Source organism: Carassius auratus, chromosome 46 (genome assembly GCF_003368295.1).
Source record: "Carassius auratus strain Wakin chromosome 46, ASM336829v1, whole genome shotgun sequence".
Taxonomy (NCBI): Eukaryota; Metazoa; Chordata; class Actinopteri; order Cypriniformes; family Cyprinidae; genus Carassius; species Carassius auratus.
Genome location: NC_039288.1, coordinates 13,054,700 through 13,126,788, shown reverse-complemented (window position 1 = coordinate 13,126,788; position 72,089 = coordinate 13,054,700). Strand labels below are relative to the sequence as shown.

At 39.6% G+C, this 72,089-nt stretch overlaps 7 protein-coding genes across 7 annotated transcripts; all 7 read right to left on the bottom strand.

The window, feature by feature from the left end:
* Positions 1 to 11,708: 11,708 nt before the first annotated feature.
* LOC113063749 (olfactory receptor 14J1-like) lies at positions 11,709 to 12,638 on the bottom strand. The gene has a single exon (XM_026234073.1). It carries the CDS (start codon positions 12,636 to 12,638, stop codon positions 11,709 to 11,711), a length of 930 nt encoding a protein of 309 aa, XP_026089858.1.
* Positions 12,639 to 13,507: 869 nt separating this feature from the next.
* Positions 13,508 to 19,630, bottom strand: or61a1 (odorant receptor, family 61, subfamily A, member 1). Its single transcript, XM_026234009.1, has 4 exons — positions 18,718 to 19,630; positions 14,339 to 14,592; positions 13,846 to 14,098; positions 13,508 to 13,635 (listed from the first exon to the last, which is right to left on the bottom strand). Exons 1-4 carry the CDS (start codon positions 19,628 to 19,630, stop codon positions 13,508 to 13,510), a joined length of 1,548 nt encoding a protein of 515 aa, XP_026089794.1.
* Positions 19,631 to 22,274: 2,644 nt separating this feature from the next.
* LOC113063673 (olfactory receptor 10R2-like) lies at positions 22,275 to 26,711 on the bottom strand. Its single transcript, XM_026234008.1, has 2 exons — positions 25,794 to 26,711; positions 22,275 to 22,286 (listed from the first exon to the last, which is right to left on the bottom strand). Exons 1-2 carry the CDS (start codon positions 26,709 to 26,711, stop codon positions 22,275 to 22,277), a joined length of 930 nt encoding a protein of 309 aa, XP_026089793.1.
* A 506-nt stretch (positions 26,712 to 27,217) lies between these two features.
* LOC113063672 (olfactory receptor 5M3-like) lies at positions 27,218 to 31,370 on the bottom strand. The gene is made up of 3 exons (XM_026234007.1): positions 30,453 to 31,370; positions 28,518 to 28,619; positions 27,218 to 27,235 (listed from the first exon to the last, which is right to left on the bottom strand). Exons 1-3 carry the CDS (start codon positions 31,368 to 31,370, stop codon positions 27,218 to 27,220), a joined length of 1,038 nt encoding a protein of 345 aa, XP_026089792.1.
* A 2,490-nt stretch (positions 31,371 to 33,860) lies between these two features.
* Positions 33,861 to 43,875, bottom strand: LOC113063671 (olfactory receptor 5M3-like). Its single transcript, XM_026234006.1, has 2 exons — positions 42,958 to 43,875; positions 33,861 to 33,869 (listed from the first exon to the last, which is right to left on the bottom strand). Exons 1-2 carry the CDS (start codon positions 43,873 to 43,875, stop codon positions 33,861 to 33,863), a joined length of 927 nt encoding a protein of 308 aa, XP_026089791.1.
* A 6,980-nt stretch (positions 43,876 to 50,855) lies between these two features.
* On the bottom strand, positions 50,856 to 51,821 carry LOC113063670 (olfactory receptor 52Z1-like). Its single transcript, XM_026234005.1, has one exon. It carries the CDS (start codon positions 51,819 to 51,821, stop codon positions 50,856 to 50,858), a length of 966 nt encoding a protein of 321 aa, XP_026089790.1.
* An 8,945-nt stretch (positions 51,822 to 60,766) lies between these two features.
* On the bottom strand, positions 60,767 to 61,720 carry LOC113063669 (olfactory receptor 4E2-like). The gene has a single exon (XM_026234004.1). It carries the CDS (start codon positions 61,718 to 61,720, stop codon positions 60,767 to 60,769), a length of 954 nt encoding a protein of 317 aa, XP_026089789.1.
* Between the last annotated feature and the right edge of the window lie 10,369 nt (positions 61,721 to 72,089).

The following is a 72,089-nucleotide window of genomic DNA, read 5'->3' as shown; positions in this document are numbered from 1 at the left end:
GAAAGGGTCTCTGAGGCAGGTCCTACCTTGGAGTAGGGATGGAACGGCTGCCAGAAGAGACTGACAGAGCGATCTGTCAAGGGAAGACACGGGTTTGCCAAGAGGGAAACCTTACCGTGGAAGAATACACATATGGGATTACCCGTAGGGAACCCAGCCATATGGACACCTAGCCCAGTACAGGGGCTGACCGGCTCCGGGCATGCTAACGCCAGTACTGGGCCTGGCGACAGACTGCTCCGCCAAGTCTGACGCCGAGGGTGCTGGAGGATGCTCGACAAGGGTACGCCAACCGGGGAACTCTACTGGGAGAAGAAGGCGCTCACATCCCCGTGTTAGGGGGAATGGCGCAGCAAGCGAGACACCCAGCCAGCCCTTCCCGCCAATTACCTGTTACCCAACACACGGGAGGAAACTGGCTCTACACGGAGGCTGTAAAACCTCGCAAAGGTGTTAGGTGTCGCCCAGCCCGCAGCTCGACAAATGTCTGCCAGAGAGGCGCCGTGCACCAACGCATAAGAGGAGGCCACACTCCGTGTGGAGTGAGCCCTCACCCCCAGGGGACACGGCTCGCCTTGGGAATGGTAAGCCAAGGTGATGGCGTCCACTATCCAGTGGGCCAACCTCTGCTTAGAGACAGCCTTCCCCTTCTGCTGACCTCCAAAGCAGACCAGGAGCTGCTCAGAGCTTCTGAAACTCTGGGTGCGGTCCACGTATATGCGAAGCGCTCTTACGGGACACAGCAACGACAAGGCTGGATCTGCCTCCTCCAGGGGCAGCGCTTGCAGGTTCACCACCTGGTCTCGGAAGGGAGTGGTGGGAACCTTGGGCACGTATCCAGGCCGGGGTCTCAGGACAATGTGAGAGTAGGCCGGCCCGAACACAAGGCACTCTTCACTTACCGAAAATGCTTGGAGGTCCCCGACCCTCTTGATGGAAGTGAGCGCGATCAGGAGCGCTGTCTTGAGAGACAGGAACTTCAGCTCAACCGAATCCAGCGGCTCAAAGGGACCCCTCTGAAGTCCTGCCAGGACAATAGAGAGGTCCCGGGAGGGGATCAAGGGTGTCCTAGGAGGATGTAACCTTCTGGCACCCCTCAGGAACCTAACGATCATGTCATGCCTCCCCAGGGACCGGCCGTCCACTGCATCGTGATGTGCTGCAATGGCAGCCACATACACCTTCAGGGTGGAGGGTGACAGCCCACGCTCCAGCCTACCTTGCAGGAAAGAAAGCACGACTTTGACCGGGCATCTCCGGGGGTCTTCTCGGTGAGAACAACACCAATTCGTGAACAGACTCCACTTCAGAGCATAGGCCTGCCCCGTAGAAGGGGCTCTAGCCTGAGTGATAGTGTCTACCACCGCTGGGGGCAGATCACTTAGGTCTGCCGTGTCCCGTCTAGAAGCCACACATGGAGGTTCCAGAGATCTGGACGCGGGTGCCAAATGGTGCCAAGCCCCTGAGAGAGAAGGTCTCTCCTCAGGGGGATGCGCCAGGGAGGGGCTGTCACGAGGAGTATGAGTTCCGAAAACCAGGTCCGGGTGGGCCAGTAAGGCGCAACCAACAGGACCTGTTCCTCGTCCTCCCTAACCTTGCACAGTGTCTGTGCGAGCAGACTCACTGGGGGAAACGCAAACTTGCGTAAAGCCCGAGGCCAGCTGTGTGCCAGTGCATCTGTGCCCAGGGGGGCCTGGGACAGGGAATAGTACAGCTGGCAGTGGGAGGACTCGTAGGAAGCAAACAGGTCTACCTGGGCTTCCCCGAATAGACTCCAGATCAGCTGGACCGTCTGGGGATGGAGTCGCCATTCCCCGGGGAAAGTGAGCTGTCGTGAGAGCGCGTCGGCTGCACGATTGAGCTCCCCCGGGATGTGGACAGCGCGCAGCGACTTGAGCCACGTCTGACTCCAGAGGAGGAGATGACGGGCGAGTTGAGACATGCGACGTGATCGTAAACCGCCTTGTCGGTTGATGTACGAAACAGCCGCAGTGTTGTCCGTGCGGACCAACACGTGCTTGTCCAGCACTAGCGGACGAAACCGTCGCAAAGCTAGATGCACTGCCAGCAACTCCAGGCAGTTGATGTGCCAAAGCAGTCGAGGTCCTGTCCAGGACCCTGAAGCTGCCTGCCCGTTGCATGTCGCGCCCCAGCCCGAGTTGGAGGCATCTGTTGTGACAACAACGTGCCGGGACACTTGTTCTAAGGGCACGCCGGCCCGTAGAAAAGCAAGGTCCGACCAAGGACTGAATAGGCGGCGACACATCAGTGTGATGGTCACACGATGTGTACCGCGGCGCCATGCCCATCTCGGGACTCGGGAGTGTAACCAGTGCTGAAGTGGTCTCATATGAAGCAACCCGAGTGGCGTGACTGCGGCTGCGGATGCCATATGCCCCAGGAGCCTCTGAAAGTGTTTCAGCGGTACCACTGTCCTGCCTCTGAAGGAACTCAGGCAGTTCAGCACTGAGTGGGCACGCTCGCTGGTGAGACGTGCCGTCATACTCACCGAGTCTAACTCCATACCAAGATAAGAGATTCTCTGCACAGGGGAGAGCTTGCTCTTCTCCCGGTTGACCTGAAGCCCCATCTGACTGAGGTGCCGAAGCACGAAGTCCCTGTGATCGGACAACTCTTCTCGGGACCGTGCCATAATGAGCCAGTCGTCGAGATAGTTGAGGATCCTGATGCCCACTTCCCAAAGTGGGGCAAGGGTGCCCTCCGCGACCTTCGTGAAGACACGGGGGGACAGGGAGAGCCCGAAGGGGAGGACCTTGTACTGCCATGCCTGACCCTCGAAAGCAAAGCGCAGGAACGGTCTGTGACGAGGGAGGATAGAGACATGAAAGTATGCGTCTTTCAGGTCGATCGCTGCAAACCAGTCCTGGGGCTGGACGCATTTGATAATGCGTTTCTGCGTCAACATCCTGAACGGGAGCTTGTGTAGGGCCCGATTCAAGACTCGCAGATCCAGGATAGGTCGAAGGCCACCGCTTTTCTTGGGCACGATGAAGTAAGGGCTGTAAAACCCCGTCCTCATCTCGGCTGGAGGGACCGGCTCGATTGCATCCTTCGCCAGGAGGACAGCAATCTCCTCGCGCAAGACAGGGGCGTCCTGGACTGCCACCGAAGTCTCGAGCACGCCATTGAACTTGGGGGGTCGCCGGGCGAACTGAATCGCATAGCCGAGTCGAACCGTCCGGATGAGCCAGCGTGACGGGTTGGGCAGCGCAAGCCACGCTCCCAGATACCGTACAAGTGGCACCAAAGGGACAGTCGACATACCCGCAGTGGTGCAGCGATGGGGAGTCGTGCCGGAAGGCCCAGAAGGCACTGCGTCCTGGGTCATCGCAACCACACTCCCCGTGTTCCCGGAGGAACTGGCCAGAGACGCGTGGAGAGGCGTTGCGTCTCCGAACCGCGACCTCTTGGCCGCTGGCGAAAGGGGGCGTCGTGGGTGAGAGTGAGGAAGCTGTGCGTCGCTCATTGTCAACCCACGAGCCTTGCAACTCGGAGGAAGGAGAATTTGCTCTTTTATTGAAAATGTGGGTACCACTGGCCGTTCGACCAGTGGCGGAACAGAACAAAACAGAAACTGAAGATTCTCCACCCGGCCCTCCTCCGGGGGAAGGAGTGGCGCTGTCTTCGCCATCTCCTGAAGAGCAGTTCTCCGCATCTCCGAGTTGCCCGTGTCAGGGCCGCTTGGTCGACTTCTTCGAGGACTTCGCAGCCGGGAGTGACACGGGGGGCGCCGCTCTCCTGCGCGGGGCTCGACGCGCCGGCCTCGAAGAACTCTCAGCACGGGGCGGAGCTGGCGTAGAGGACGCAGGGGGACGCAGGGGGGCGCCCACGGCGACGAGCAGGCTGAGGTGCTACCCGCGACGGAACGGTGGCAGCCGGAGAGACACGTCGGGGCAGGATGTGCTGGATGGCCTCAGTCTGCTTCTGTACCCCCGAGAACTGCTGGGCAAAGTCCTCGACAGTGTCGCCGAACAGGCCTGCCTGGGAGAGGGGGGCGTCGAGAAAGCGCGCTTTGTCCATGTCCCTCATCTAAGCCAGGTTCAGCCAGAGATGCCGCTCCTGGACCACCAGCGTGGACATCGCCTTCCCGAGGGACCGCGCCGTGACCTTCGTTGCCCGTAAGGCGAAGTCAGTCGCCGTGCGCAGCTCCTGCATCAACCCCGGGTCGGTACCACCCTCGTGCATAGCTTTGAGTGCCTTGGCTTGGTGTACCTGCAGGATAGCCATGGCATGCAGGGCAGAGGCAGCTTGGCCCGCAGCACCGTAAGCCTTAGCAGCGAGTGCGGCCGTCAGCTTACAGGCCTTGGACGGGAGACGCGGACGATTCCTCCAAGTGGCGCGTTTTGTGGGCACAAGTGCACCGCAACCGCCCTCTCCACCTGGGGAACCTCCACGTACCCCCTGGCTGCCCCGCCATCGAGGGTGGTGAGGATGGAAGAGGGAGAAGAGCGGCTTCTGGCCGTGAAAGGGGCCGTCCACGACTTCGTCACCTCTTCATGCACCTCCGGGAAGAAAGGCACCGGAGCAGAACGAGGTTGTGAGCCGCGTCCCGCGCCGAGAAACCAATCATCCAGCCGTGAGGGCTCGGGACTGGGCGGTGTAGTCACCTCCAGTCCGATACTCACGGCTGCCCGGGCAAGCATGGCCGACAACTCCAAGTCCGATTCGGCAGCAGCGACAACACCCGAGGGGGGCAGCCCCGCCGAACCTTCATCCTCAGAGGTCGATAACCCATCCCCCGATGCAGCAATCGACATCTGGTCTTCGGGCGGCGCACCGAAAGACACGCTGGGACCGCTGTGAGACGGCCCAGCAGAATCAATCGGCAGCTGCACGGGACAGTCGCTGCGTGAGGAGTGAGAGGTCCGTGGGGCGTGGCCCGGCGGAGAAGCTCTCACTGTGATCCTCAGATCTCCCAGAGCGCCAGCCGGCGGCCCTCTGCTCGAGCCAGAGAGACCGGGACGGGTGGCGACAGAGGGGTCTGCTGCACTCCCCTTGAGGAGTGAGAGACGCGATCGCAGCGCTGCCATGTTCATACGCCCACAGTAGACGCATGAATCATCCACGAGCGCAGCTTCAGCGTGTTGGACGCCCAGACACTGCAGACAACGCTCGTGACCGTCAACCGAAGAAAGGAAACGACCGCATCCAGAAGGACACGGACGAAACGGCATCTTGAAAAAGACGCGAATCGTCCGTGATTTGCTCTTTTAGAACTGTCTCTTTTAGCCGAAGCGCCCAGGGGAATCGCCGACTCGCAGCGACACCGCTGTAATGCGCCGTCACACCGACCAGGAACAGTTTTAAAACAAAACAAAGATGATGGCTTTTGTAGCGATTTCTTCATCCACTACTCGGCTCCGAAGCAAAAATCTAATGAGTGGATGCACCTGTCGCCCTATTTATACCCGTTGGCACGGGGAGTGGCTCAGGTGTGTTAATCCACTTGCCAATTTCATTGGCGTTTTCTCTTAAAATCAGAGATGATTGGCCTCCCAAGTGAGACCCCATTTGTCGGTCGACATAACTCGTAGTGACCGACAGATAGGGAACCATGGTTCCCTGAGTAGGGAACAAGACACTGCATCCTCTAGGGGGCACTATGGGGAACAGCTCGTCGTAACCCGTGTCTGAAGTATACATTAAAAAAACACCAACGAATTGGCCGGTGACAGCCTCTGAGGTCTGTTTATCTTTTGGTTATTCGATAGTCTACTTATAAAGAAAAATAAGAGAAATGAGAAACGGTTTGATTTTCGTTTTTTCGTTTTGTTTAAGAAACAGAGAATGAAAATTTAGCTGGATTTTTCATATTCTTGTTCATGGGTAAAATTTTTTATTATGCTTTAATATTGGTTTGAATGTGTGCCCCTTTCATCCCCTCTACCTTTCAACAGGAGAGAAGCGGCAGACGAGCCCAGTTTATTAATCGTAAAAATGTTTTGCTAGTGGTGCTTGCCAGATTAAAATAATTATAATAATAATTATATATATACAGTGGCAAAGGGGTGGCATGAGGTTTCAGGAGGGGCGCAGTGGACATTATTCATAATCTAAAATGCTACGGTTTTCATTGAATGTGTTTCACTTGACTAGTAGCCTACTCTGAGTAGGGTTTGAAAGTAGTGGGCTACTTTTACTTGTTGTGATAGAGTAAAATTTCAGTCATATAGGGCTAACTGCAAAATGCATGGTCAACCAGAGAGAAATGGTCACGTTGTTGATAACAGGTGTCCATCAAACGTGCAGTGCTTGTGCATCACCAGCTTATGACATTGCTTAGATATCTCAGTTTAATTTGGCATGTCGACCAATTTTAACATTGGATAGTCATAGATGCTGGGAAAGTGGATGCATGCCAATTTTGTGAAAGCAGTAGTTTAAACACACAAAGAGCTAGACTAACGTTAGACCTTAATTATTTTTTTTCTATTTAAATTGCTTATTTTAAATGTAGACATGTCCAGCTTTCTATAGGTTCATCTGATACATGAGCCTGGTTCATTTCTGCCATTTCAGAAAGAAGTTCAGGTAGACCGAGATGGCAGAAAGCACACCCTGTTAGGTGTCTTTATTTAACAACAGAGTTGTTTTACTTTTGTCTTGTCATTGAGGGTGTCTTAAGACCAAAACTGTCGGAGCTGAAGCCCTTTCCTCTGTTATCGGGATGGAGAGTTCGGATCAGGATCCGCCGACCAGAGAAGTGCAGCAGACTATCCTTGCTACAAGATATAGCTTTAGTTGCTGTTGCTGTAATAGCAAATGAAAACATGTTACCTGTGCGATTTTTCTTAAATAGGAATAGAATAAATAAATTGAGTAGGCTAAAAATCAGTAGGCTAGGTAATAAAAACCATATTTCATGTCATTGTAGATCACATACAGTCAAATTCAAATCTCATTGTATAAATTAATTTCTGTTTTGTCAATAACATGCAACGATGCAGCATATATGCATGTTATTTGTCAATAACATGCATATATGCTGCATCGTTGCAGTAAAGAAAGGATGAAAGGGGCGTTTCAACACCGCCCACACATTCAAACAAATATTAAAGCATAATAAAAAAATTTACCCATAAACAAGAATAAGAAAAATCCAGGAAAATTTTCGTTTAGCGAAAATTTCGTTTATTTTCTCATTTCTTTTTTTATTTTTAAGTCGAAAATGTAATGACCAAAAGATACACATACCCTCTGACGTCACTACTGGCGCGACTATAAACAGGCACCAGGAAAACACGTCATTCACTTCTTCGTCTGAAGCTTGCATCCGAAGCATGGCAGGGAGCTAGAGGACCCAGTGTTACATTTGTAACCCGAGACGTTCAATTTCAAGGGAATTTCAGGATACGGCTAAGAACCTAGCATTTTATACCAAGTCTTGCCTGTCATACAGGGGCTACAGCTTGCTCTCGCATAAGCTTGCTGAAGGAGCTCTCTCAACAGATCTCTAGTTGCAACAGCCTGTTTAAATAAGTATCCGAGGATACATAGGTGGAGTGACACCCAAGATGAACAGGGTTTTTACCAACTCAAGAAAGAGCACGAAGCAACCGCGTGAAGCCCTCACCATATAGAATTTTAGAAAGAACATAGAATACTAGCGTGCAAACTTCCCACAGTGTGCATTTCAGAAAGTGCGCAAAGATGTCACGTGTACACTTACCATAGCAAGGATTTTCAAATACTGTTCTAAGGAGGGGCTCTCGTAGCACTCTGATAGAGAAGCTCATAGATGGAATGGTGCATCTCAAAACAATATGTTTGAGAGTCATCAACTCGATGTGTGGAAATAATGCTGGAGCACTCAGGGGAAAAACAGAGGACTCAGTCTCACATGAGAGGAGAACTTAGAATTCAGAGTAGCACACTCTTAGGTGACCCTTCTTGGAAAATTTAAACAAGATGTATTTCTTGAAGGGGCTTAAATGGCAAGGAGGGAGATTAAGAGAGGATGTCTCCCCCACAGAAAGAAAGCTCTGTTGGGACTGTTGGGTATGGAAACAACATTGTGCCCAGCTTTACCTTCCATGTTGCCCATCGGGGGGCCAACATGGTGGGTCTGGATTTATTCTCGGCTCTGGGATTTTCTCTTGCTGACATGAAGGGAGCTGCGATTCTGAAAGTCTCCACACCCTGGCAGAAAAAGTGTCCATCCCTGTTTGAAGACTTGGGCTGCCTTACTGCTTTTGCCCATCAACCTCTCCTGAACCTTTCCATTAAACCAGTCATCCAACCACGCCGACACATTCCCTTGGCTCTCTGTGATAGTGTCTTGGCTGAGCTTAAGCAGCTGCTGGACGTTGGCATTATTGAACCAGTGGATCCATAACCCTGGATCTCAAACCTGGTGGTAGCTCAGGAGAATTCAGGGGCCCTACGGGTGTGTGTCGACCTGCGAGTGGTGAATAAGGCAGTGATTCCAGACTGTGGTTATCTATGGGTCCACCCCAAGAGTCACAATGAATGCCTCAGCAGAGTCTTTGAAGCCCTAACTAAACACAAACTAACCATCAATGCAGAAAAATTAGTTTTCTCTGGACCGACTTTTGAATATGTGGGATTCTGGCTGTCGGCAGATGGCGTCACACCACTTCAATCAAATGTAGATGCCATACTGGCATTTCCCAGACCCCGCTCAGCTGCGCAGGTCGCCTCCTTTTTTGGGTATCAGATTCTATATTCTGACTGGCTGGCCTCAGGGGGTACCAGAAGGGCTGGCAGCATTTTCCATAATAAAGCAGGAGTTGTCTTGCTGGAATGACACCTATGTGGCACGCGGCCTCTGCACAGTCATCCCCAGCTCCCTATGTGCACATGTCTTGGCAATGGCTCACGAGGGCCACCTGGGTATTGTGAAGTTGAATTTTGTAGTTGGTATTGAAGTTGTTAAAGCTGCAGGGACCGGGTTTGGTGGCCAGGGATATATAAAGACATTGAGGCCCTGGTGAAAGACTGTGCTGTACTGGGCCTTCCAAACACTATCACTACTGACAATGGCCCACAGCTGATCTCAGCCGAGTTCACAACATACCTCAAAAACAAAGGTATTCATCACATTCACATGGCATACTATCACCCCCAAGCTAATGGTGGTGTCGAACCCTTCCATCAGCCACTGAAAAACAGTTTCAGAGCACACTTGTTCTAGGGAGGGGGGGGCATCCATCACACACTGCTGCACTACAGGGTCACCCAACAATCTACAGTGGGGGTCTCTCCAGCTTTTCTCATGCTTGGCCATGAGCTCCACCTTCCCCTCGACAAGCTCAGTCCCCCACTGCCTCAGGGACCACTACCGAGAGTCAGGGTCTCTGTCACTCGCCAGCAGAGGAAGATGAAGCAGAAATTTTATTTCTCAGCTCGCTTCATATTGGTCTGCTCCTCTTCAAGTTACTCATATCAGTTAGGCCCAGCCAACTTCTTGCTCAGCCATGGCACACGGTGGCACGCAAGCCGCTACCGCAAAGTTCCGCCTCCGGCACATACATCAGGTGTCCCACCTCAAGCCATACCCCCTGCTTGGCACGACACCCCAGCACTTCAGCTGGCACCTCAGACAGCCCCTGCACAGGCTCCAGACATGCCTATCAACCTGCCAGGTGATATGTGTGCCTGCCCATCACTGGCTGACCAGCCTCATCCCTGTGTTTCTCAATGGCCTGTCTGCATTCGTTCTCGCCCAGGGCACTTACAGGAATTTGTGTCAACATTTCATGTTTGGAACCCAGTAGGGGGGGGGGGGGGGGGTGTTCTCACACAAGTGTTGTTTGATAATGCAATGAGTTAGTCTTCAGTGATGCATCGGGTTTGAGCTGAAAGCATTCTGTCATGCCTGACCAATGTATGTGTTCGTCTACTGGGGTCTGAAGACAGAAAAGTTAAGTAAAAGATACAATAAGTTGGTGTTACTCCCTGTGTCGGTGTGATCCTTATCAAACATAACAGTCTGGTGTTGGGCAGTCTACGACTCTCCGTGCCCTCCTGGGACCAAGAGATAGAGAGAACCGCTCTCATGTGTAGATTTTCCAGATTCTCCACCCAGCCCTCCTCAGAAGGAGGGAGAGGTGCCTTTACTATCCCCCAAAGATTAGCTTCTTCCCTATCTGGCTTGCCCATCCCGGTACCTCTTGCTCTTCTGCTCAAAGCAAGGATTGACTGGGGCCAGGACGGGTGGGGTGGTCTGTCTACGCCCAGCTCCATGGCATCACTTGCTAGAGCCTACTGCGGATATGGTGCAGAAGCGGAAGCTGGGGGCCGCCCTTGGCGATGAACAGACTGGGGTGCTGTGGCCAGTGGATATGCATTGGCTTGTTTAGTTTACACTTTAAGTAGATTGGTCTATTGAAGCCAATTCCAATCTGCCGGTCATGTGACATGACTGTAAGGAAACGTGTTCTTGGGTAGACAGTTTTACTATTAGATGACTTTATTCTTCTGTAATTCTGGAAAGTCTAGCAGAAACTCTTTAACTTAATACATGATTTATTCTGGATGAACTGAAACTGGACTTAATGTTAATTAAATAGGACCCAATAAATGTTTCCCAGGGGCTCTTCTAAATACAAAAATCCACCTCCCCTTTCCAGAAGAAAAACTTTACCAAAAACTTTATTATTATTCACCCAAAATTGAAAATCTATTCACCCTCACATAGTTTTAACCTAAAATACTTTCTTTTATTAAAAAAAGTGTTTATGGTTTAATGTAGTATACATTATATGTACCAAATACTATTCATACTGTATTTCTAATTTCACAGATTAAAAAGAAAGAAATGAAAATGTAGATCATGAAATTAGATTTTTTTTTGGCCCCTCTTTCAGTTAATGTGGAACTTTATGTAGAAATCCCATCGGCCAAGTGTTTGTTGATGCTTGTTTTTGAGAATTTGCAATTCAGCTTTACTGAAATGCTTCAAAAATATAATTTAATTGTCCTGTATTCATTGCTTGTGAGTTACACACATTCATCTTGAGGTATATTTTTATATTTTCTTGCAATACAACATTTTCAGATTTGGTTTCATAACTGATCAATGAGACGTAAGCAAATAAGAATAATGGATCAACTAGAACAATATTTTAAACTATGTATATGTCACATTTATAGTCTAATCATTTGTGTTTACTGGTGATGGTTGCATTGCCATCTTAAAACCAATAATGCATTTGGCTGGTTTTCTTTATTTTGGAAGCAGTGAATTTTAACTATTTAAAAATATGAACACACAAGGACCAGAATATGGCTTGGCAATATGGCTTGACAATCTATCAAAAGTTGAAGGTGGCATATCTGTTTTCTCAGTTGTGTCTCACTGTATCATTGTTCATAGCATCTTATACAGCTCCACTGTATTGATGAAAACTTGCCATGGTTTTAATGCATGTCACACAGGCCTGCTTTGTTTTTAATTGACTTTAATAATATTAAATTATTAATAATATTAATATTGTCAAATGCTAATATATAAGCACTTGTATAAATATCCAGATATTTCTTGGCTATTAAATCATTTGTTATTAATAGTACAGCACAAAAAAAATACATTGTCCTGTTTAAACAACATTATATGAGCACACACTTGTTTGTCCAGCTAAAAATAAAATATTAGTTTTTCCCGTTCTTACAGAATTGTGATGCATCATGACACAAAAAGCAGTCAGCATTTATAACAGTGCATACTACAAGTTATTAATCCTTGGACTTTGGAAATACAATATTTTTGCCCTGATTGGACCTAATTTTATACCATATATTACAGGATTGACAAAAGGGGGAACAGTCAGGAATATAACAGACAAAAATGTATATGCTATATTTGACAATTTTTCTACTTTAAATCTTGTGAGAAGAGAATCTGAAAGACCACAGGTTGTGTTTAGAAATGAAATCAAGTGTGGTACACATGTGCTGTAGAACTTCTCTCGATTTACTTTAGATTTTGTACAAGCTAGAATTATTTTTAAATAGGAAATCAGAACAAAAACAAAAAAGACAGCCATGCTGATATAGAGAAATCCATTAATGATCCCTTGAAAAATATCTTGTTTGCATGCAAGATTCATCAATGTAAGGTGTTCACAGAAAAGTTTATGTATATCATATCTGCAAAGAGGGTGTTTCAGAGCCAATGAAACTGTCATTAGACCTATGAAAAAGGGGAATATCCAAATAAAAGTCACCAGGCTCACCACAGTGAAAGGTGACATAATGGTATGATACCGTAAAGGTTGACAGATCGCTATGTACCTATCAACAGCCATGACACTTAAATTTGTGAATTCACCAACTGCATAGACCACAATGACAAGACTTTGTACAATACATTCCTCAAGTGAAATCGTTTTTGTTTCTGTGAGTAAATATACCAAAGCCCTGGGATAAAACCCTGTAGTTCCACACAGATCATTAACACAGAGATTACACAAGAAAATGTACATGGGCTCATGCAGGGCTTTCTCGAAAGTAATAATCATTATCAATGTGGCATTAAGAACAATAGTCAGAAGGTAAACTGGAAGAGCAAATGAAACAAATATGATCCTGCTGGTCCAGTCCCACTCATTCAGAGCCGTGACAGTGAGAAAGTGGGGAGAGGAGATGTTATCCATTGCTTCTCAAGATCTGACTTCAGTTCAAACAAGACTAACACAAACAGTCATGTATTTCTCTTGTGTTCAGTTTTGTGTAGGTTTGTCTAGTGCTGTTAGACGATTTCAAATAATAAAAATTGACTTACAAGCAGAATGCAGTATATGGTTTGGAGAAGCCCTGAACCTCTTTTAGAAATCCATGCTTCATCCTGCTCACAGCTGCATGAGAGAACTTAATATGCAGTCAGATATGCAACGTCATAATGATCTAACAGTCCTTTGATAATTCAGAAAGAATTATAGAATGCAAATGTGACCTTCAAGTGTTTTACTTGGCTCTTCTAAATAAGGTAATAACAGATAATAATCTCTAACAATAGAGATAAAAAAAGAAAGAAACCTTTTCAAACCTGTAACACTTGTCATTGGTAACACAAAACACAAAAAATGTCATTGGTATAATGTACCACTACTGCTATTAATTTAAATTCCAAGCTCTGTAATTAAACTTTAGATGGAGCAGGCTGATGGGTTTATTTGTGGTTGTCTTGTATTATTTATATTGTAGTGTACATCACATTCCAGGGAACGTTCCCTGTTACTTAACTCTAACCTTGTTCCCTGAGGAAGCGGAACGAGATGCTGCGCTGCTCAGCGCATTGGGAAACATGTTATTCATGACCAGCTGTGAATAATGTGTGTAGCACATCAATAGAATTGACCCGGTGGTAATATAGCCTTAGTTGATGACGTCATCGGGGCCCGCGCCCGCAACACAAGGCTATAAATAGATATACCACAGGTGCATCCACAGGACATTTTGTCTGAAGAGCAGTCCTGGGACATATTCAGTACGGCAATGCAGCGCAGCATCTCGTTCCGCTTTCTCAGGGAACAAGGTACCTGGAACATTCCTTTTCAAAAGCTTCAGTTGATGCTGCGCTGCTCAGCACATTGGGAACGAGAATACCCACGCCGCCTTGCTTGAAAATGTTCCTAAGGTTGTGCAGGTGTGCTATCAAACCACAAGAAGGCCTAAGACATTAGCTTGTGATGTTGACTCAAGGACATGAGAGCCCGGAATAGCATGGACATCCAAACTCTAAAATCTTATGAATGTGTGCGGAGAGGACCAACTTGTTGTACGGGGACACCCCTTGCTAAAGTACTAGAGCGACCCCCTTTATGGAGTGAGCTCTAAGACCTATAGGCGAAGCTTGATCACGCGCCTCATAAGCCAAATCAATAGCCTCCCTGACCCAGTGAGACATGGTCTGCCTGGTGGCAACTGCTCCTCTGTTACCACCACCATAACAGACGAACAGCTGCTCCGACTTACGCCACTGGCTAGTGCAGTGGACGTAAGCCTGAAGAGCACGGACTGGACACAGTCTATAAGATTTCTCCTGCTCTGACGTTGTGAAGGGTGGAGGGCGGAAGGCCTCTAGAATGACCAGGTGTACAGCCCAAGACAGAACCTTAGGCAGGATGAGGATGCAAAATCACTTTTACCCTGCATGGGGCAAAGTCTAAGCATGATGGTGAGATGGATGGAGCCTGCACATCCCCAATTCTCTTCAAAGAAGTTATTGCCATGATAATTTTTTTTTTAAAAAGTCAGAAGTCTATCAGACGCTGACTCTAAAGGTTCAAAGGGGGGTTTTAACCAGACCCTCGAGAACTATAGCTAAGTCCCAAAAAGGCATCTCGGTTTTCACTGCAGGCCTCCGTCGTCTGGCCCCACGAAGGAAGCGAGAGGGCAGAGGGTGTCTCCCAAGTGGCATCCTGTCAATCAAGGTGTGGCAAGCCGAAATAGCGGCCACATAAACCTTAAGAGTAGCAGGGCATGTGCCTGTTGACAATTTCTCTTGCATGAAGTCCAGAGCTGAAGCAATGCGGCAGTTGACTGGATCAGCATTGTGTACCACACAAATAACCTCCGGCGAAAGCCTTGTGTTCCTCAGTTGGTACCCTTCAGGGGCCAAACATGAAAATTCCACAGGTCGGGCCTGAGATGGAATATCGTGCCCCCTGCCTGATGCCTGCGATGTGCGATGTAGGTTGTCATAGTTGATCCGTTATTCATTAACTGTACGGGCCAGCTGCTCCCCGGCCCTCAACGAATGTGATTCGCTGATTAATTGCACAGCTTAACCATCATATAGTGAAAGTTTTGACAGGGCAGAGAGAGAGCGCGCGTGAGAGAGAGTGAGAGAGAGAGCGCAAGAGAGAGCACGAGAGAGAGCGCAAGAGAGAGCGCGAGAGAGAGAGCATGCACGAGAGAGAGAAGGAGAGAGAGAGAGAGAGACCATCTTCAAACAACACGAGCACTGTCTTTCTCTCTCTCCCTCGCGCATATTAATCAATTGACACGAAGTGTGCTCACCCCATTTTTGTTTGTAAGAAAAAAAAATGATTAGATTTCATATCGCAATATATATCGCAGAAAAATAAAATATTGCATTGTCATTTTTTCCAATATCGTGCAGCCCTACCTGTATCCTATCCGTACTGTGCTCAATATCCATGCAGAAAAACCTGGCAGAAGTTCCACGCTGCCAGACTCTCTGAGAGTGGTACCAATTTTAACACTTCCTTTTAAGAGGATGTTAGATGTTCCATGTCCTGAACAATGGCAGGAAACACGGGAACATCCAACATCTTACTGGAAACCCCGCCCTCCAAAGCACAAAAAGTGGCGGGGATGGAGGGGTTTTGTGAGGGTAATGGGAAGGGGCGATCGCTCCCTTGTGCACCTAAAGCTACTAGCTCGGTGCCCTGAATTGGCAGACCAGCATGGGACGACTGTACTAGCTGCTCTAGAGACCTCCGTAGAGGTAGCGAGCCTCTTAGCACCGCTAGTTTCCAGGCGGTAACTGAGAGAATCACTCACCGGAGATTGCTGCGCTCTGAATGACTAAAGCGGTTACATAGAACGGCCGAAGGCATGAGCCGTTTGCTTAGTCACACAGGGAGACAAATCTGTGGCTCAACGAAGCTTAGTGCGCCTAGAGCCACTAGTTCGGTGCCCTGAAGTGGGCATGTATCATTGCCACTTTTAAAGAATCATCACTGTGATGCATCATACAAAAAGCAGTCAGCACTATTTATAACATTGAATAAGTTATTAATCCTTGGAAGTTGGAAACAATGTTTTTGCTCTAACTTGACATAATTTAATACAATATGACAGTCAGGATTTCAAAACTGTTGTTAATGCTGCTTGATTTTGTTTCTCCTTGTCTTTTTTATCTTAATAGATAGTAGGATGTAATTTGGAGTAGTATTTTTGTATTGTTCAAAATGGTATGTCTGATTTATAATGGCTGATTTTGATTTGGTATTGGTAATTTCTGAGGGGAGTATTTGATAAGCTTAGGGCTTCTACCTACCCTTTTTTCTGAACTGGTTGAATATATGTTAAACTTTTTGTATTATTATTATTTTTTTTGTTATTCATATGTATATTTATTATGTGTTTTTCCTTTTGTATTTTAATATAAAAAAAATAAAAAAGGGAGAGATGTTAACCATTCTTTCTCAAAATCAAACATGGCCGACACAAAAAAATATTGTATTTCATCTTGTATTATACTGTTGGAAGATTAAAGCAGTATGTTGTATTAAGCACCCCCCCTCCCCCAACTGAGCCTGGTTTCTCCCAAGGTCTTTTTCTCCATTCTGTCACCAATGTAGTTTTGGTTCCTTGCCGCCTCTGGTTTGCTTAGTTGTGGTCACTTCATTTACAGCGATATCATTGACTTGATTGCAAATGAATGCACAGACACTATTTAAACTGAACTGAGATGACATCACTGAATTCAATGATGAACTGCCTTTAACTGTCATTTTGCATTATTGACACACTGTTTTCCTAATAAATATTGTTCAATTCCTTTGACGCAATGTATTTTGTTTAAAGCGCTATATAAATAAAGGTGACTTGACTTGACTTAAGCCATTTAAAAAAAAAAAAGCCTTTGTCTTGAGGGGCTGTGAGGTTTGGAGAAGGCCTTTTAATGCTGATCATAATGATCTAACACTTCTTTGGTAATTAAGAAATGATAAAATGCAAACATGATCTTGGGTGACCTCTTCTACTATTTGATGGCTTTATCCTTCAGTAATTCAGAAGCAACTGAAAAAATGTACGTTCAGCAGAAACGTTTCAGCTGAAATAAAATCTCATCAAGAACAACAACAGCTTCATAGTAAAGTAAACAGTTATTCTGGATTAATATTAACTGGGCCGACTGTTCCTAATAAGGGCCCAATAGTTCTAGGTTCCTCAAGTTGTTCTAGGACAAGTTTCTTTATCTTTATCATTATCTGTATAGTTAATTAATCTATACTGAACAAAGTTATACATGCAACACTTTTGTTTCTGCCCTCATTTTTCATGGGCCAAACTCAAAGATCTAAGGCTTTTTCTATGAACACAAAAGGGCTATTTCTCTCAAATATTGTTCACAAATCCATCTAAATCTGTGTTAGCACTTCTCCTTTGCCAAGATAATCTAACCACCTCACAGGTGTGGCAGATCAAGATGCTGAATAGACAGCATGATTATTGCACAGATGTAACTCAGGCTGGCCAAAATAAAAGTCCACTTTAAAATGTGTAGTTTAATCACACAGCACATTGTCACAGATGTTGCAAGTTTTGAGGGAGAATGCAATTGGCATGCTTACTGCAGGACTGTCCACCAGAGCTATTGCCCGTAAATTGAATGTTCATTTCTCTACCATAAGCTGTCTCCAATTTGGCAGTACATCCAGCCGGCTTCACAACCGCAGACCATGTGTAATCACACTAGCCCAGGATCTCTACATCCGCACAGCGTGTTCCAGTTCCTGCCAATATCCAGCAACTTCGCACACCCATTGAAGAAGAGTAGACCAACATTCCACAGGCCACAATCAACAACCTGATCTACTCTATTCAAATGGCAAATAGTTGTCACACCAGATACAGACTGGATTTTGGACCACTCCCCCCAGACCACCCAGTCAAACTTTTTAGAGTGGCCTTTTAGTGGCCAGCCTAAGGCACACCTGTGCAATGCTGTCTAATCAGCGTCTTGAAATGCCACACCTGTGAGGTGGTTGGATTATCTCAGCAAAGGAGAAATGCTCCCTAACACAAATTTAGACCGATTTGTGAACAATATTTGAGAGAAATAGGCCTTTTGTGTACATAGAAACGTTTTTTACTTTGTTCAGTATAGATTAATTAACTATACAGATAATGATAAAGACAAGAAACTTGTCCTGGGAAAACTTGAGGTACCTAGAACTATTGGGCCCTTGTTATGCCTTGTTGCGTTTATAATTGTGTGCAGTTTATATAGATTAAAATAGCAATTTTTTTATATTTAATACATTTAATAGCTATTTTAACTATAGTAAACAAAATAAATAAAAAACGATATATAAATGACAATTAAAGATAAATAAGATAAAAACCTTTTTTAATGTAAAATAAAGTAGCTTTTTTTCTCTCATGCAGTTCAGAAGTCAGCAGCTATGCCAATGCACTTTCATATCACCTCTTACATAATTACTATGTTTGTTTCCTAAAATATTAATATAGAAAAAATAAATAAAAATAAAAAAAGATTGATAGTTACAACCCTTGTTGTTAACTTATTTTATGCCCATAATAAGTTTTTATGTTATATTAGTCCTTATAGTCATTTAAAAAAGTAATAGCAGGAATTTTCTTTGTACACTGCCAGACATGGACATTTACTTTCTTTCACAGAAATCTCATTTGTTTTGTCGTTATATAGAATGATGTTCCATAAACAAATGCAGATAATTAATTAGAATAAATATTTTATAGGGAAGGTTCAGTGGTGTTTTAATGGTTAGACATGGTACATTGCAATATTTTTATTGATATTTATCGTATTCATAATTAATATCAATACAGATTTGACCACAAACTCATGGTTTTTATTTTATTTCATTTAACAGTTAATCATGAATCATCAGGGAGCATTCAGCTCACACTTGCTATTTCACGGGAGCCATGCTATTTTTCCACATCTGTTGTGAATATGCAGTGCTCAGTCTGTATGATTTGATCTTAAACTTTGGAATATTTTTTTTGCTTTAGTCCTAATAGGTGTTAGTATAATTCCATATATTATAGGATTAACCAGAGGTGGAATGATCAAAAATGAAACCGACAAGAAGTTTTTAAAACTCTGAGGTAGACTGCCAGTTCCAAACAGCTCATATAGTGTATTAAAAAGAGACCAGACCACATAATTCAAAAAGGCTATCAAATGTGGCAGACATGTGGTTACAAACTTCTTGTGGCTTTGAGCAGAGTGCTTACAAGCAATCAGTATTTTTACATAAGACAAAAACACAAACCATACCAAAGCATTAATAGCACATGTGAATATTCCATTAACCACAAACTGAATGGTGTCCACCCTGCAGGCAAGTCTCTCCAAGACCCAGTTTTCACAGTACAGTTTGTTTATCTGATTCATGCAAATGGGAAACCTGAGCGTCATCAGTATTATCAGTATTGCAGTGCAGCAGGGAAACATCCAAATGAAAGTCAGCAGCCTCCAAATAGTGATTGTGGTCATGACAGTATGGTAGTACAGAGGTCTGCAGATTGCTAAGTATCTATCAAATGCCATTATGCACAAATTAGTAAACTCACCTATTGCATAGGTGAAAATGGCAAAGCTTTGGATGGCACATTCTTTCAAAGAGATTACGTTGGATTCATTTAGTAAATAATACAGCAGAGGTGGATAAAATCCTGTAGCTCCGTATAATCCATTTATACTTAAATTGCACAAAAAAATATACATAGGCTTGTGGAGAACTTTCTCCAGAACAATTATGCAAATCAAAGCTGAGTTCACAAAAATGGTCACTAAATAGCCTGGCAAGGCAAAAGAGAATGCAGTCATCCTGTTGGACCTGCTGGTTCCATTCAGAGCTACGAGAGAGAAAGAGGAGAAGGAGGAGATGTTGTCCATTCCACTTGACAAACTAATGCAGAACAGACACAAATGCAAAAACAAAAGCATCTTAGGAAAAGTACACTCATAATCAATTCTTATATCACACTTTCTCAAATCAATTTTCTTTTCGTATACACACATTGTGGTCAGAGTATTTACAGTCAAACACTTTGTGCAGCATAGAAAATCATTTGATGGAAAAAAATAATTGCGTTTGTAACTGAAAAACTAAAAGAGTGTTAAAAATGTTGATGTGTTCCGGAAAGTCCTTTCGTTCTGTGTTCTGAGGGAGATTTTTTACTGCTCATGGCTGAATCATCAGTTTATATAACAAAGGGTCCAAGGATTGGGGTAGGTGTTTTAACCCCTTTGACAATAAATTGATAACTAAGGTGATGTCACTTCATTATTATTGTTTTGTAGCTTTTTGTTCAATTGCTGATGTACTTTAGAGAAAAGCACCTGGTAAGGAAATTAATGCAGAATGAAATTTTTAGATATCAATTAAATATCTTTAATGCAGTTTGATGATTTTTAAAACACTTCATTATTTTATTTTATTAGTGTATTTTTTATTTTATTTACAGTGCCCTCCATAACTATTGGAACAGTAAAGACAAAATTGCTTTCTCTGCTGTGGACATTTGATAATATGATCATAAGATGAATATGAGATAAAACTACCGAATGTCACATTTTATTATTAGGTCTTTCGACACATATATGTTTTACCAAATAAAAAGGACAGCACTTTTAGAGTTCATCCCACTATTTGATGTGAGCATAAGTATTGGAACAGTTTAATTTAAGGCAGATGTAAAAGATTGATAGCTAATATTTGGTTGCAGATCCCTTGCATGTAATAAGATCAGTGAGTCTGCAACCCAAACATCACCAAACCACCAAGCCAATTCCAGCTGTTTTTTGTTTTGGGGAGTTTCTGTCTTTAGTCTCTACTTCAGCTGGTGAAATTAATTTTCAATTGGATTTAAATCTGGAAATTGATTTTTTAAATCTGGAAATTGATTTGGGCAATCTAAGACTTTACATTTCCTTGACTGAACTGGCAGAGTGTTTTGGGTCATTGTACTGATCCAATATGAAGTGCTTTCTAATGATTGTGATGGCATTTTCTTGAATATTGGTGGCCAAGATGATTTTGTACCCTTCCAAATTAATTCTGCTACTGCCATCATAAATTAAGTCTTCATTAAAATGAAGAGGCTGTATTCTAGAGACAGTCATATATGCCCATGCCATGACACCACCTCCACCAAGCTTTAAAGATGAGGTTGTATGCTTAGAATCAATTGCAGTTCCTCTTCTTAACACTTTTGCTTTCCAAGCACTTAGATGACGGTTAATCTTTTTCTCATCAGTCCATCAACTCAGTTCCTAAACTCTACTTGCTCACATTTGTGAAGAATCTTTCCTTTCTATTTTTGGTGCTGATCAGAGGTTTGCATCTTGCTGTGTAGCTTTTGTAATTCTGTGTCATTCTCCTGTGGACTGTAGATTGACAGAGCATCAACCTATCTTTCTGGAGGTTGTTGCAGATTTTACAGACATATATTTTAGAATTCATTTTCATAACTCTAATGATTTGCCTATCATCAACTACTGTTGTTTTTCTCAGCTTATCAGGTCGTCGTTGTTTGCTGATGTTACCCATGGTTTCCAAACTTTAGATTTCTCCATGCCTTTTTTTCCTATAGATCTAATTGACATCCTCTTTTCTTTTAGCATCAAAATTGCTTTAGCTTCCTCGTCTTCATCCTGGTTTGTGTGTCATCATCGAATGCAACGTAGAATGCAGAAGCAATGGATATAACTGATAAGACACATTCCCTGCTTTTAATATCTGAAGAATTAATACAACAGGACACAGCTGAACACGTGAAAAGACCTGTGAGGCAACTGTTCCAATACTCATGCTCACATCAGATAGGGAGATTAAACTCTAAAGGTGCTGATTTTCTTATCTGGTAAAACATCTTTGTGTTGAATCACCCAATAATAAAATGTCACATTCTGTAGTTTTGTCCCATATAAATCATTTAATCATATTTACAGATTTCAGGACTCCAGAACAAACCAAACAATTTTGTCTTTACTGTTCAAATACTTATGGAGAGCACGGTTTCTGTTGGTTTTCTTTATTATTGTTCCAAAATGGAAGTCTATGGCAGCTCTATGAGTCATACATAGGAAAATTATCAAATTTGGCACACTTATTGAGGTAGCATGATATGACCAGTTCATTATGGGTTAAAGTGACTTGCAGCAGGACGGGTTGCAGGTGCCATACAACACAGTGATGCAGCTAGTATGGATGCTCTGGATGGTGCTCTGTAGAAGGTGCACATGATGGGTGCCGGGGGTCTGGATCTTCTCAGTTTGTGGAGGAAGTAGAGATGCTACTGTGTTTTCTTGGCCAGTATGCGGTGTTGTCAGCCCAGGAGAGGTCCTCTGTGATGTGCACAACCAGGAACTTGGTGTCTCCACAGTCGCACCGTTGATGGTTACAGGAACATGTTGAGTGTGCACTCTCCTAAAGGCAACAACAATCTCTTACGTGTTCTCCAAATTCAGAGACAGATTGTTGTCACTGCACCACCCGGCCAGGGGGGCAGACTTTATATGGTGCATGACTAGCCGTTCAAAGCACTTCCTGAGAATAGGAGTAAGTTTAACTGGACAAAAGTCATTGGAGCAGGATGGAGACTGCTTCTTCAGGACTGGAATGATGGTGGTAATTTTGAAGCATGTGGGGACAACACCCTGACTTAGTGAGATGTTGAAAATGTCTGTGAAGCCCACCCCACAGTCTCTCGGTACATGCCCACAAACTAAAAAATCCTGGGTTATTTTTTCTACCCAAGTGCTGGGTTGAGCCATTTGGGTAAATTTCTTGGGTTATTTTCTCAGTCTTGGGTAGTTTTTGGGTAGTTCTATGTAACCCAACCACTGGGTTATTTTTTGGGTCGTTTTCACTGAGAGCTAAATCAATGCACCCCATCCCCCACTCGGACGCAATAACCCAGCTCATTGGGTCAAATCAACTCAGCGCAGGTTCAGCGCAGTGCAGGCTGACTGAATTCGAGGTGGAGGTGGATGCCACACACACACACTGTAATATTTGGAGAAATAAGGTTCGTATCAATATAATTATACAATTAACATGAATTTTTAAACATATTTCCACACGTAACATAATACTAAGCAAACGAGCGATAAAAAGGCAAAAAAATGTGCGACAACAGTCAAGTTTCCATGACATTAAATGCACTGCCAGCTTCGCTCGTTTTGGTTTGCTGGTTTGTAATGCCTGCTAGATAGTAAATAAATTTTGTACTGTTTTTATGTTTTAAACGCCCCTTTTGTCAAAGTCTTACGTTTCTTCTTAACTAACTGTTATATGACATAATTTACTTCAAAGTCCATTAAGTCAATTAATTTCAATGTCACAAGATCAATGTGATGTAAACGTGCATTCCTTGCCTTTTTAGATTATTAAAATTAGATTTTTGTCCATAACAGACTTTAAGCAAATCTCTGGTAATACATTTCAGAAAACCACCTACTGCATGCAGTGCTAAGTCAAAACAACCCAATTTTTGGGTCATCTGTCGCGGGCATTTTGGATCGTTACAGGAGAAATTCTGTGGTGAACTTTTCAAGCAGACTGACTTCAGCCTTTTTTTCTGGTGAAATAAAGGTTTGTATTGGTCTTTTTATCATGAAGTTGTTACCGATTGGCAAAAATGTGCCGTTCTGATTTTAAAATATCACTTATATGATGGATCATAAAGCATTGTGCATTTGCGAGCACCAGAGATAACGTTACGTTTTTTTTTTTTTCTGTCTGATGTGTATTTCGTCACAATAAAAATACATTTCTAATAATTTATTTATTTATTAGTATTATTATTTGAAATCCAGGTAAGTTTCAATTAATCTTGGACTAAAATATCTAGTTTTTTTCCCTCAGACCTGCTCTTGACTGTCCGTGGTGGCAAACCCACAGCCTTTCGCTCGAGGTGACACTTTTATCTCATCTAAATTGAATTATTGCCATACATTGATAATAAAAATTGCCATAAACCATTAAAAAACAGCTGTTACTATTATTAAAAAGATCTGGTAATGTTACTGTGGTTATACAGTGAAAAGGGTTAACGTTAGCTCACCCAAATAAAAAAATTATGTCATTAATAACTTACCCTCATGTTGTTCCAAACCCATAAGACCTCCGTTTATCTTTGGAACACAGTTTAAGATATTTTAGATTTAGTCCGAGAGCTCTCAGTCCCTCCATTGAAACTGTGTGTACGGTATACTGTCCATGTCCAGAAAGGTAAGAAAAACATCATCAAAGTAGTCCATGTTACATCATAGGGTCAATTACAATTTTTTGAAGCATTAAAAATACATTTTGGTCCAAAAATAGCAAAAACTATGACTTTATTCAGCATTCTCTTCTCTTCAGTGTCTGTTGTGAGAAAGAGAGTTCAAAACAAAGCAGTTTGTGATATCCGTTTTGCGAACTAATCATTTGATTTAACTGGTTCTTCTTGAATCAAACTGAATTGTTTTAAACGGTTCGCGTCTCCAATACACATTAATCCACAATTTGGAATGACATGAGGGTGAGTTATTAATGACATAATTTTCATTTTTGGGTGAACTATCCCTTTACGTTTTCTGGAAGTGTGTGTCTCTGTGTGTGTGTGTATGTGTGTGTGTACAGAATGTGTGTCTAATATCTTCTTGCTTAGAAAGAAAATGTTGTGCCCTCCACTGCCCCAATTACATGCCCAAATGAGCCACCAACTCCCACACCTCCTTGCCAAAGAGAAGATGATGCAACAATGCTGGATCCGGATACACCTATTGTTTTGCATGTCATCCCATTTTTTGTAAGTCCCACATCTCAAAATAAGAAATTAATATATTTTTTATTACTAATGCAACTTTTAACATAATTATTCTGGGCATTTGAATTTAGGATGTCTGCACAATCCTCACCAACTCATATGAAGGCAGGCTGATTGTTGAGAGTCTTGATAAGGTTTTTTTTTTTTTTTTCATCTTTTTTTTTACAAATATAAATATAAAAATATAAAAAAATAAAAATAAAAATAAAGATTAATTTCATATATAAGAAAATGATATAAGATACTTAGTCTTGTATGCCAGTGTGGTAATAAAAATAATCTTAATGCAAATGGAAAACAAGATTATTCTGAGTGTCTATGACTAAGAGAAGATCTACTGTAGCTCCGCCCTGCATCGACATCACCAAACCACCATAAGGTTAAATGTGAATAAGCCTGCCCCCATGAGAGGTTTGTGTCAAAACACCAAACAAAAAACTGCTTAGCGTAAGCGAAATCCGTGGCAATGCATTCAGAATCCATGATTAGCGAAAACGAATCTTTGAAAAACATTAACAAACAATGTAGCATATTTGAAGAGCCAGTCAAAATTGTGCGACTGAGTTAAAAAAAAATCGTTGTGTTTTTCTTCTTTTGTAATATCATATTTTTGATAGTTTCTGAAATTTACGTTCAGATTTATAAAGTTAATTAATTTTTTTAAAGCAAATATAATTCCATACAAATTGCTTTTACTATTTCAGTTTGTATTCATAGTTTTACATGTTATACAAGTTTTACAGTAAGTTGTCTTAACTTTATTGTTATATAATTGTTGGCACTGGTACTTAAACACATAAACACTAAATGGTTAAAAATTGCAATAAATAGGCTAAAAAAAAATCACTCTAAATTACACTCATTTCAAACTTGTATTTTATGTGACAAAAAGAGCAAGGATAAACTGTACAAACATACTGTACAATCATGACATTTAGATATAAAAGGCATGGAGGAGAAAACTCTTGAGAGATCATTATCATGCAGGGGACTTAATATTGTTGAACAAATCTATATTTAGTCATATATATATATATATATATATATATATATATATATATATATATATATATTATGACAATACATCTATTTATACATATATCACTCTTTATTAATCATATGCTTATTAAAAACACATTTGTTCCCACTTTTTGCCATACTTCATATATATGAAAACCTAATTGTCATGAATATTGTTTTTAATTATGTTTTCGTCTTTTTGGTGAATGTGAAACATTTACTCTAGATGCAACACATAAAGTAAAAATACTTTTGCGCACTGCTCTAATATTTAACCCATAGATAAGAGGATTGAACACAGGTGGGATTATCACCAGTTCTAGAGCCAAAAAATTACGCAAACTCTCTGAAATGTCATTTGAGCCATATCTGCTATACATCAAATCAAACAGCAAAGCAAAAGAAAAATTTATCAGTGAAAATATATGTGGCAGACATGTTTTCCAAAATTTCCTTCTGTTTTCTAAAGATATTTTACATGCAGCTATCAGTTTTATATAGGACAATATGATAACAACCACAAAGATAAAAAATATAACAACAAGAACATATCCATAGACGTTATTAACAAAAGATGAAGCACACGAGAGTTTTACAATTGACCAGTTGTCACAATATAATTTATCAATGTGATAGGCACAAAGTTGCCTTAAATTTGATAACAGAGTGCCAGTTAAAATAGAAAATGTGGGAACACTACATGAAAACAGAATTAATTTTACACAGGCGTTTTTAGTTAATCTGGAATGATAGTCTAAAGGTTTACATATGGCTACATATCTATCATAAGACATCACTGTTAAGATTGTGAACTCACACAATAAAGAGCTGTAAATCACAAATATCTGCAGGGCACACATATGAAAGGAGATCACATATGAGTCCAATATTAAATCAGACAACATTTTAGGGTAGAATCCCGTGGCTCCATAAATCCCATTTATACACAAATGACCCAAAAATATGTACATTGGTTCATGAAGAGATTTCTCCATGATGATGGCCATAACAAGACGAATATTAATTGACAATATAAGCACATATAAGGCAAGAAAACAAATAAAATATGCATGCCTATATGATTTTGTGTCTTTGGGCACCATTAAAGTCAGGATCACAGGGTAAGACTTGTTATCCATCATGGTATATAGATGATTCCTCAAATCACATGAAACAAATGACAATGCAAAGCAAATTGCAAACAATATTAATAAACATTTAAAAAGGTTTATAACTCATTAGGCTTCAATATCGATCCGCTGCTTGCTGCAGGAATTACAGTAATAGTCTATTAGCTGTTTGTGATCTCAGCTGAATTTTATGAGGTCTGGTGGGTTTTTATAAGGGTTTTTTTTTTTTTTATCATGAGGGATGTCTGTAAGGGTGTTCTGAAATATCTTGGGTTTAATTATTTGCTCTTGAAAAAAATAATAATAATTAAAACCCCTTAAATATTCATACTCACATTTAATACTCACACTTTTAATCTTACAGTAATTTAAAAAAAAAAATGTTTGTATATGATTCTTTATAGCATGATACTGCATCTTTATGTTAATATGCTACTAAATAGATTAATAAACTACATATTCAAAGTATCCTCTTAACCCTCTGGGCCTCTTTGTTTGGGAGACACACTTGCTCCTTAATGATCAAAAAGTGACTGAATACACAAAAAGTAAATAAATAAATCTATTACATTTTTTCCCCTTAGAATTAATATATATTTTTTATTTCTTCCTTACTGTATTATTTTTAATAAATACAATATTTCACATTAAAATGAAGACATTTATAAAACTTTTTTTTTTTTTTTTTTTTTTTTTTGAGATTTGTGGCATCTGGAGGGTGTTAAAAAATAAAAAGTTGTGTAATGTTGTGTAACCTGTAGGCTATCAATATCAACATTCATTTAATCAGGTTCTGCATTTATATATATATTTAGACATTATAAAAGACAACATTATGTCAAGGTTCATATCAGGGAACGGCAAGTAAGTTTTATTTTTATTATGAAAGTGAGGAGGACAAAAAGCCTGCACCACAATGGGCTGTGGAACTATTAGGGGTGGGAGAAAAAATCGATTCTCCGATGCATCGTGATCCTCTCTTCAGTGATTCTGAATCAATTCTGAGCTTGTCGAACCAATGGCAGTGCAGTTATATTGTGTGATTGAGTAAGTCTTTAGTCCTCTGAGAAAAATTAAGTTTCCCCATAGCATCCAGAGACACAGTAATTGTTCCCGTATCTCAGAGAACCAAGGTTAACGAAAGAAGTGGGGTAATTTTTTTCTATTATATGCAATTCTGCAGCTGTGTTCCTTGGAGTCTTTAGTTATTCAAACTCTCCTCCTCATTGTACATCAGGATGATATAGACACACATTTGCAACATTTTTAGTTGATTGGAACACCTTAATTATTGCCCTGATGTTTAGGATTTGGCAGTGCTTTAAGTGGCCCAAAATAGGTGCCGGCACTCTATTATAGCATATATATATCTTTTTTTTTTTTTTTTGATGACTCCCCTCATCCCCTGAGGTAACAACAACAACTATATTGAAGGTTTTTTTTATACAGCAGTCAACAGACGACCTTATAAAAAATTATATATCCTTTTATTAGTCTGTGGATTTGCTTGAGCTAGAAAGAACTACTGAACATAAATAAAATGTGCAAAAGGATTTTGAAAAAATACCCATAGAATGAGCGACTGAACATAAATAAAATGTGCAAAATTAATTTGAACAAATACCCTCACAAAGAGCTACTGAAGATAAATAAAATGTGCAAAATAATTTTGGAAAAATACCCTTAGAAAGAGCTACTGAACATAAATAAAATGTGCAAAATAATTTAGAAGAAATACCCTTAGAAATAGCTACTGAACATAAAATGTGCAAAAGGATTTTGAAAAAATACCCTTAGAAAGAGCTACTGCATTACCTCATTAGCTTGCGTCTGACCTGCAGAGATATCATTCTGGCTTGGTGGGGTGTCAGCCAGCGAGTCATCTGATTCTGACCGTGTTCTTTTAGTACTCAGAGTCTGAAGCCAGGAGATCATATTAAGTGTTGTTCACTGTATTTGTATTTTTACTGAGCCGAGTGTGCGCGTTTCACACACCCTCTCCAACCACGTTGAGTGGTTGACACTGGCAGCGGCAAAAGCGACACATGTGCTTTTCACTTGTAAAACTCAAGGGTGTATGGGTAATAGGGCTGCACGATGTGTCGTTAAAGTACGTTCTGGGCGCACGGAGAGGTGGCAGTACGCTCATGAGCTATATTTGGAAGTGGCGGTATTGAGTACTGGTGCATACCGGCCCACTTAAAGCACTGGGATTTTAGGGATTTTCAATGCTTTAGCTCTTTTCTTACAGTCACTTTCTATTTTGTGTGGCTCAACAATCTTGTTCTGCACATCAGAACTATATTCTTTGGTTTTACTCCCTGTGAAGGATGATTAAGTGGCATTTGTCCTTTGTGTTCCTCATATTTATAATCCTGTGGAACATAGTCACCCTGGTGTTCTAAAAATATAAATATAAATGGTAATATACTACTATTTTACTCAAAATCATTTCTAAGGATGCCAATATTTGTGGCCAACATGCATTGGAGAAAAACAATTATTTCATTGAGATTTTCTCCCCAATTTCAATTGTTTTACTCTAATGATACGTTAGAATTTATTTTTTGGAATTAAAGATCAAAGTGAAAAACAATTTATTTTCACAGCCACATTTGCTCATATTTACAGAGGGTGCTAATAATAGTGGAGGGCACTACAACAGAATCGCATAACACAATCTTCATTACTTTTTTTAAATAGATTTTATTTCTTAGTTTTTCAGGTTTAGTACAGAATTAAGTTGTGGATTTTTTTGTGAAAAAAAATATCTTGATGCACATGATACACAAAGTAAAAACTCTTGTACATTCTACTATAATATTTAATCCATAGATTAGAGTATTGAACAGAGGTGGGACTATCACCAATTCTAGAGCCAAATAATTATGCAAAGAAATACATAACAGATATTCAAATATTTATTGGGATAAATTATTTGCTCATGGTCAACACTTTGTAAAAGACACTAATTTGTTAAAATAAAGTTGAAATTCACTAAAAAAACACTTGTGCAAACAGCCTTGTGTACATTCATTTTTAAATATTTTTTTCCCTTTAACAAGTGAAACCATACTACTTACAGATTACATTAAATATCTTTATATTTCATTTATTTATTTAATATGATGTCATGTGGACTATATGGTTTATATGAGTATAATTCTGTTTGAGATTATTTTTAGGATGTATTTGACCTTAATCTTTTTTTCCCTTCATTCCATATATTTTCTGAGTCCACAATTTCACATCATGGAAGCAATATGTGAATGATGACTGATTAAAATAAACATAATTAAAACTAACTTTCTTGACATTATGTCACCCCTAACTGTAACAGTGCTGACTTGTAAAAAGAAGTGGAAACATATATTTGATCTAAACTGATTTTCAACATCAACAAACTACAAATAATTTATTACATTTATAAAACCTATGTGTAATAAATAAATTTTGCATAAAAAAAAAATCTGTTATAAACTACACGGATTACAATCTTGTATTCTATGTGACAAAAAGAGCAAGGATAAATTGTATAAATATACAATAATTAAATTTAGATATAAAAAGGCATATATATATAATCAAGATACATCTATTTATACATATATCACACTTTATTAGTAATATGCTTAGTAAAAACACATTTGTTCCCACTTTTTGTTATACATCATGTATATGAAAACCTATGTGTCATGAATAATGTTTTTAATTATGTTTTCGTCTTTTTGGTGCATGTGAATCATTTACTTTTGATGCAACACATAAAGTAAAAACACTTTTGCGCACTGCTCTAATATTTAACCCATAGATAAGAGGATTGAACACAGGTGGGACTATCACCAGTTCTAGAGCCAAAAAATTACGCAAACCCTCTGAAATGTCATTTGAACCATATCTGCTATACATAAAATCAAAAAGAAAAGCAGAAGTTAAATTTATCAGTGAAAATATATGTGGCAGACATGTTTTCCAGAATTTCCTTCTGTTTTCTAAAGATATTTTACATGCAGCGATCAGTTTTATATAGGACAATATGATAACAATTGCAAAGCTAACAAATATAACAGCAACAATATATCCATAGACATTATTAACAAAAGTAGAACCACAAGAGAGTTTTACAACTGACCAGTTGTCACAATATAATTTATCAATGTGATAGGTACAAAGTTGTCTTAAATTTGATAACAGAGTGCCGGTTAAACTAGACAACATGGGAACAATCCAAGAAAACAGAATTAATTTCACACAAGTGTTTTTAGTTAATCTGGAATGATAGTCTAAAGGTTTACATATGGCTACATATCTATCATAAGACATCACTGTTAAGATTGTGAACTCACACAGTAAAGAGCTGTAAATCATAAATATCTGCAGAGCACACATATGAAAGGAGATCACATATGAATCCAATATTAAATCAGACAAAATTTTGGGGTAGAATCCTGTGGCTCCATAAATCCCATTTATACACAAATGACCCAAAAATATGTACATTGGTTCATGAAGAGATTTCTCCATGATGATGGCTATAACAAGACGAATATTAATTGACAATATAAGCACATATAAGGCAAGAAAGCAAATAAAATATGCATGCCTATATGATTTTGTGTCTTTGGGCACCATTAAAGTCAGGATCACAGGGTAAGACTTGTTATCCATCATGGTATATATATGATAACTCAAATCACATTAAACAAATGACAATGCAATGGAAAAAGGAAACAATATTAATAAACATTTAAAACTCATTAGGCGCCAATATCCATCCACTGCTAGTTGCAGGAATGACACTGAGAGTCTCTTGTTTGTGATCTCAGCTGAATTTTATGAGGTCTGGTGGGTTTTTAAGTGTTTTTTTTTCTTTTCTTTTTTTTTTATCATGAGGGATTTCATTAAGAGATGTTCTGAAATATCTTGGGTTTAATTATTTGCTCATGAAAAAAAAAGAAAACACCTTAAATATTCATACTCACACTTAATAGTCTTACAATTTATATAAAACATTAAAAAAATTTTTGTGTGTGTGTATGACATTTTCTAGCATGATACCGCATCATTACGTTAATATGCTAATATGCTTAGATTAATAAACTGCATATTCAAAGTATCCGTGCATCCTCTTAACCCTCTGAGCCTCTTAGTTGTGACTAAAGTGACCATATTCATTAAATCTGGTTTTGCATTTAGATATACAGTACAGACCAAAAGTTTGGAAACATTACTATTTTTAATGTTTTTGAAAGAAGTTTCTTCTCCTCATCAAGCCTGCATTTATTCGATCAAATATACAGAAAAAAAATGTAATATTGTGATATATTATTACAATTTAAAATAATTGTTTTAAAATTTATTATTCTTTAAATTATCATTTATTTATGTGATGCAAAGCTGAATTTTTAGGATAATTATCACATGATCCTTCAGAAATCATTCTAATATGATGATTCATTATCAAAGTTGGAAACAGTTCTGCTGCTTAATAGTTTTTTCAGAACATGTTATACTTTTTTAGTATACTTTGATGAATATTAAAAAAGAAAAGAAAAAAAAGAAGCTATGTTTTTAAAATATAAATATTATGTAATAACAATTTTGTAATAACTGGTCAGTAATTTGGGGTCAGTAATTTTTTTTTTTTTTTAATAAAATCAATACCTTTATTCAGCAAGGATGTGTTAAACTGATAAAAAGTGATAGTAAAGAAAATACATTATTAGAATATATTATTATTATTATTATTATTATATTTTTTTATAAATGCAGTTCTTTTTAACATTTTATTCATCAAATATATTAGATAGCAGAACTGTTTCCAACACTCATAATAAATCAAAATATTAGAATGATTTCTAAATGATAATGTGATAGACTGGATGTTACATGTGACACTGAAGGCTGGGGTAATGATACTGAAAATTCAGCTTTGCATCACAGGAATAAATTATTTTTTTTAAGTATATTCAAATAGAAAAATATTATTTTAAGTTTTAATAATATTTCACATTATTACTGTTTCTTCTGTATTTTTGATCAAATAAATGCAGGCTTGATGAGCAGAAGAAACTTCTTTCAAAAACATGAAAAATAGCAATGTTTCCAAACTTTTTTAGTAAAGAATTTAAATGCTACGGCTCTTTTCTTACAGCCATTTTTTTTCTATTTTGTGAGCGTCTTATTCCTTGAGGGAATAAGACGCTCTGTCGAACACAATGTATAAATCCTTTAGCGCAAGTGACTTTGAATATCGTGTGCAATCTGTCCAATGGAAGGGCGTAATGTCACGGGTGGGGTGACGTAAGCCATCAAGAAGCTATAAAAGCATGTGCCACACAGCTGGCATCAGCTTTGAGGAGAGAAGCAAGCGCTGGCAGGGGTCCTGGAGTATGGCTTCGAAATACAGTGTCTCGTTCACTCAAGTGACCATGGTTACATGTGTAACCTTGAGACGTTCCTCTTCAGGAACTTGAGCTGCATCGAACACTATAGAGAACGAGGTGCCCATGCCACCAGACTTCCAAATCCCTGCCTACTTTGTATCCAAAGAGCACAGCTAACGGAAGAGCTTGGAGTGGCTCACATATCCAGGTCATAGAACCTCACAAAGGTGGAGGGCATTGCAGATGTCGAGACGCATACGCGAAAGCCTTTCCGCTTGTGAGCAATTGCATACAAACAGCTGAAAACTCTAAATCCCAGTGTCCAGTGCAAGATCCCCGGCTGAGCTGGAAGTGGTCACTGACTTCCCGCACCCTCCGCCGCTGTTGACGCAGAGGTGTCAAATTCTGCAGCTCTCACTGGGCCACTGCTCAGACTGACACCTGAACTGACTAATAGCGCTTCACAAATGAGCTCTGATATATAGAACATAAGAGCTTCAGGCCGAGAGTGCATTTTATATAGAGAGCATGTCTTTGGGAGAAGTGTGTCTTTTTTTCCTGGTGCATACCTGGACAAAATGCTTTATCTCTCACAGATGGAAGCACACAGAAATTAAAAATGTTCTTGTTTGAAAGAAGAGATTCTAATCTAAAAGATTATATAGAGTATATAGATATTTGTCGCTGTTTGCGGCTGACTGAAGCGGTGCTACGAGTATGAATAATAATTTACACTGAGGTGAGAAATTTCACATCACGATTCCACTGAAGATCACTCGATCTGTTATTGACAAAAGAATGATCTACATCATCAAATTTCTGAGAATGAGAGCTTTCTTGTGATTATATGACTTGATTGTTTTGTAAAACAAATAAAAAAAAATACATTCTTCTGAAAAATTATTCGCAATTGTCAAGCTTTCAAATGAACCCAATATATGGGCTGATACCATATAAGGAAGGCTTTGCAAATGAAGCACAAACATTTTGCATGTTATTTTTGGTCCCACTACAGGGTCTGCAGAATCTATGTGTAAAGACAGTGACTGTTACGACCTCGGGTTAGCTGTAACAGAAAAGGAAATAAATAAATAAATAATCTCTCACCAGAGAGATGCCAAATAAACAATTTTTATTTTCTTTTATTGGGAATCTTTTCATGGGCAGAAAAGGCCAAAACAATAAACAAAACAAACTTTTCTTTTAAACGAAATAGCCTCAAATGGAAATAAAACTAAATACAGACCAACTTACCTACCTCCCTCAACCCATAAACAAAGTGAGAAAAAGATTCATAAAATAAATTGGCCCCTAACCCCCTACATCCCTTAGTATGGCAAACTTGTATTTACAATAATATTTAAAAGTTATTTACAAAGTTTCAGGGCATACACAAAACAGAATCCAAATCCAAATCATAGTCATAACAGGCAATGACAATGTAAGGGAAACAGGTCAATTTAGCTCAAAGGGAATCATTTAAGATTTTAAAGGGAATTTGAACAGAATCACTGTTTCACGGCTGTTCACGAAGACGCGCCTGCGGTTCAGTGAACGAGCCGTTTAACATCAAATCTGCGCTGGATACTAATATCCAAACTATAGTGAAAACACTATCAATTAGCACAGTAACAAGATCGGCAGTTTAAGACATTAACTTGTAAGCACAAAACACAAGATACTTCTCTTTTCAATATGAATAAGGCTTTATTAGATAAATCTAAGACATATAAACTAATCTAACACATAAACACACGCACACACACATTCACACAAGTTGCAGGAAGGTCAAAAGTTAGGGAAAGATGAGTTTAAGAGAATGAAGGTTTGAAGGTTTGAAGGTTTATTTGCACATATAACATTCGAAATACAACTTTACAAATCCATACCAACAAAATACTGTGCGGGAGAGAGTGAGAAGACAATAAGGTCTTATGAAACCACCTCCCCAAAATCTCATTAAATGAACGTAAAATTACATGATCAAGCAAGACAATACAATCAGTACATCAAACATTTTAATAAACAAATTACCAAGATAAACTTATTTATATGTTAACATTATTTTCAGCTCTCTTTTGAAAGAATTTAGAGTGGTTTTAGTCTTTAAAGCAGGGTCTAAATGATTCCAGAGGGAAGGCCCTCTGTATTTCAGTGTAGATTGGTTGGCTGTAGTTCTGCAAAAAGGAAGATAAAAATCTTTGCAGCGCCTTGTGGAGTAAGCATGAACATCCGAAGAATACATGAAAAAGTTATTAAAAACTCTGGGCATAATATTTGTCATATACACATACTTGTACATAAAGGTATTTATGCAATAGATGTTAACATTGAATATTGTCAAAATGTTATATTTTATGAAAAGCGGAGCAGATGATGACAATCTATTTGAATTACTCATAATTCTTAAGAATTTCTTTTGTATTAATAAAATCTTATTTAGATATGTTTGGCATGTTGCACCCCAAACAATATTACAGTACAAAATGTGGGGATAGATCAAGCTGTAATATAATGTTTTCATACATGAAATATCAATTAAAGAACGAACTCTACTCAGTATGCCAACAGATTTCATTATTTTTCTGCAAACATGCTGGATATGATATTTCCAGGTTAGTTTATGGTCGACAATGACACCTAAAAATTTTATTTGGTTCACTTGGCCAATTTTTAAACCATCAATTGATATCTCTATGTCCTGACAATCTCCTTTGTTTTTTGTGCTAAAAATCATAAAGTTAGTTTTTTGTATATTAAGAGAGAGTTGATTAATTTTAAACCATTTAGAAATATTTTGTAATTCTTCATTTACTACTCTTATCAATGTGTCAATGTTAGAATGAGATAATAGTAGACATGTATCATCTGCAAACATGAGTGGCATAACATTTTTACAAACAACTCTTAAATCATTGATATAAATTAGAAATAATAGAGGTCCCAAAATGAACCCCTGCGGTAACCCACATAAAAGTTTTCCCCTACTTGAGCTCAGATTGTTGAAATAAACAAATTGCTCTCTCTCTTCCAAATAATTTTGTACAGAAATGGAAATACGAAATACAGAAATACAAAAATACAAGCAAGAAATACGGAAATGGAAACACAGAATGGAAATACGGAATCCCAAGTTTACAGAAATACGTTAAATTGCATAGACATGAACAGCCATCAATCACTTAATTAACCCTCGCATTGAGTTCCTCAATGAGGTTAAAGGAACATTCCACCGTTTTTTGAAATAGGTCTTATTCACATTATTTCCTACATTTAGATAGGTGGGCAAATGCATTTTTGTGTCAGTGCATGCATTGTTTTAGTTTGACTGGGTCGGCGTTAGCTTAGCTTAGCACAATGAATGGAATCCTTTGTTGCCAGCTAGCATGGCCGGAGTAAAAGTGATCGAAAAAAAAAAAAAAAAACACCTAATTACTTCTTGTGGCCTGCGTATTCACAACGAGTACAAATAGCGATCCAGATTAACACTAGGCGATTTCCTAGGCAGATATTGACTTGGGACTATATTATGGGGAAGCACAGGCGAAGCACTGCTACTTCGGCGCAGAGAATCACGCAACACATGAAAACATCAACTCTATGTGAATACAGGTATAATATGGGTCGATCTATACATGCGTCATGATTAAAATAATCACTTACTCTGTGGACAGCTGTCCATTTGGTCCATTCGGCGTGGGGCGTTTTTTCCAGTTCACTTTGTCACACCGGAAAAAAAAAATCGAGTACTGCAGAATGGATCAGCACCGTGAAATCCTCTGTAGATGTGACACACACAACTTCGGGCACGCTCATCTTGATCTGACGTGTTGAGCCTGGTCATCAATGGCAAAAACATGTCCCACTCTCTACAGCACAGACACTCTATTTCCGTCGGCATAGATTGGCATATTCCCCCACATTCACACCACCAGTTCATGTTGGCTCTCATCCTCACGTCCTCAGGCTGTTGAGCGAACGCAACCTCCTCCTCCTGTCGTTCTATTTCCAAAGCACGCAGCTCTGCTTCTGTAAACTCTGGTTCAAATAGGTATGGTTCTGGTTCTTGACTGTCTGAGAAGTCACCCTCTTCGTCTCTCTCAAAATCAGCCATGTTCATCGCCATTCGTGTACTGTAAGGAAAACAGCCAGGCAGCTACCATTCACGCCGGTGTGTTGACGGAAGTCGTGGGATTTCATGTGTTGCGTGATTCTCTGCGCCGAAGTAGCAGTGCTTCGCCTGTGCTTCCCCATAATATAGTCCCAAGTCAATATCTGCCTAGGAAATCGCCTAGTGTTAATCTGGATCGCTATTTGTACTCGTTGTGAATACGCAGGCCACAAGAAGTAATTAGGTGGGTTTCTTTTATTTTTTTGATCACTTTTACTCAGGCCATGCTAGCTGGCAACAAAGGATTCCATTCATTGTGCTAAGCTAAGCTAACGCCGACCCAGTCAAACTAAAACAATGCATGCACTGACACAAAAATGCATTTGCCCACCTATCTAAATGTAGGAAATAATGTGAATAAGCCCTATTTCAAAAAACGGTGGAGTGTTCCTTTAAAATTATATTAGATACACCAGCACAAATGTCTGATGGTACATTGCCTGAAGGTGTCCCTTTGTTGTCGCTGATTGGCTGGAAGTTCAGTAGTCGCTGAAGTGACGTCTTGGGAAGCCCGTGGTTGGGCGTTGGCTGAAGATGGAGTTGTGTGGCTGGTTGAAGTTGAACGGGCACCCGAGGTCAGGTGTCGGAGACTCGATGTTACAAAACTTAACTCAGAACACAAAACTCTCAAACGGAAAAGAAAAGAAAGAAAGTTTGACGAGACTAGGTTGTGTTACTTCTCATCGTGGCTAAGTAGCAGCAGGCGTGCAGGCTGAAGCACGCTGGAACCGTGCTCAAAGTGATGACTAAAAGCATGGCTAAAAGCTAAAGCTAAGAAGCAAAGCTAAAAGCAGACATGACTAATAGCAGAAGCATAGCTAGAGACTAAAAGCTGGCATGACTAGTAGCAGAAGCAAAGCTAACAACTAAAAGCAAGATTTTAGGGTGTCCTAAGTATTTAAACTGGCCTGTTGGCCGCACCTCAGATGTTGTCTTGACCAATCAGATATTGTCTTGGCTCAGTTGTATCATAAATCATGTTATCTTACCAAGCATGTGGTCCGAATTTTTCCACTCTTGCAGGGTCTAATTTTTGGACATGATTCCTATGACAAGAATATGATACATTTCAAGCAAGCAGATTCGATTACATAGACACTAGACATGAATATGTATCCTTAAGCTATCCCATAGTTATTAAAAGACATACACAATAAGTGATTATAACATGATAGTCAAATGTGTGGGTTACACATAAATGAATATGGAGTGAAGCGATGGACTGATTCATTTATAAGTATTTTTGAGTTCATTCTGGTCCATATATATGTAGAAAAGACCTTAAATGTCCTGAAAAAGATGTATCTCAAAATCATAAAGTCACTGCTGGAAAGGGTTCAAATATGCAAAGATGCTGGAAAACTGAAGAATCTGCAGGACTTTAAAGATATTTCTGAAGAACGCTGCTCAGTTTAACTGTTCAGAACAAACAAGGGACTCATGCACAACCATCACAAAACAGAAAGACAGTCAAGGATCATCAGGAAACAGAACACAGTATTAAGAACCAAGGGTTCCCAAACTTTTGAGTGGGGTTATTTTAATAATTTCAGCAATTTTTTTGTCTTGTGGACTAAATGTTAATATCTTTTATGTACAATATCCTACTCAGGACAGTACTAAATAAAAAATAACATGCATTTAGTATGATCTCTCTTATTTTTTGAAAATTACTCATATTTTCACAGATTCTGCAAGGGGTGCCCAAACTTTCGATCCCCACTGTATATTAGTGGTGGGCATATATTATTATTTTTTTTAATCTAGATTAATCTCACTGTGATCTTGAAATTAATCTAGATTAAAAAAGAAAGGGTTTATCAAGCTAGGTGGTGGATTAGAAAAGGGGCTCATCTCCTGTTTTCAAAATGCATCACAAAGTGCTTGAAAAGCTGTAAACTAATTCCACATTGCACAAGGTGCAAACAACCTTACGCCTGTCTTCAATGTAAAAATTAAATATACAATCAAACCTATTTATTCAGACACCTTCAACATTTCTCACATTATTACAGTTTTGCTATATATATATATATATATATATATATATATATATATATATATATATATATATATATATATATATATATATATATATATATTATGGCAAGCCGTTCAGGAAATAATTATATTTATAATATGAAGTCTGAATATGTAGAATGAAAGTCTGAATATATGGAATGAAAGTCTGAATATATAGAATGAAAGTCTGAATATATAGAATGAAATGAAAGTCTAAATATATAGAATGAAAGTCTGAATATATAGAATGACAGTCTGAATATATGGAATGAAAGTCTGAATATATAGAATGAAAGTCTGAATATATGGAATGAAAGTCTGAATATATGGAATGAATGTCTGAATATATTGAATGAAAGTCTGAATATATGGAATGAATGTCTGAATATATTGAATGAAAGTCTGAATATGGAATGAAAGTCTGAATATATAGAATGAAAGTCTGAATATATAGAATGAAAGTCTGAATATATAGAATGACAGTCTGAATATATGGAATGAAAGTCTGAATATATGGAATGAATGTCTGAATATATGGAATGAAAGTCTGAATATATTGAATGAAAGTCTGAATATATAGAATGAAAGTCTGAATATATGGAATGAATGTCTGAATATATGGAATGAATGTCTGAATATATGGAATGAAAGTCTGAATATATGGAATGAATGTCTGAATATATGGAATGAAAGTCTGAATATATAGAATGAAAGTCTGAATATATAGAATGAAAGTCTGAATATATGGAATGAAAGTCTGAATATATGGAATGAAAGTCTGAATATATGGAATGAAAGTCTGAATATATGGAATGAAAGTTTGAATATATATAGAATGAAAGTCTGAACATATAGAATGAAAGTCTAAATATGGAATGAAAGTCTGAATATATAGAATGAAAGTCTGAATATATGGAATGAATGTCTGAATATATATAGAATGAAAGTCTGAATATATAGAATTAAAGTCTAAATATGGAATGAAAGTCTGAATATATGGAATGAATGTCTGAATATATTGAATGAAAGTCTGAATATATGGAATATATGGAATTTCGTGCGGACTTGCTCATTGCAAGTCCGAATATATATTGAATATTGAATATATATATATATATATATTCAGACTTTCATTCCATATATTCAGACTTTCATTTTATATATATATATATATATATATATATATATATATATATATATATATATATATATATATATATATATATTCAGACTTTCATTCTATATATTCAGACATTCATTCTATATGTATTCAGACTTTCAGATTTTCATTCCATATATATTCAGAAATTAATTTTATATATTCAGACTTTCATTCAATATATATTCAGACATTCGTTTTAGATATTCAGACTTTAATTCTATATATTCAGACTTCATATTATAAGTACAATTATTTCCTGAACGGCTTGCCATAATATATATATATATATATATATATATATATATATATATATATATATATATATATATATATATATATATATATATATATATATATACAGAATGAAGGTTTTTTTCTTCATTCTGTCACCGATGGAGTTTCGGTTCCTTGCTGCTGTCGCCTCTGGCTTGCTTAGTTGGGGTCACTTCATCTACAGCGATATCATTGACTTGATTGCAAATAAATGCACAGACACTATTTAAACTGAACAGAGATGACATAACTGAATTCAATGACGAACTGCCTTTAACTATCATTTTGCATTATTGAGACACTGTTTTCCAAATGAATGTTGTTCAGTGCTTTGACGCAATTTATTTTGTTTAAAGCACTATATAAATAAAGGTGACTGATTGATTGATTGATATATCAAAAATTATATCTGGTGTCTGAGTAATTTTTGGTTTGACTGTTAAAACTACAAAGTAATTCAGTCAAGAGCAGTGAGTGATTTTCGTTCATTTTCTTGGATTAACATTACAGCAGCCAGTAGCTAAATTAGGTACGGTCACTTTAAGAGACGATGAACGCATCCAATTAAATACACATCCCATTTTTTTCCTCAACTGTTTACTTTCACTTAAGAAATAACTCACAGTTTTTTCAACCATTATTTCCAAGGTGGATATTTTGACATATTTTGTATGTATTTGTCGGCACAAGAGCAAAAATAAGCAAATTCGTTGTTCAAGTGTTTGGAGACACCTTTCTCTGCGTGAGCCCTGAACACCAGAACACCACGACTACTGAATTGGGCTCTTTCACATCTTTTTGTTTGTTTAAACTGCGATTTGAATTTGTTCGTTCAGTTGCAGGAGGGACTTTGAGGAAAACTTTGCAGAAGAGAGCTCGGTTCAGTGTCGCTGTCCGTGATACGCGGCTCTCGATCTCTCTGTGTGCGCACCAAACACAGTGAAAAAGATAAGCTTTTGTGACGATGTGCAGCAGTGGCCCATCTACTGTCCTGAGCATCTTTTTAGGCTGGCCTCAGCCAGTCGGTTATATAAAATATCAAGGTGAAAGTCATCATAGCTTGCTAAGTATAGACCCAGCTCCCAACCCAACTTTGAGAATAGATTAACGGCGATATTTTTTTTATCGCCCGATGAGAGTCTCACGTTAACGCAGCACGTTAACGCCGATAATGGCCCACCATATATATATATATATAAAAATATAAACTAAACACTGTAGTTTCAGAAAGCCATAGTGTTAACAGCTCTGATGAAGAGTGGTTATCAGGATCAACTAAACACTGGAGTTTCAAAAGTACGTGAAATATAAAAAACATTTTGCAGCATAGAATCTTTCAAATATGTTTGAGAGTTTTACACACCAGTCTGTTATTGTGGCGACATTTCCACGCCCGAAACGTGATGCTGAATGAAACAAATTGTGATTGGTTGTTTGACATGTTGGTCAAACATCCTCATTGGCAGGCCTTTGCCAATCAAAGCTGCCATGAATTCCAGACCGTCAGCCATAAATCTGAAAGTCTGGCTATGTGAGGCTATGTAGACTGTGAAGCTGTGTCAAACATAGAGCTTTACATGATGAGCTCTGCTCTCTGTGGATCAGCAGCTGCAAAAAAAGCAGGTTTAAATATTCCGATGTGATTGTGATTTCAAAGGTGTTATAGACATAGCAGAAACACATTCATTTAGGAATAAGATCCTGTGTGCTTGAATAAACGTGCATATATATGAGCCTTATAGTCTATGTATTTTTTTTAGCCCATGCCATATTTGTACCAGACCTCAAAAGTAACCCATGACAAGACCCGGGCGGCGCTTCTGCCACACATGACTTGGATGAGGCAATTATTTTTAATATCGTGTAGCACAATGACTTCATGAATAACAAGCATTTTCTTTAAAAATCTGTTATAAATTACACAAAGTGCATTTGTACAAACTTGTATGTGACAAAAAGAGCAAGGATAAATCGTACAAACATACAATATGACATTTAGATTTAAAAAGGCATGGAGGAGAAAACTCCTAGGAGATCATTATCATCCAGGGGACTTGATATTATTAAACAAATCTATATTTAGTCATATTTTTGGTTTTAAGATTGCACTTTATTAGTAATATGCTTATTAATAACACACTTATCCCCTTTTTGTCTAAGTTTTTATATGTGAAAACCCAATTGTCATGACTATTGTTTTAAATTATGTTTTCGTCTTTTTGGTGCATGTGAAACATTTACTCTTGATGCAATACATAAAGTAAAAACACTTTTGCGCACTGCTCTAATATTTAACCCATAGATAAGAGGATTGAACACAGGTGGGACTATCACCAGTTCTAGAGCCAAAAAATTACGCAAACTCTCTGAAATATCATCTGAACCATATCTGCTATACATAATATCAAAAAGCAAAGCAAACGTGAAATTTATCAGTGAACATATATGTGGCAGACATGTTTTCCAGAATTTCCTTCTGTTTTCTAAAGATAATTTACAGGCAGCAATCAGTTTAATATATGACAATATGATAATTATTACAAAGCTTAAAAATATAACAGCAACAATATATCCATAGACGTTATTAACAAAAGATGAAGCACAAGACAGTTTTACAACTGACCAGTTGTCACAATATAATTTATCTATGTGATAGGCACAAAGTTGCCTTAAATTTGATAACAGAGTGGCAGTGAACACAGATAAAGTTGGAACAATCCATGAAAACAGAATTAATTTCACACAAGTGTTTTTAGTTAATCTGGAATGATAGTCTAAAGGTTTACATATGGCTACATATCTATCATAAGACATCACTGTTAAGATTGTGAACTCACACAGTAAAGAGCTGTAAATCACAAATATCTGCAGAGCACACATATGAAAGGAGATCACATATGAATCCAATATTAAATCAGACAACATTTTAGGGTAGAATCCCGTGGCTCCATAAATCCCATTTATACACAAATGACCCAAAAATATGTACATTGGTTCATGAAGAGATTTCTCCATTATGATGGCCATAATAAGACGAATATTAATTGACAATATAAGCACATATAATGCAAGAAAACAAATAAAATATGCATGCCTGTATGATTTAGAATCTTTTGGCACCATCAGAGTCAGTATTACAGGGTTAGACATGTTATCCATCATGGTAAAGATATGATCCTTCAAATCACATAAAAACAAATGACAATGCAAAACAAATTGCAAACAGTATTAATACACATTTAACACATTTTACAACTCATTAGGCTTCAATATCCATCCACTGCTTGCTGTAGGAATGACAGTGAGAGTCTCCTGCAAATAAAAATGTTCAGAGCTGTTTGTGATCTCAACTGAATTTTATGTGGTCTGGTGGGTTTTTATAAGTTTTTTTTTATCATTAGGGATGTCTGTAAGAGATGTTTTGAAATCCCCTGGGTGCAATTATTCTCTCACGAAAAAAAAAAAAAAAAAAAATCCATATCCATCAAACTTAATAATCATACTTTATACTCAATTTATACTAATTTTTTTAAATTGTTTGTGTATGACATTTCTTTATGTTATTATGCTACTAAATAGATGAACAAACTTTATATTCAAAGTATTAGTGAATCCTCTTAAGCCTCTGGGCCTCTTCATTTGGAGTCACACTTGGCTATTTAGCGTTCAGAAGTTTCCAAAGCCTCAAAAAGTATTTATTTATTTATTCATTTTTTCAGGAAAAACAATCTATTATATTTTTTGTTCAATTATATTTTTTGATTCTTATTTACCTCTCCTTGAACTGTCACCTTATCGTGGTGGAGAGGTTTGAGTACCCGAATGATCCTGGGAGCTATGTTGTCTGGGGCTATATGCTCCTGGTAGGGTCTCCCAAGGCAAACAGGTCCTTGGTGACGGGCCAGACTAAGAACAGTTCACAAACCCCTTATGTCAAAATTTGTATCAAGGACCGTGGCGTCGCCCGGCATGGCGCAGCCGGGGCCCCACCCTGGAGCCAGGCCCGGGGTTGGGGCTTGTATGCGAGCGCCTGGTGGCCGGGCCTTCCCCCGTGGCTCACCACCTGCAGGAGGGAGCGTAAGGGGCCGGTGCATAGTGGATCGAGTGACAGTCGTAGGCGAGACCCTCGACGACCCGTTCTCTGGACACGGAATCTGGCTTTAGGGACGTGGAATGTCACCTCGTTGGCGGGGAAGGAGCCTGAGCTTGTGTGGGAAGTCGAGAGGTACCGACTAGAGATAGTCAGGCTCACCTCAACACACAGCTTGGGCTCTGGAACCACACTTCTTGAGAGAGGCTGGACTCTCGACCACTCTGGAGTTGCCCATGGTGAGAGGCGGAGGGCTGGAGTGGGTTTGCTAATAGCCCCCCAGCTCAGCCGCCATATGTTGGAGTTCACCCCGGTGAACGAGAGGGTCGCTTCCCTGTGCCTTCGAGTCGGGGATAGGTCTCTCACTGTCGTTTGTGCCTACGGGCCGAACGGCAGTGCGGACTACCCGGCCCTCTTGGAGTCTCTGGGAGGGGTACTGGAAAGTGCTCCGACTGGAGACTCCATCGTTCTACTGGGGGACTTCAACGCTCACGTGGGCAGTGACAGTGACACCTGGAGGGGCGTGATTGGGAGGAACGGCCCCCCTGACATGAACCCGAGCGGTGTTCTGTTATTGTATTTCTGTGCTAACCACGGTTTGTCCATAACAAACACCATGTTCAAGCATAAGGGTGTCCATCAGTGCACGTGGCACCAGGACACCCTAGGCCGGAGGTCGATGATCGACTTTGTGGTCGTGTCATCAGACCTTCAGCCATATGTCTTGCACACTCGGGTGAAGAGAGGGGCGGAGCTGTCAACTGATCACCACCTGGTGGTGAGTTGGATCCGATGGCGGAGGAGGAAGCTGGACAGACTCGGCAGACCCAAACGTACTGTGAGGGTCTGTTGGGAACGTTCGGCCGAGCCCCCTGTCAGAGAGATCTTCAACTCCCACCTCCGGCAGAGCTTCGACCGGATCCCGAGACCATGTTCTCCACCTCCATTGTCACTGCGGCTGCTCGGAGCTGTGGCCGTAAGGTCTCCGGTTCCTGTCGAGGCGGCAATCCCCGAACCCGGTGGTGGACACCGGAAGTAAGGGAAGCTGTCAAGCTGAAGAAGGAGTCCTATTGGGCCTGGATGGCTTGTGGGACTCCGGAGGCAGCTGACAGGTACCGGCAGGCCAAGCGGACTGCAGCCCGAGTAGTCGTTGAGGCAAAAAATCGGGCCTGGGAGGAGTTCGGTGAGGAAATGAAGAAAGACTATCGGTTGGCCTCGAAGAGATTCTGGCAAACTGTTCGACGCCTCAGGAAGGGAAGCAGTGCCCTACCAACACTGTTTACAGTAGAGACGTGCACTTGTTGACCTCAACTGGGGATATCGTCGGGCGGTGGAAGGAATACTTCGAGGATCTCCTCAATCCCACCAACTTGTGTTCTGTTGAGGAAGCAGTGGCTGGGGACTCGGAGGAGCACTCATCCATCACCCGGGCTGAAGCCATCGAGGTAGTTAAAAAGCAAAGTCAGATTTTCCATCATCTCTTCATCCCATTCGTTCTCTGAGTTTTAGGTGAGTATAAACTGGTCATGTCTATGTATTTCACAGCAGCATCTGAAAACATATTTTCTCTCTGTTATCTCGGTCAGTATCATGTACTTGTCAAGGTACGGCCACAGCGACTCACTCCTCGGGATTAACTGTTCTCCAACCTCATCCTATGCCATCATTTCATAAAATAATTTTTTGCGAGACTGGCCAAGGAGTGGTACTATCCGGAACAGAAGGTGGCGGTAATGCATCATAAAGATGGTTGGTTGCTATCCACCGTAAACACGAACAAGATGAAAAGCTATTTGATTCAGAAAGCAGCGAAGCTACGACCAAGCTACTGAGAAATGTAGTTAAACTAGTAGCTTCGCTGCTTGTAGCGACGCTACTGCCCAACACTGTATACATGTGTATCATACAGTACATATTCAAACTACTCAAACAGTACTCTATCATAAATAGAGGTTGTTGCATTTCACGAAACATCTCCACACATCTGACACTTAACGTAGCACATCATGTAACAATATTTAGGAACAAAATGTCTATGATTCTCAGACAGCCCATACCAGATCTTATATTCCATTTTCTCTCATAGGGGCAGCGATCCGCCTACACCCCAGACTAATTACAAATCACAAATCAAGAATTGCTCTTGGTCGCACTACTCGACCCGATCTGGTATGGTATTGTATGGGCTGGACCTCTCTGTCACTTGAACGCTGTTCTGGTACTTCAGGGTGTATCTGAAGCATTGATGAGGATTTGGTGTTTCGCTCTTCCTCTATGTTTGCAGAAACGCAAGTGTTTTCCACAGGCTCCTCTTTTGTGCTGAGAAGATGACGACGGTTTCTGCGATACACTCGACCATCTGAAGTACAAACATGATAGGGTTCCAAAGGCCATTCTCTTGTATCCGAACGGATTGCCCAGTATGAAGCTGTGAAAGTGGATGAGTCGAACGATCATAATACTTTTTCTGCTGCTGCTGCTGTTTTACTCTTTTGGAGCGTGCCCCTGCGAAACTGACACTTTCAGGTAGGAGCTGTTTGTTGGTTGTTGGCAGTATGGATCGCAGTCTGCGACTCAGGAGAAGCTGGGCAGGCGATTTGAAGTTGTCAACAGGTGTATTCCTATTCTATTTCCTGTCCATCTTGGCTTTTGTCTTCTCAGCCAAGCCTTTACTCTGGGGATAATGGGGGCAAGTGGTGGTGTGGGTGAAACCCCATGTCTTTGCAAAGTCTTCAAACTCCTTGCCTCGATATTGTGGACCGTTGTCAGAAACTACTTTTTCTGGAATGCCATGTCTCACGAAGATGACTTTGAGTTTGCTGATGACAGTGGCAGCCGTGGTCGTGTTTGTCCAATTAAAAAAAAAACAGCTATAATAGTCTACTGTAACCATGTATTCTTCGTTGTTCCAGATAAGGAGGAAATTCATCCTGAGCTGAAATTATGCCAAATGGAAGATGCCAAAATCTGTATCGTCCAAATACAGTGTTGAATGTCGTCAGCTTAGAAGTTTCTTCTATAAGTTTTATTGCCCAGTACCCTGAACAGGCATCCAAAACACTGAAGTATTTCGCACCTGTTAGCTTGGGCGTGATGTATTCTATTGTTGGCACGGGGTAATGTGGACGCATGATAGCTTTATTGAGGTCGCGGGGATCTAAGCATATTCTGAGTTTGCCAGTTCTCGGTTTTTCCACAGCCATAAGTGCGTTTACCCAGTCAGTGGGCTCCATTACCTTGACTATGACTCCTTGTTTTTCCATATTTTGCAGCTCTTCTTTCAGTCTGCCACACAGAGCCAACGATATTCTCCTTGGTGGGTAAACAACTGGAGTTGCATCAGGTTTTAGATGGATTGTGCATTCCCCTGGAAATAATCCAATGCCATCGAATACATCAGCATATTCCTCCATGACGGACTTGTCGTCTTTAAGTGCATTCACTGAGAGCACTAGCTTGATTAAGTCCAGGTCTAACACAGGCAATGCTTGCGTGTCGACTATGTAAAAGTTCATCAGTGGTTCTCTGTCTTTGTATCTGCACGACAGCGCACATGTCCCTTTTAATGCGAGCATTTGACCACCATATCCTGAGAGGCTGTGCTTAGTTGGTGTGAGCTTGCTCTGAGCTTGTAGTTTATTAAATGTGTGCAATGGAATTACATTTACCTGTGCTCCTGTGTCCAATTTGAAACTAACTTCATTTTTTTATTTTCCCAACAGTATGTCTGCAAATGCTTGTTCAGTGTCACGTGACTTTTGCAAGACCGTATCCACAAAAAACTCTGCATTTGGGTCTTCCTCATCCTAAGAGGTCTCATTGCTCACTGCATGAACATTCCCTTTGTAAGCAGAGCGACATACTTTGGCGAAGTGGTCGCATTTCCCGCAATTGCCACATTGCTTACCTCTTGCAGGGCATTTATCAGAAGGACAGTGAGCTTGGTTGCCACAGTAACCACAAGTTCTGCCACGCTCCGTGATGTCATTGCTGGTCTGATGCAAGGCTTTCACTCCAGCTTTTACTGTTCGCTTCTGCGTCCCTTTTTGTGTGCTGACTGCATGCACTGCTTGATCGAGGGGGGTGTACGCGCTGTTTGCAAACGTTTTGAGCTGGGCTTGTGCAACTTCAAGCGATCTGGCTATATCCATGGCCTTATCTAACGTTAACTCAGAGCTGATGCTCAGCAGCTTCTTCCGCACTCACGGAGAGTGAATGCCAAACATGATGCGATCCCTAACCATTTCCTCGCTCTCTGCATAAGCACAGTCTTTCACTAATAGTCTTAGCTCAGTCACAAATTGCTCAAAAGTTTCGTTAGCTCCTTGAATTCGCTCATGAAATTTATACCTGGCGAAAATTGTGTTCGTCTTGGGCATCACATACTCTTCATACTTGTCGTAGTATGTTTGCAGTACCTTTGCTTAATCTGTCGTCAGCGCCCAGGTGTTGAAGATATCTCTTCCTTTTTCTCCTATCCATAGGAGCAAATAACTGCACTTTTCATCTTCACCCCGTTTCTTTAACGGACCCGCGAACATGAGCTCTGCATGCTGTCTGAACTTACGCCATGCTTCTGGTAAGTTAGACGATTCCCAATTCATGTGCGGCGATGGTACTCCTGCAAAATCCATTTTTACTTATTTTTCTTCTGACACCATGTCTTGTTCTTCATTCATTATATGTTGCACAGGGCGTGCAAAATAAGGAGACCTACAGCGAGTACCAAACAAACAGATTTACTGGCAAACGTGCAGCAGTATTCATGTCACATACAACTGGCGCCAAGCCAATAATCCCACAGCAACTTGATGTCATGCTGTAAATCAGTGTCGCAAATATTCAGTGCTTACGTGAATATTACAAGCCCTAGCAGCCGTTTTCAAAAATCTTTGGTTTCAGTGACCAGGCGCTGTGTTTGCATATGGACGAACGGCCAAACCACAAAGAAAAAGCTGGGATTTAAAAAATAACCTTAAACTGGAAACAGACGATTCATAATAGAAGCAGGTTAAACTCAAAGCATGTCTTATTTTTATACAGTCTATGGTATTTACTGATTGTGAATGGAGACGTCGATCATCATCTCTGTGTGTGAACACTGTGCTTTGGGTGAATCTTGCCAAAACCATCCTTTGCCAAATAATAAGCACACTACTACTGTATATCACAATTTTATTTTCTGTTTGATTAGTGTTCATTACAAAACTTTGGAGGGACAGATTATATTATGGCTGCGTTCATAATTGTAAAATAGACATTTGATCAAGAATGCAATTCTAAAAAGACAAAAATGTATCAGTTTAAAAAAGGCTATTATTCACCTCTTGTGTGCTTTAAAACTTCGACGTAGGCTGCATTTTAGTCTTTGTTTTGCATGAATTACATTTGATTCATGTGAAATTTCCTTTCCTGTAAATCCTTTGCAATATTATCAGGTGATCTCTTGTTGGTGGAAAGACTGTCAGAAGTCAGAAGAAGATGGTGCATGCAGCTTCAATGCATTACAGGCTCGTGACTCATCAGAATGTAGCCCTTGGTTGTGCTACATCGCTACTTGCTGAAAAAAGTAGTTAGTTACAGGCAAGCTACACTGTTTTTAAAATAGCGTCGCTACTTATAGCTTACTACTCCCCAACACTAGTTGAGAGACTGGACACTATGAGCTTTTTAAGATTTGGTACAGTAGCACACTGAACTCTTGAAAAATAATAGATAAATGTAATAGATAAAATACACTGATTAAAAGTACATTTATACAAACTTTTATTCTATCTTACAAAAAGAGCAAGAATAAATTGTACATACATACAATAATGATATTTAGGTACAAAAAGGCATGGAGGGGAAAACATCTGAGAGATCATTATTATCAGGGGGACTTGATATTGTTAAACAAACCTCTATATTTGGTGATATTTTTGTTTTTTAATTAAGATACATATATTTATACATATATTGCACTTTATTAGTGTAATACACTTATGATAAACAAACTCGTTCCCACTTTTTGTAATACTTCATATATATGAAAACCCAAATGTCATGACTATTTTTTTTTATGTTTTCGTCTTTTTTGTGCATGTGAAACATTTACTTTTGATGCAACACATAAAGTAAAAACACTTTTCCGCACTGCTCTAATATTTAACCCATAGATAAGAGGATTGAACACAGGTGGGACTATCACCAGTTCTAGAGCCAAAAAATTACGCAAACTCTCTGAAATGTCATTTGAACCATATCTGCTATACATAAAATCAAAAAGCAAAGCAAAAGAGAAATTTATCAGTGAAAATATATGTGGCAGACATGTTTTCCAGAATTTCCTTCTGTTTTCTAAAGATATTTTACATGCAGCAATTAGTTTTATATAGGAAAATATTATAATTGCTACAAAGCTAGAACATATAACAGCAACAATATATCCATAGACATTATTAACAAAAGATGAACCACAAGACAGTTTTACAATTGACCAGTTGTCACAATATAATTTATCTATGTGATAGGCACAAAATGGCCTTAAATTTGACAACAGAGTGCCAGTTAACACAGAAAAAGTGGGAACAATCCATGAAAACAGAATTAATTTCACACAAGTGTTTTTAGTTAATCTGGAATGATAGTCTAAAGGTTTACATATGGCTACATATCTATCATAAGACATCACTGTTAAGATTGTGAACTCACACAGTAAAGAGCTGTAAATCACAAATATCTGCAGAGCACACATATGAAAGGAGATCACATATGAGTCCAATATTAAATCAGACAAAATTTTGGGGTAGAATCCTGTGGCTCCATAAATCCCATTTATACACAAATGACCCAAAAATATGTACATTGGTTCATGAAGAGATTTCTCCATGATAATGGCCATAATAAGACGGATGTTAATTGACAATATAAGCACATATAAGAAAAGAAAGCAAATAAAATAGACATGCCTATATGATTTAGATTCTTTGGGCACCATTAGAGTCAGTATCCCAAAGTTAGACATGTTATCCATCATGGTAAATAGATTATCCCTCAAATCACATGAAACAAATGACAATGCAATGCAAATGGCAAACAATATTAATAAACATTTAACATGGTTTACAACTCATTAGGCTTCAGTATCCACCCACTGCTTGCTGTAGGAATGACAGTGAGAGTATCTTACATAAACAGATTCAGAGCTGTGTGTGATCTCAACTGTGATCTTTATGAGGTCTGGTGGGTTTTTATAAGGTTTTTTTTTTTTTTTTTTATCGTTAGGGATGTCTGTAAGAGATGTTCTGAAATCTCTTGGGTTTAATTATTCACTCATGGATTATTTTATTTTTTTTAACCTTAAATATTCATACTCAAATTTAATAAGCTCTTATACTTTATACTCACAGTATTTTTTTTAAATGTTTGTGTATGACATTTTCTAGCATGATACAGCATCTTTATGTTAATATGGTACTAAATACCATATTAACATAAAGATGCTGTATCATGCTAGAAAATGTATATATGGTATTTAGCACCAAATTAACATAAAGATGCTGTATCATGCTAGAAAATGTCATACACAAACATTTATTTTTGCATTCTTTTTTTTTTTCTTTTTTTGACAGCCAATGCAGATAATATTGGAAAGCAGTGGGCCAATAACCGATATGAAGCCAACATATTTTTTTATTTTTATTATTATTAAGAAATTTGAAATCATTTGACAATGGATTAAAAAAAATAATGTGTAAAAACCATACTTATACTTAAGATGATAAAGTATTTTTCACACATAAATACTTTATTAGAAAAAATGTTTAAAAAGGAAGTAAATCAAGTGTAATCAACAGGGCACTCAGTATTCTGGGAAGTTTGTGTGCATTGGGAATCATATTTTTCAAATAAAGCTAGGGTAACACTCATTTTACATACAGCATACAGTGAAAATGACATGAATTTAACAGTGGGCAAATGCATAAAGTGCCGCATAATTTGAAATCATGAGTTTAAAGTTTAAAAGTATTCAATTCACATGGACCGACTATCACAATGAGAACATTCGAAAATGCAAAACAAAAATGCATATTTCACAAGATTCGACCAAGTTTACAAAGTTTGTTCTCATTAGTCATAAGATTTGTTTAAATGTTTACCACTTAGGTCTGGGAGGAAATGCTTCAGTGTTTGATACATGGTCAGCATCTCCACACAGTTGATATGCCATGTCAGATGGTGACCACTCCACAAACCGCGGGCAGGGTGGCCACTCATGACCGCACCCCAGCCGATGAGGGATGCATCAATCACTAGTGTTACATGGCGACAGAGAGCTCTCAACACCAGGCCCTGATTCAAGAACCAAGGTTTCTTCCACATGTCTAAGGAACGGAGAAATCATTGAGTGACCTTGATAGTTCGAAGTCCTTGGTTTTGAGCCACCACTGTACAGCAGGACCAAATGCCTCATGTTGGGCGCAGCTGCCATCAGACCCAGCAATCTCTGAAACTGCTTTACAGTGAGAGACTGGCCTTCTCTGGCTCTCTTGATTGACATGAGGATCGACTCGATATGAGCAGGGGACAGACGTGCCTGCATTGTGGTCGAATCCCACACCATGCCTAGATAAGTGGTCCTCTGTGATGGAGAAAGTACATTTTTCTTGGTGTTCAATCTCAAACCCAGCTCGCCCATGTGGGCAAGAACGACATCTCGATGTTGAACAGCCAACTGCTCTGACTGAGCTTAAGTCAACCAATCGTCGATATTGTTTAGTATGTGGATTCCCTGCAGTTACAGTGCAGCCAGAGCAGCAATCACACAAATGTGCGTGGTGAGAGTGCAAGGCCGAACGGAAGTAGTCCACATTTGCATAGGTGGAGTGTGTGTAAGGCTGGGGATGCTTAGCCTTGCCCTGACCATGGGGAGTTGGACAAAAATGCCCCTGCACAAAAAAATATAATCTATTACGTCTGTTGCTAACAAAGTGAATATTGGCATTATTTTAGAAACAAATGAAGAGAGCGCATTATTGTAGTACGAAAGCTCACTAATATAATGATTTCGGATTTCCTTTGCTCTAGTACAAAACTGGACGCGAACTGAACTGAACTGAACTGTGTGCACTTAAAACTTGTCTCTCCATTCGCTCAAACTGTGTCCTGTGCACGCTCAAATCTCTCTGGGCTCATGTGGTATAGATATTATTTTCGCACCTGAATTAAACGTTGTCAAAGGTTATCATTAAGCACTTTTAAAAAATAGGTTCAAAACAGATTTGTGAAGGGCCTTTCCTTGAATTCTTTATTGTTGTATTTTTGTTTTAACATAAAATGGTTATTGTAACTACTGTGGTGGAAAAAAAAAATCATTGAACATTGCTTCTGTATACCTATATATGCATGTGTTTTCTTAGAATTGCTGTGTGGTTAGAAGGGCGACACCTGGGGGGAAAACAGATGTCTGAGTATGACCTGAGAGGGTCATTGGGCCATATAGTGGGGGGACAATGTCTGAGAATGACCTGAGGGGGTCACCTAAGTCCTAAATGTGTGAGAAACAGCCCATAGAGAGTGTTCCTTGTTATGTGTGGAAAGTTACAGCTGTTCAGACTGTATAACCTTGGAAGAGCAGAGGTATATAAGGCGGAGGACTGCCCTCTTCCTGGGTCGGTTTCACTCTGCAGGAACTCAGCGTTGCTGTATGACTGTCTGACCTTCTTTGCAAAGAATAAAAGCTTTCTTTTTAATTATACCTGAGAATGAGTCTGTCTCTCATGCTGATGAGAGTTGATTTAAATTTTGCCACGACACTACTTTGTTTTACTATATTTCTTGTATTTACACATTTTCTTTGCACATATGCATCTCTCTGTAAAATAGGCTAACTTTTCTTAAAAGGTACTAAAAATAAAGCTTTACCCAATCAGACCGCTACAACTCACCGATGAAAATCCTACATGAAATATTATTGGCTGAGTGAACTGAGCCTGGAATTTTTATGACAATCAAAGATGGATCTTTAATTTCTTTCCAGTATAATAATATTTAGCTATGTTAATTAAATAGAAATGGCCCGGAATTGCGTGCTTGGACAATTTGTACACAACCTCTGTCCAACTGGTTGGTCTCTGAGCAATTTATCTAAAAACAACATAGTATAGCCTAATGGCCCTAAAGACTTTATATAAAACATCAATTATGTCACAATATGTCAGATAGATACCTCAACTGAATTTAAAAATCATCAAATTCTCAGTTGGTATGATGGCAATAAGTAACAATTACTCGATTCAACAATAAACGTAAACATAGATGTACTGTAAATGATGTAAATTAAACTATTTTTGATTGTTTTTTTTTTTTTTTTGTGTACTTATATTGTTAGTATGATTTTTACATTTAGGATTCGGAAATAAAAGGCATTTTTATATCCTGATTTTAGCCCTCTGGCTTGAATGCTCTGTTTGAAGGGACGTGTTTGCTGTGAGACAGAGTAATTGCCAACCGTTGTGATTGGCAGACATGTTTGCATTCGAAATGTGTATTACATGTGGAACCCCTCTCAAATACTTTTACTTCATATATATATGTGTATATATGCAGTGATCTCGTCATTGCAACGCGTTTTCTCTCACAAAAATGCTTTCACCACAACTAACAGCAAACACAATGTCGACATGAATACAGTAAGAGCTTCGTTGTGGAGCATAACAGCGTCATTCATTATAACAGCAGTTTGGGCAAGTGTGCAGATATACTCTCTATGTGTGATTGACAGCTCTGGACAATATAAAGGGAGAGTTATTTAATCGCTCTTTGTAGTTTAATCACAATTTAAATAACATATTTGTTTCATGCTGTGGTACTAAGAGAGACAATGTGAAGTTGATTGTTTAGTCACTGGTTTGATTCACTGATTCAAACCAGTATTAAACGATTTAGAAAGAAAGTCTTTGTGAACTTGAATAATTAGCTATACATCAGTAAAAGTCTGTTTGTAAAGCCTGATATGACATTGCGACTGAATTAAAAGTTTTCTTCAAATTCTCTGTGCGGAGATAGGTAGGTAACCTTTCCCCTTATGACAACATTCCAGATCGCCCCATCTGAGCTCTAGTTTTCTCAAAGGCAGAGCAGGACACCCAGGGCTTGGTTTACACCTATCACACTATCTAGCCACTGGGGGACATAGACAGGCAAGGGGAACTATTATTAATGTTAAAAAAACCTCATAAAGTGTAATGGGACCTTTAAGTATAGGTTTATGAAATAGTGCAACTGACCCATATCTAAATAGTTCTGTCTTAAATCAGAAGATGACCCAGGGCCAGTGTCAAGAGGTTGTTGAGCCCCCTACACAGTTTTTAAGTCATTTAGTATGTATCAAGAATAATTCAAATAAATTAAACATTGAATGTTCCATGATTTTAATGGAGTAAAAATATAGAAAATATAGTTAATATCAATTTATTTTTTATTAAAATAGACCAGCAGTTTTTTCACTGCATTTTATTGATCGCGTAAAATATTGATATTAGTGTCGGTTCTGCTTCAGCAAGGCCCTTAATAGCTCCCTGCCTTCTCATCCAGCACTGCCTACTGCATCTGACATCACGCAAACACCACATGGTCTGGTGCCAGCTCTGACATGACCACATAAAGAAACATGACCAAAAGAATCATATGCTTTTTTGTTTGTTTTGATAAATAGTTCAGAAGGTTTGACAAAACTGTAAAAGCTTATTTAAAAATCTTCAAAATATCTGATTAATTTATAATATTATGACTTAGTAGTATTAAACTGTAAAGAGATTACAGATCCATCTTTGAAATCTGATGGTTGATAACTTTTGACAACGTTTAATTTAGGTGCAAAAAAAAAACAAATATCTATAACGCATGAGGCCAGAGAAGTTTGAGAGTGCACAGGACACAGTTTGAGTAAGAGAAGAGACATTTTAAGTGTGTGCACTCTTTCCGGTCGAGAGCAGCGTATATCTGAGCATGTGCGTCTGGGTTTTTTGCAAAGGAAATCTGCACGTGAGCGGAGAGATTTTTGCTTGTACATCGTATTAATAATAAATAAATAATATAAAAGAATAGACAATGTTGTAAATTATCATGTTGCACCGTATTTAATTTCAGGCGTTTTTACAGTGTTGCACATTTGAACTAATCACACACAATTCTGTTGAGTTTAGATGAGTCATCACTGAAACTCGTCAGTTTTATTGAGCGCATTTTCTGACTGAATTCTGGACTCTTGATAATTTCCTCATCATAGACAACAAAGCTGTTGATGGTCGTCTTTTCTCACCATGTACAGTGAAGTGTGATTGGAGTCAGCCAAATATGAATAAACCTCTTCTCCTCAGCAGAGGAACCACACACCTGCTTCACTCTGAATCTCAGACTTGGACGTTTTCCAGAAAAGCACTCCTGTGAACTCGCTCCAGAGCACTCGATTGTGACATGAGTACTATTAAAATAAACAAAACTTAGAATTCATGGGTTGATGACACAGACGTTTCCTCTTGCAGATAGACTATGGCATTGACAGCTCATCCTCATGAGTTATAAAGGGACGTGATAAAGTGATGTGACATTCAGCCAAGTATGGTGACCCATACTCAGAATTCCTGCTCTGCACTTAACCCATCCAAAGTGCACACACACAGAGCAGTGAACACACACACACACACACACACACACACACACACACTGTGAACACACACCCAGAGCAGTGGGCAGCCATTTATGCTGCGGCGCCCGGGGAGCAGTTGGGGGTTCAGTGCCTTGCTCAAGGGCACCTAAGTCATGGTATTGAAGGTGGAGAGAGCACTGTACATGCACTCCCCCCACCTACAATTCCTTCCAGCCCGAGACTCGAACTCACAACCCTTCGCTTGCGAGTACGACTCTCTAACCATTAGGCCACAACTGTATCCTGTTTAAGAGGCTCTGGGACATTGCCTTGGGCACTAAGTCAGTTGACTCGTTCAGAAACTATCTTTCCAACAGAGGTGTGCCTCAAGGGTCTATCCTTGGTCTGGCCCTATTTACCATCTACATAAACACCATTGCCTCTGTAGCAGATAATGGCAAAATACACGCAGATTACACAGTACAATATTGTTCTGCCTCCACCCTAGCTCAAGCTTATCAATCATTACAGCAGTCTTTTAATTTATTACAGGCCACCTTTACTGAACTTAGACTGGTATTAAACTTAGAACCAAAAACAACTGATTGCAGCTCTCAGTGATATGTGTCGGGTCCCTGCTATAATAGCGGCAATATTCACAAATGTTTACTAGGGGTGCTCCGATCACGATCGGCCGATCGTTATGCGCATCTCGTCAGTAAAGCCGGTTCTCTAATCAGCGGTTAATTCCATCAGGTGCGTAATTTCACATAGAGCAGCTGTTACTACACAGAGCCATTGTTAATAGAGAAGCTGCACAAATCCACCTCATTTTCAGCATTTTTTGGTGCATCTTCTCAGTTAACAACGGCTCTGTTTAGTAACAGCAACACTAAATAAGACTTACAAGACAGAGTGCTGTGTGTGCAAAACAAAAAAAAAGCTGCGGCATGTGCTTTTATACATTCCTGGTCGCTTACGTAACACTGCCTGTGACGTTGCACCCTTCTATTGGGTAGATTGCACACAATATTCAGAGTCGCTCACGCTAAAGGTGTTCCCCATAGCGTTAAACACAGCTCGAGTTCCTGAAGAGGAAAAATCTTTTACATTTTTGTTCAATAATATTTTTTGACTCTTATTTTGAATACTGAGGGAATTTTTTGATACTATACGATATTTATAAAATTTTAATGAGCTATTTTCCCCATTAAAATGTATGTACAGTTATATTTATTTGTTACTGTATAATTTCTTAACAAATAAAATATTTCACATTAAAATAGAGTGAAGGCATTTAAAAACAATTTTTTAAAAGTAAGAAATGTGCCATCTGGAGGTTGTTAAAAATTAAAACTTGTGTAATGTTGCGTAACCTGTATAGCTACCTATATCAATATACTCAAAGGCTTTTGGAGTCCAGTTGTTTTTATTTGTATTTTTTTGACAACATTTCTTCATTTAATCATGTTTTGCATTTAGATATATATATTTAGACGTTACAAAAGACTACATTTTGTCATGGTTTAGAACAGGGGTCGGCAAGTAAGTTTGGCATCAGGCCAAAAAAAATATTTTCCCTCTAGATGGTGGGCCAGAACATATATTTACTCTATATAGTCAAAGGATAATTTAAGAAATTAATTTATGAAAAATGCAACTACAATTGCCTGTGACAGACTGTTACAGTGTCTTCTGTAACCGGTAGTGAGCTCTTACTCCGTGTTAAATCCTGTTGTAAATCTGCTACACTCAATAACAAAAAGACACATTTGAGTGGTGGTGTCCGGGTTTTACACTGGATAAATTAATAATGCAGAGTATTGACACCTAACCTGGCAAGTAAGCCGATCTTAATTCCCCAACTTGCAACACAGACTGCCTTGCTAAAACACACATTTGTGGGAGATGTGGAATGGATAAAAATAAGTAAAATATAAAAATAAAAAAAGAGGACTTGAATAAGCCCATTGATGATATGTTTAAGTCATGCTCTTAACAAACTTTTTTATTTCCTCTTTCCATATTGTGAATAATAAATGTGTCATCATTTTAAAGCCTTACGTATTGTAATAATTATTTGAAGTAGCCTACTTTTACACAAAATCATTCTTTGGCATCCTAACATACTAAACTACATTTAAAAAAATTGTTTCACGTGCTGGAGATATGCTATTACATCTTTTGGAGAGTGATGTTAGCATTTAAGCTAGCTGTGGAGAGAACATGGCATTATCAAAGAGTCTAAATGCAAAAATTACTGTTAGACCTCCTGAAAGTTTAATATATATATTTTTAAAGAAGTTAATTGTGAAAATTCTGTGGTGAATTTTATGTTATGAAAAATTTATTTTTGCCACAAGTACAAATTGATAGAACAAAACATTTCAAAAGAAAGTTATTTACTTTTAAAGGGAGGAAGATATGATTTTATGCCAGATAACAACTTTGGTTCCGTCACGGTGTTGGCAGTCCTATGTAGTGCACCAGCAGAGAATGTTGAATGTTATTTGTGTGCGCGCTGAATAAATGATCGAAAACCACAGCAAGTCTTTATCCCATCATAGTAATAACAAAACATTAACTGTAAAGAATATCTCTGGGACTTATACCAGTGGTTAAAAAGGGAGGTCTACTGAGCAGATTCTAGAACTTTGGCCAAAACATGACCTGAGAAAGTACCAGAGGCATCAGCTTCAGGGTGCCACAGAGAAAATACATAACAAGCAGGTCTCTTCCCAATGACTGACCACCCAGAGGGGCGGGCGTGGAGTAGCTAAGGACACAACGTACACCTTCAGGGTGTTCTGTGGAAAACCATTTCTGCAGAAACTGCAGCACTAAGCCAACCAGGCAAATAACTGGGTTCATCTGATGGATCCCACTTCGAGTTTTACAATTTCCACATGAAGCGAGCTCTGGGTTGGAGTATGGTCTCAACAACCAAGTTGAGAGACTGGACCCTCATGAACAAAATTTAGCAACATTTTGCAATTAAGAAAAACACATTTGTACAAACTTTTACTCTATCTTACTATAACAGCAAGGATAAATTGTACAAACATAAAATAATGACATAATGACACAACAGATATAAAAAGGCACGGAGAGGAAAATATCTCAGAGATCATTATCATCCAGGAGAACTTGATATTGTTAAACAAATCTCTATTTAGTCATATTTTTGTTTTTTAATCAACATACAAATGTTTATATATACCTGTATATTGCACTTTATTAGTAATACACTTATTAAAAACACACATATTTTAACTTTTTGTCATACTTCATATATATGAAAACCTAATTGTCATGAATATTGTTTTTAATTATGTTTTCATCTTTTTGGTGAATGTGAAACATTTACTCTTGATATAACACAAAGTAAAAACACTTTTGCGCACTGCTCTAATATTTAACCCATAGATAAGAGGATTGAACACAGGTGGGATTATCACCAGTTCTAGAGCCAAAAAATTACGCAAACTCTCTGAAATATCATTAGAACCATATCTGCTATACATAATATCAAAAAGAAAAGCAAAAGTAAAATTTATCAGTGAAAATATATGTGGCAGACATGTTTTCCAGAATTTCCTTCTGTTTTCTAAAGATATTTTACATGCAGCGATCAGTTTTATATAGGACAATATGATAATTACAACAAAGCTTAAAAATATAACAGTAACAATATATCCATAGACATTATTAACAAAAGATGAAGCACAGGAGAGTTTTACAACTGACCAGTTATCACAATATAATTTATCTATATGATAGGCACAAATTGGCCTTAAATGTGATAACAGAGTGGCAGTTAAAATAGAAAAAGTGGGAACAATCCATGAAAAAAGAATTAATTTCACACAGGTGTTTTTAGTTAATTTGGAATGATAGTCTAAAGGTTTACATATGGCTACATATCTATCATAAGACATCACTGTTAAGATAGTGAACTCACACAGTAAAGAGCTGTAAATCACAAATATCTGCAGAGCACACATATGAAAGGAGATAACATATGAATCTAGTATTAAATCAAACAACATTTTAGGGTAGAATCCTGTGGCTCCATAAATCCCATTTATACACAAATGACCCAAAAATATGTACATTGGTTCATGAAGAGATTTCTCCATGATAATGCCCATAACAAGACGAATATTAATTGACAATATAAGCACATATAAGGCAAGAAAACAAATAAAATATGCATGTCTATATGATTTAGATTCTTTGGGCACCATTAAAGTCAGTATCACAGGGTAAGACATGTTATCCATCATGCTATATAGATGATCACTCAAATCGCATGAAACAAATGACAATGCAATGTAAATTGCTAGCAATATTAATAAACATTTTAAACAGTTTTCAACTCATTAGGCTTCAATATCGATCCACAGCTTGCTACAGGAATAAAAGTGAGAATATCTTACAAAAAAAATGCATTCAGAGCTGTTTGTGATCTAAACTGAATTTCATGAGGTCTGGATTTTTATAAGTTCTTTATCAGTAGGGATGGCTGTAAGAGATGTTATGAAATCTCTTGGGATTAATTATTCGGTCATGAAAAGAAAATTGAAAACACTTTAAATAGTCAAACTTTTATACTTTATACTCATAGTCATTTTAAAAATTCTTTGTGTATGACATTTTCTAGCATTATACTGCATCTTTATGCAAACGTGGTACTAAATAGATTAATAAACTACCTATTCAAAGTATTTGTGCATTCTCTTTACACTCTTGGCCTCTTCGTTTGGGAGTCACACTTGGCTCCTTCAGGTCAAAAAAGTCAGAAAAAGTAAAATTTCTTATTTTTTAATTTTTTTTTTTTTTAGGCAATTCAATCTATTAAATTTTTGTTCAGTAATATTTCTGTGCTTGTCAAAGATGTATTGGCGCAGAAGAAGAATTAATTAGGAAAAATGCAGATCAAGAATTGTTTTGGAATTGGATGTTGACTCCAAGAATCGGAATCGGATTAGATTGTGATGTGCTCTAGGAACTACGAACACCAGAGAGATTGTGTAAAAACGGCACCCACGATCAGCGAATTCTGCATGGAGAGTGGCCGAGGAGCGAGCACACGAGAGACACATACACGCAGGCCAAGTGCAGGAAAGCTGAGCGCATAGAGCAGCGAAAGGCAGGTAAAAAAGACATTGATGATACAAAGTAAGAGAACTCTGAGTGTTTTCCCATCATGGAGAAGTTAAATCTGCCATCACCTATTTAGCTTGATGGTAGGGCTGTGCGATTAATCAAAATCACAATTTGAGACATTGCAATTTGCTAATCGCAAAAGCCTGCGATGTGGACGTGATATTACTCTGTTCCAGAGCAAATGCATGACTGCCAACCTTGAGTGGCAGTCTTACTAACCAATAGAGTGAGCGCACCTCCATTCTCACCAATCAGCACAGCTCTAACTAACTGTGTACCATTCAACCATTAAAAACCACCCACCATTAAAAGAAAAAAGAAAAAAGAAAAAAGAAAAACAATACTGAAAGCAGGAGACAGAGTGGGATTATGGAGTCTACAGGGTCAGATCAATAGTTAGGCAAATTAAAACTAAAGAAAAACGGTATGCAATTTATGCTTTGAAAAGACCATAAAAGATCATAAAAGATAAAAGAACATAAAAGATAATTTGCAAGAGCTGCATATCAAGATCATCCCTTATTGCAGGTCCGCTATTCCCAATTCAGAAGACCGCACACACAGCCTATGTATGGGCTGAAATATGTGCCACCAGAAACTGAATTTCAATCATGTATATTTGAATTTGAATTGTTAAACTTGAATAATTGCATTGAAAAACTGAATTTGAATAACATAATTTGAAATTGTATTGTTTCATTTGAATCATTGCATTGAAAAAACTGTTTCTTACGACTTACTCCTGCATGATGAGCCACATGGTAGCAATGACCCCATAGAATAACATCGGACCGTGACTCCTCCAGAAAAAACAATCGATTTGGTAGGCAACTGGGCGGAGGTGTTACCCCTTCTAAGGCCATCTTGACCTTCAATTTGACCTATGAGTGTGGAGATGACTACTTTCTAGGGTAAAATGCACTCGGGAGTAAGCGGGCATTCAGATGGATCAAAAATGCGAGATAAGGAATCAGATTTGATGTTTTTGGAACCTGGGTGGTACAAGAGTGAAAAATCCAAAAGTCCAAAAAAAAGTGCCCACTCAACCTGCCTGGAGTTGAGTTTTTGGCAGTTCTAATATATTCGAAATTCTTCTGATTGGTCCAGACGATAAAAAGGAACCCCCGAGAGTTCTTGCCCATTCAGAGCTTTGACGGAGATCTGGTGGGAGAGAGGCCCATCTCAGTCTCGCTGGAAGGAGAGTAGATGAGGACTTCCCGGCGGAGATCCCCCCCTGTAGCCTCACCTTTACTACCCTGCTTGCTTTTTTACCGGGCACGAGTTTAAGAAATGTCCAGAGCTACCACAGAAAAGGCAGAGTCCATGGGACCTCTGCCTCTCTCTCTCCTCCCAGAACAGCCGAGCTCTCCCCACCTGCATAGGCTCGTGATCGACAATGGGACCGACTATGTTCTCCATTCTGCTGCCTCGAACTCCAGTGCTTGCGGGAGTGAGTGTAGATCAAGCGTGTTGCTCCAGCCACTTAATCCGAGTCTGGGAGGTAGGTCCAGCATATAAATCTTCCGCAGAACATGGTCGGCCAGCCCATGCAGGAACATATCCCACTGTGCCTCCTCGTTCCACTTGCACTCACCTGCCAGTATGCAAAATTTGATTGAGTAGTCCACAGCGAAACAGTCACCTTGTCTCAGATCCGCGAGTCTTCTGGCAGCCTCCTTGCCGGCTACCGCTTGGTCAAAGAACCTCTTCATTTAGCGCTGACTCGTCTCTGGTACAGAGTGGGGACCAGTCAGTGTAGGCAGTGCAGCGGGAACTCCTAGTAGTTGGATCTGTTGGGTGAGCTTGTATACCTACGTAACGAGCGCTTGAACTGTGCGTCCAGTGTTGGTAATGCTCTCCTGCTGCTGATCCATCCAGGAGACGCTGGGATTATATATAGCATATATAACCAGCAGTGAAATGTGAGTAATGAAATCCTGTGGTGGATGAAAACCGCCAGCGAGGTTGAGCTTGATGCTTCCATGTACAGACAGATCGTTCTTAGAGCATGCTGCCCTCCTGGAAACGCGATTGGACTTGTTTTGGAGTAGTTTTGAGAAGCAAGTGGGCAGGAGCATGTGCTGCAGATATACTTATAATCACAGGAGTGTTTTAACTGACGAGATGCACATGAAAATTGCATTAGATTTTTTTGCACAGCCCTAACATCTAGTTAACAAAGGTAAACAGTGTTGCCCTTTGTGTAATAAGTTACAGAAACTGTTAAACGAACCATACAAAAAAAAATAAAATACACTTACTGGTTGTGGTCCATAAACAACGCCTTCTCCAGACAAAGAGGGAACTGCTCCATGAATAATCTTTCAAGAATAATCTTTGTGCGAATTCATTAAACTGATTGGGAAAGCCAAAAAAAGATGATTGGACTCTGAGATGAAAATAACAGCATTTGGATGACATGGCGACAAACACAAACGCAGCTCTTCCTCTTCTCCGTCGGAGCTCAACAAGACCACACCCCCCTTTTTGGGTATTCATTTGGGCGGAGGTTAGTCAAAAAACTGTTTTAGTGACATCATTGCTGCAGGAACTAGAAGGATGTAGTCCAAACGGGTCGTTTTTTTTGTAGGCGAATTCTGTTAAATGAAATATCTCGCTTGGCATTGAACTTTGAGCTTCATAATTTTACAGATATTATTTATACTCTAACAACAACATTACACACTAACTAAAGTTGAAAAAATGGGGTCATGAAGAACGGGACCTTTAAAAACACTTGCAAGTGGCATTGTAATTAAGTTTCTTTTTTCTTGTCTTCGCCACCTGACTACTGTTATAAAATGTTGGGAAATTCAAACAGAAAAGTAATAAAAAATTCACCATCAGGAGAACCATCTCCCTGATGCGTGGAGTGCATACCAGAGCCCACCGCTGATAAAGAGCCAGAGCCCTCCACAACCGATGAGCCATTGCTAGAGAGAGTGACAGAACTGAGGATTGCCATGGAGCCAGGGGCCGTGACATCAATCTAGGTGTATGAGGAGGAGGATCTCATTGACTGGGAATCTGATCTGGAGATTGAATTGCCCCCTTTCCTCTCTCTGTTGTCTCTGCTGGTCCCGTCTAGTCCTTTTTTTATCCATGGTTCCCTCGTCCAGCCCTGAGGGAGCTCCTGATTCTCCAGTGCCTCCTCGTAGAATATGTCCTACAGTGCCTGCTCCTAGAATGTGCCCTCCAGTGCCCACTCCTCGAATATGCATACCCTCTCCTGCCTCCTCCACCAGTCGTCGCCCCTCTTCTTGCCCTCAGCCCACCATCTATACGATGTGATCTCCACGGGACTCCCATCCTCCAGTCTCGCTGTGGTCAGAGTCTCCCTCACCTCTGCCTCCAGCCCCCGATGCTTTGAATCCTCCTCAGTCTGTTGACCCTTCGTCTCCACCATGGCTCCAAGCTCCCTCCTCTCCATCATGGCCCAGCAGTCCACAATCTCCGCCTGGCTCCACCTTGGTCTGGCATCAACCATCCTGCACATCAGGACTCCACCCCTCTGGTTCCGCCTTGTCCCTCCAGCTCTGTCAGGCTACTTCATTCCCTCAGCTCCACCTCAGTCCTCTGTCGCACCGGCTCCACTGCAGTCTACTGGATCCACATCTTCACATTGTTAGCCGGCACCAGCAGCTCCCCCTAGGTCCTCTGGATCTTCCCCATCACCCTGGCACTTCGGCTCTCCATCCCCGCCTAGCGTTCCTCCACCACCTGCTTCGCTGCTGTTGGTTGGCCCCCTGTAGTCGGTGGCCACTTTCTTCTCCCTCCGTCAGCTCCACTGTGGGCTCCTGTTATGGCTGTGGCCTAGGTTCAGCTGCACTCCTCCTGCTCCAGGTCCCTCGTGTCTCCTCCCTGGCTCCTCTCTCCATTGTCTCCTCCATTGACTCTGTTTGCTGGCCCCCTACCAGGTGTCCGTCCTCCACCGGAACCTCCTCCTTAGTTCCCACCCATTAGTAATGTCACACCCCGGACTCATTTCTTTGTGTTTTCCTCCCCATTAGCGTTTTCTTTTCTCCTCTCCTCTCCTCTCTCACGCTGCAGTTTTCCACAAGTTCATCAAACAACCGCAGTAAGAATATTTCATCAAGCACGGTGAGTAATGGCTTCTCCTACAATTGTTATTTGCACCTCTTGCCACATGTACAGTTTATCTATCTCTGTCGCTGATGAGGGATTCACATGTGATAAATGCAGGGAAACAGTTAGGCTGACAGAGAAGATTTCAGAATTAGAGACACGCATCCAAACTTTAATTGAGGACAGTAAGAATGTTAGGGCTCTAGATAAGGCTTTGGATGCGTTTAGCTCAGGGATTCCTGTACATTGTCCAGTTCCAGCAGAGCCCCTGCAGCAGGGCAACTGGGTGACGGTGAGGCAGCGTAGTCGTGGGTCAAAACACCGCTCTTCTGTTCCGATCAAAACATTAAACAGGTTCTCCCCACTCAGTGATGCACCCACTGAGAAACCTGATGAAAGTGCTCTAGTTATTGGCGATTCTATTGTACGGAACGTGAATATAGAGACACCAGCCACCATAGTCAAATGTTTACCGGGAGCCAGAGCGCCTGACATCTTGGCAAATTTAAAAGTGCTGGCTAATGCTAAACGTAAATACAGTAAGATTGTTATTCATGCCGGCGCTAATGATGTTCGACTTCGCCAGTCGGAGATCACTAAAAATAACTTTAAAGAGGTGTGTGAACTTGCAAGCACGATGTCAGACACTGTAATATGCTCTGGTCCCCTCCCTGCTTACCGTGGTGATGAGATGCATAGCAGATTGTCATCACTCAATGGCTGGATGTCTAAGTGGTGCCCACAGAATAACATAGGTTATATAGACAATTGGACGAGCTTTTGGGGCAGACCTGACCTGTTTAAAAGAGATGGTCTTCATCCCTCCTGGGGTGGCGCCACTCTTCTGTCTAGAAATATGGCAAATAGTCTTAGTGTTTATACTTGACTAACTGGGGCCCAGGTCAGGAAGCAGACAGACTGGCTAAACCGACCATCTGCTAGCTGCCCCCCTCACAGAGGTCAGTTAATTCTCAGCACATAGAGACTCTTTCACCTAGATATCACACTATAGAGACTGTGTCTGTTCCACGAACTAGAAAATACAAAAAACGTCCAAACCAAGTTAAGGTTAACAATTTAATTGAGGTTCAACAAATAAAAAACAAATGCAATATGGATAAACAAATGATAAAGATTGGCTTATTGAATATCAGATCCATTTCTACGAAAACAATTTTTGTAAATAATATGATAACGAATCATAATATAGATGTGCTCTGCTTGACAGAAACCTGGCTAAAACCTGATGATTACATTATTTTAAATGAGTCCACCCCCCAAGATTATTGTTATAAACACGAGCCGCGTCTAAAAGGCAAAGGGGGAGGTGTTGCTTCAATTTATAATAACGTTTTCAGGATTTCTCAGAGGGCAGGCTTCAAGTATAACTCGTTTGAAGTAATGGTGCTTCATATAACATTATCCAGAGAAACCAATGTTAATGATAAATCCCCTGTTATGTTTGTACTGGCTACTGTATACAGGCCACCAGGGCACCATACAGACTTTATTAAAGAGTTTGGTGATTTTACATCCGAGTTAGTTCTGGCTGCAGATAAAGTCTTAATAGTTGGTGATTTTAATATCCATGTCGATAATGAAAAAGATGTATTGGGATCAGCATTTATAGACATTCTGAACTCTATTGGTGTTAGACAACACGTTTCAGGACCTACTCATTGTCGAAATCATACTCTAGATTTAATACTGTCACATGGAATTGATGTTGATAGTGTTGAAATTATTCAGCCAAGTGATGATATCTCAGATCATTATTTAGTTCTGTGTAAACTTCATATAGCCAAAATTGTAAATTCTACTTCTTGTTACAAGTATCGAAGAACCATCACTTCTACCACAAAAGACTGCTTTTTAAGTTATCTTCCTGATGTATCCGAATTCCTTAGCATATCCAAAACCTCAGAACAACTTGATGATGTAACAGAAACTATGGACTCTCTCTTTTCTAGCACTTTAAATACAGTTGCTCCTTTACGCTTAAGAAAGGTTAAGGAAAACAGTTTGACACCATGGTATAATGAGCATACTCGCACCCTAAAGAGAGCAGCCCGAAAAATGGAGCGCAGCTGGAGGAAAACAAAACTAGAGGTATTTCGTATTGCTTGGCGGGAAAGTAGCATATCCTACAGAAAAGCATTAAAAACTGCTAGATCTGATTACTTTTCTTCTCTTTTAGAAGAAAACAAACATAACCCCAGGTATTTATTCAATACAGTGGCTAAATTAACGAAAAATAAAGCCTCAACAAGTGTTGACATTTCCCAACACCACAGCAGTAATGACTTTATGAACTACTTTACTTCTAAAATCGATACTATTAGAGATAAAATTGCAACCATTCAGCCGTCAGCTACAGTTTCGCATCAGACAGTGCACTATAGACCCCCTGAGGAACAGTTCCACTCATTCTCTACTATAGGAGAGGAAGAATTGTATAAACTTGTTAAATCATCTAAACTTACAACATGTATGTTAGACCCTATACCATCTAAGCTCTTAAAAGAGGTGCTTCCAGAAGTCATAGGTCCTCTTCTGACTATTATTAATTCCTCATTGTTATTAGGACATGTCCCCAAAACCTTCAAACTGGCTGTTATTAAGCCTCTCATAAAAAAGCCACAACTTGACCCCAGAGAACTAGTTAATTATAGACCAATCTCGAATCTCCCTTTTCTGTCCAAGATACTAGAAAAGGTGGTATCCTCACAATTATATTCCTTCTTAGAGAAAAATGGTATATGTGAGGATTTCCAGTCAGGATTTAGACCGTATCATAGTACTGAAACTGCTCTCCTTAGAGTTACAAATGATCTGCTCTTATCATCTGATCGTGGGTGTATCTCTCTATTAGTTTTATTGGATCTTAGTGCTGCGTTTGACACAATTGACCACAACATTATTTTGCATAGACTTGAACACTTTGTTGGCATCAGTGGAAGTGCATTAGCATGGTTTAAATCGTACTTATATGACCGCCATCAGTTCGTAGCAGTGAATGAAGATGTATCATATCGATCACAAGTGCAGTATGGAGTACCTCAAGGCTCAGTTCTAGGGCTGCTACTCTTCACGCTTTATATGTTACCCTTGGGAGATATCATCAGGAAACATGGTGTTAGCTTTCACTGTTATGCTGATGATACGCAGCTCTATATTTCCTCGCAGCCCGGTGAAACACACCAATTTGAAAAACTAATGGAATGCATAGTCGATATAAAAAATTGGATGACGAGTAATTTCTTACTGCTAAATTCAGAAAAAACAGAGGTGTTAATCATAGGGCCTAAAAACTCTACTTGTAATAACCTAGAACACTGTCTAAGACTTGATGGTTGCTCTGTCAATTCTTCGTCATCAGTTAGGAACCTAGGTGTGCTACTTGATCGCAATCTTTCCTTAGAAAGCCACGTTTCTAGCATTTGTAAAACTGCATTTTTCCATCTCAAAAATATATCTAAATTACGGCCTATGCTCTCAATGTCAAATGCAGAAATGTTAATCCATTCATTTATGACTTCAAGGTTAGACTATTGTAATGCTTTATTGGGTGGTTGTTCTGCACGCTTGGTAAACAAACTACAGCTAGTCCAAAATGCAGCAGCAAGAGTTCTTACTAGAACCAGGAAGTATGACCATATTAGCCCGGTCCTGTCAACACTGCACTGGCTCCCTATCAAACATCGTATAGATTTTAAAATATTGCTTATTACTTATAAAGCCCTGAATGGTTTAGCACCTCAGTATTTGAATGAGCTCCTTTTACATTATACTCCTCTACGTCCGCTACGTTCTCAAAACTCAGGCAATTTGATAATACCTAGAATATCAAAATCAACTGCGGGCGGCAGATCCTTTTCCTATTTGGCGCCTAAACTCTGGAATAACCTACCTAACATTGTTCGGGAGGCAGACACACTCTTGCAGTTTAAATCTAGATTAAAGACCCATCTCTTTAACCTGGCATACACATAACATACTAATATGCTTTTAATATCCAAATCCGTTAAAGGATTTTTAGGCTGCATTAATTAGGTAAACTGGAACCGGAACACTTCACATAACACCGTACTTTCTACATCATTAGAAGAATGGCATCTACGCTAATATTTGTCTGTTTCTCTCTTGTTCCGAGGTCACCGTGGCCACCAGATCCAGTCTGTGTCCAGATCAGAGGGTCACTGCAGTCACCCGGATCCAGTACGTATCCAGACCAGATGGTGGATCAGCACCTAGAAAGGACCTCTACTGCCCTGAAAGACAGCGGAGACCAGGACAACTAGAGCCCCAGATACAGATCCCCTGTAAAGACCTTGTCTCAGAGGAGCACCAGGACAAGACCACAGGAAACAGATGATTCTTCTGCACAATCTGACTTTGCTGCAGCCTGGAATTGAACTACTGGTTTCGTCTGGTCAGAGGAGAACTGGCCCCCCAACTGAGCCTGGTTTCTCCCAAGGTTTTTTTCTCCATTCTGTCACCGATGGAGTTTCGGTTCCTTGCCGCTGTCGCCTCTGGCTTGCTTAGTTGGGGTCACTTCATCTACAGCGATATCATTGACTTGATTGCAAATTAAAACAGACACTATTTCAACTGAACAGAGATGACATAACTGAATTCAATGATGAACTGCCTTTAACTATCATTTTGCATTATTGAGACACTGTTTTCCAAATGAATGTTGTTCAGTGCTTTGGCGCAATGTATTTTGTTTAAAGCACTATATAAATAAAGGTGATTGATTGATAGGTGCCATGTTCCCTTTTAATTAGTCATTCCTTGCACCTGTGTCTTTTCCTTAAAAGCTACATTAAATTCAGTTTATGCTTTTGGTTATACTTGTTGAATTTCCTGCTTATTCTCTGTTTCCTGTGGATTATTAACACTAGAACTGGCATGGGTTCAATTTTACCAGTGGGTGTTTTTAAAACATATATAAAATATTTGTAATAAAACATTCAAGTATCCCAATCACTGACTTTTACCTATAAATGCCAGCGTGGGTCAAATTTACCCGCTATATATTGCCTTTATGTACGCGCTATCATTTTCGTGCCGCGTGTGTTTTAAACAGTACATTGCCAGGCAACACCTTTCATTCACTGAATTAGTGGTTATCAGTTTCCTAAATAAAGACCAAATGGGTAAAAGACGGTGATTTATGTAGGCTGAAAAGGTATAAGAAACACTAAATGCCATGAGCAATGGAGAGTCTGATGGTGGGGAGATAAGTAAAGCATCCTGTCGTCTCAGCATCTGACGGCAATCAATATTTCATATTTAGATGTTTTATCCTAATGTATACTCATAATTGTTCAACGTTTTGATTAATTTAAAAAGTTTTGTTTTGCCATTTCATTATCGTTTATTGTTCGCTTC

Excerpts from the sequence above, each read along its gene's own strand:
- LOC113063670 (XM_026234005.1), bottom strand. The coding sequence starts at position 51,821 with ATGGATAACATGTCTAACTTTGGGATACTGACTCTAATGGTGCCCAAA.
- LOC113063672 (XM_026234007.1), bottom strand. The coding sequence starts at position 31,370 with ATGGATAACAAGTCTTACCCTGTGATCCTGACTTTAATGGTGCCCAAA. Across the intron at positions 28,620-30,452 it reads CTTTATGTGTTGCATCAAAA|ACTCTGAGTACTAAAAGAAC; the intron begins GTAAATGATTCA and ends TCCTGGCTTCAG.
- LOC113063671 (XM_026234006.1), bottom strand. The coding sequence starts at position 43,875 with ATGGATAACATGTCTAACCCTGTAATACTGACTCTGATGGTGCCAAAA.
- LOC113063749 (XM_026234073.1), bottom strand. The coding sequence starts at position 12,638 with ATGGATAACATCTCCTCTCCCCACTTTCTCACTGTCACGGCTCTGAAT.
- LOC113063673 (XM_026234008.1), bottom strand. The coding sequence starts at position 26,711 with ATGGATAACAAGTCTTACCCTGTGATCCTGACTTTAATGGTGCCCAAA.
- LOC113063669 (XM_026234004.1), bottom strand. The coding sequence starts at position 61,720 with ATGGATAACATGTCTTACCCTGTGATACTGACTTTAATGGTGCCCAAA.
- or61a1 (XM_026234009.1), bottom strand. The coding sequence starts at position 19,630 with ATGGACAACATCTCCTCCTTCTCCTCTTTCTCTCTCGTAGCTCTGAAT. Across the intron at positions 14,593-18,717 it reads AGCAAAAAAAATATTCCAAA|GGTACCAACTGAGGAACACA; the intron begins GTTTAAGATCAA and ends TGGCCCCTGAAG. Across the intron at positions 14,099-14,338 it reads CCAGACGACGGAGGCCTGCA|GTTCTGTCTTGGGCTGTACA; the intron begins GTGAAAACCGAG and ends ATCCTGCCTAAG.